Source organism: Ammospiza nelsoni, chromosome 2 (genome assembly GCF_027579445.1).
Source record: "Ammospiza nelsoni isolate bAmmNel1 chromosome 2, bAmmNel1.pri, whole genome shotgun sequence".
NCBI lineage: Eukaryota > Metazoa > Chordata > Aves > Passeriformes > Passerellidae > Ammospiza > Ammospiza nelsoni.
In genome coordinates, this window is record NC_080634.1 from 46,608,099 (window position 1) to 46,680,187 (window position 72,089).

Genomic DNA, 72,089 nt, shown 5'->3' on the forward strand with positions numbered 1-72,089 from the left:
AACAGTTTTAGGTTTCCATCCATTGCAATGATGTTCAGTGTTAAAAAAATGTCACTCGTTTACACTATTACAGCTGATAGTTTTGGTACACTTGCTGGAGTTTTAAGTAAGGCCCTGAAGAACCAGAAAGTACCTTTTACTGTTGATACAAATTGTATCTTTTTAACTGAGAACTATTTTGATTTGTAGATTAGAAACACAAATGTAAAATTATAACTAGTCTTTTGGGCAACATTTTATCCCTTATTTAAAAATTAGAGATTTCAGACATAGAATAGATTTAGGGAAGTAAAAGTAGGTATTTATTTAGGTGTCTGTCTCAATTTCACATACTAAAACAAAAAAATAGACTATTGGCATCTTCTTCCTTCTAAAATCTTTGTAGTGGGAACTCACTAAAATAAAGGTAAAATGCTGCCTGAAAATGATGTCCAAGCACTTTTGAATACGAAGACATTTTCACTACTTGTGTGACACCGTGTGTTGCAGCAAGTAGGGTTTGGGTATACAGTAAATGCTTCTAAAGAGCATTGTGCTATAGGCATATCCAATAATCTGAACCATGTTCAGCAAACCAATTCAGGACATGGTGCTCCTGCAGCTTCCGCTGCCGGAGCGCTGCAGGTTCTGCCATTGCCTGTCCCCATGGCATGGCCAGAGGGGCTCTACACCATCTGTCCTGCGTTGTCTGTTCAAGGAGAAGACCTCTTCACCTGTGGCAACAGTTTTTCCCTGGATTTGGTTGGTCACCATCCGTAGAGCATGTTTTAATGTAGAGATTGATGCAGCGCTGACGCTGAGGTTCGGACTGGGAAATAGGTCTCATCTTAGTTGTATGCTAAGATTTGGTTAAACTGAATTACACTGAAGTACTACACCATAGTGTAGATGCAGCTGTTTTAATAATGCAGTTATTGTGTTTGTGGTTTTAATGGGTTTCTACGTTTATTTTTTGTGTAGGTATTTACTTCTGCCAAAAGTTCAATTCCTTTAAGCATGAACTGAAAGGTGCATATGTAATAGAAGTGTTTTGTGGTTTTTCCTGTGGTGTGGGCACCAGGCTGCTCCTGCCATGCACATGTCACAGTCTGGCCTAGAGCAGGGGCTCAGCAGGCTTGGCCACTGGGATATCCATGTGAGGAGCTGCGCAGGCTGAGTTACCGGTGTCCATTGCCTCAGCACACAGCCAGGGCAGTGCTGAATCCCCAAAGGGTGGTGATCCCTAGGAATTCTTGTGATAGGTTCTGTGCTTTGCACCCAAGCACTGAAAATGCTTTAAAAATACAAGAGCAGGAGTAATTTGGTGGATTTTAATGTTGTGCAATGATGTGCTAGTTCCCCTTAGACTCGCTTATGTTGGGTAAAGGAAATTTACTGTGGACAAAATATTTGCCTTGATACTTCCTTTTGTTTTGCTGTGGTAACGGAGGAATTGTGTGTGAACATCTCCATAATGAGATCAGTCTATATATGTAACAACTTCTGAAGAGTACACCAGTAACAAACATGGATGCAGTGATTGATACTGGTCAAATACTACCTTTGTCTATGTACTTGCATTGATGCAAATAACTGAGCTGTAACCTCCCATGATCCTTAAATAGCAGAGCTAATTCAGTGATGCTCTCTTGGCCCCAGCTGAGTGCCAGAGATGCAATGAAGGATTTAGTACCTTCAAGTTAGAGCTGTCCCTCAGCTAAGAAGAGGGCAAAACTTCCCTTTGTCCTCAGTACTTGAGAGTTGTTTTGATACTTAGCAGAAACTCTGTATTTTTAGATAAAATCCCAAGCTGTTACAACTGCATCAGTACTAGTATATTGATATACAGTATTTTTAATGCACATACATTAGGCATCTCCTCACAACTGTTTTCAATACAACAACATGTTGCAAGTATTTAAGAGTTTTTAAGTATGTCCTGTAGGTAACTAACTTTGAGCTAAATATACCCAGGCTATGACAGTATTAATCACTTTGTTGTTTTTTATTTTTTCAAATATGTGTAAAATATATATATATTTGTATATATGCATACATATATTTGGCAAGTGGGTTTAAGACACTGCTAATGGTCTGAGGTAAGGTCATACCTTTCCAGGTGTCCCATTTTCTTTGGTATGTCTGAATTGTAGCTTGGTCCTGCATTGCAGCTCTGATGTGTTCATGTGACACCGAAGAGAGAAGGCGAGGGGGGCTGGGGAAGCCCTCGAAGGAGACTCCTGCAGCCTCGGCAGGGGCGGATGTAGCTGAGATGTTGATGAACTTCTGCTCTGAAAGTTGTAGCTGATGGGGAACACCTTCCCAAAAATACCCAAGCTGCCAGTGTAAACCAGAGTACCTCACTTGGAAGGGGCCCTGGGGGCGTTTGCCCCAGCAGGGTGAGCGCCGGAGGACTGAATGCCTTGGGGGAGAGATGCTGCAGCGTCTTGCCACAGTAAGAGACTACCAAAACATTTACCAGCTTTATCAGTTGATGGCTTGACCAAGGCATTTTCAATGTGTAGAGCTTGAAAAATGAGACACAATGTTTTCCTGCTCTCTGGGGCATTTAGAAAAATACCCAACTGACTTTTCATTGCTACTGAAAATTTAAACTACTGTGCAATTAAAAAGACGGTTAAAAAAAAACCTTAGAAATTATTTATTTTTATTTACAGTGTGACTCGCTAATTTATTCCTTGCATTATAAGGCCATGGTGAAATGCTGTTTGTTGAAGTTTTTTTATCATAGGAACTAAAACTGCTGAGAAGAAAAACCAATAGATTTAAACTTAAAATTCTATGGCCTTGTTTTGTTTTCTGTAAAAGGGCTGAGGTTTTCTAAATGTCAAATCACATGTTTTATATACTTTGTAAATTTTAGAGAGGCATAGTTTAAGAATTTTGTTCAAATTAAAAATGTTTGGGCACATTGTTTAGGCTAATCATGTAACTGAACCTAGAATCACCTGTATTAAATGGTTTTTCCAGCTAACCTTTTGCTCAGTAACACAAGAGATGTTCGTATTTCATCTTCAGATGTTCTAGAATACATTTCTTAAGGCTTCATCAGAAGCTACAGACCTAGGCACCCAATCACCTAGGAAATGCACATTTGCATGGGAAGCATCCTGCAGAGTGCTGGGTTTTCCTTGCCATGCAGTACAGGGAGATGTGCTGGTGCATATCAAGTCTCTCATAGATGCTTATAGAGGCACTACCAAATACCATGTGTGGTTCATAGTTATCAGTGTGCTTAAAATAATTTTCCACCTTCCATTTTCAGGTCTTAAAGGGTTGTCATAACTTGTGCTTGGAGTGTTCATCGCTCTGTCTACCCTTTAAGCTAAATGATTGCAATAGTTCTCGTTCTCTCACACAGATGGGAGGGCCCAGACTCCCCAACACCAACACCTGCACCTGACTGCAGCAGAAGCAGAGGTGTGGGCTGGTTCAGTGGTGTGAGAGAAGCTGAGTCTGAGCTGTGTGTGTAAGCACAGCTGGGCTGGGACCTGGAGGAGCACAGCTGAGAGCCGCCTCCTGCCAAGCACAGGGGAGACCTCACTGGTGCTGACAGGTCATTCAGCCAGGATTGCCCTTTGCAGGCTTTGGGAACACCTACAAACCAAATCTACTTAGATGTTTAAGCACATCCATCCTCTCTTTTTCAAACTATAACAATCTACTCTTTGCCTTATAAAACAAAACCTCTCTGCTTTTTTTTTTGTAGAACAACCCATTTTCTTTTGGGTTTTTTCTCAGATAAATTAACCATGTGAGATTTTCTCTCAGATAAATTAACCATGTGAGATTGGCTGGTTCATTACTTTTTATTTATCTAAATGACATTCTTAATGAAACTGAAATTTAAGAACTGCTTTCCCAGCATACAGTAGAGTATCCTGTGAGGAAGCAATGCAGATACAGCAGCAATAATTGTATTTTGTAGCTCTTTTCCAAGTCATTATCTCTGTATTTGTGTTGAGTAGGTGAGATTTTAATATTGTCCTGAAGTCTACTGTGGCAAAACCATTAGCTAAAAATAATGTTGGGGCTACTTGATAAAGCAGTTGTCAAACTGGCTCTTCATTCCCTCACTGGTTGTTCTGTACTGTTTCTGTGATGTGACTATTCACCTCTTAAAACCACCTCTAAACCATACAAATAACCATGTAAATGGATTCTGCTTTTAGAGAAAAAAATAAAGATTAATTTTCCTCATTGATGGGCTGGTTTTGTTTCATAAAAAAATCTCTAGAGCAGTTAGCAGTGAGTTATAGACAGCTTTGTGTTCTTAGGTGCACAAAACCTGCAACAAAACTGCTCATTTTGAGTAAACTGGAACAGTTTCAGAAATAGAATCATAGAAAGGTTTGGTTTAGAAGGGACCTCAGAGATCATCCAGTCCCAGCCCCCTTGCCATGGGCAGAGACACCTTTCACTGGGCCTGGTCAGCCTGGCCTTGGACATCACCAGGGATGGAGCACCCACAGCTTCCCTGGGCAGCCCATTCTAGTGCCTCACCACTGTCACAGTGAAGAATTTCTTCCTAACATCTAATCTAAACCTATTTTATTTTAGTTCAAAACCATTGCCCCTTGTCCTGTCTGCCCATACAAAGAGTGCAATCCCTCCTATCTGTAATCTCCCTTAAGACACTAGAAGGTGCTGTAAGGCCTCCCAGGAGCCTCTCTTCTCCAGGCTGAACGAACCCAACTTTCTGGGTTGTCTTCACAGGGAGGTGCTCAACGCCCTCTGATCATCTCTGTGCCCCTCTGCAACTGCTCATACAGGTGAGCTGAGGACCCAGAGCTGGATGCAGCAGCATTGCAGGTGGGTTCTCACAATCCCCTCCCTTGCCCTGCTGCCCACAGACAGGATACAAGTGGCATTCTGGCCTATGAGGCCATGTTGACTCGTGTCCAGCTCTTCATCCACAAACAACCCCTGATCTCCACAGGGCTTCTTTCAGTAAGTTCTCCTGGTCTGTAATCGTGTCTAAGGTTGCTTGGACCTACCTTGCACCTGGACTTGTTGAATTTCCCTCTGGAGGCTTCCTACCCTCCAGGGATGTCAGCTGCACCACCCAGTGTGGTGCCACATGGAAACTTGCTGAGGATGCTGCCAAGATCTTAAAGAGCACCAGTCCCAGGACCGAGCTGTGAGGGACACCATCCATCACCAGCCTCCACCTGGACATTAAGGCATTGACCACTCTGGCTGCACCAATCCAGCCAATTCTTTATCTCCTGAACAGACCAGCCATCAAATACACATCTCTCTAATTGAGAGAGAAGGGTGTCACATGGGACCATACATAAACATGTATGATTATAGATTATCTGTTCATTTTTAATGTAGTAATTTGTACTTGCTAGGCTCTTTCCCTTCATTTTGCTTGCCAAGAAAAAAGGCTCTGGAGTCAAGAAGACACATCACTCATTTATAGTGGCAAATTTTGGACTTAGACATTGTGCCCGTGGACCTACTCTCCTCTTAGGTACTCCTCCATATTTAGTTGTCTTCCATTGCATAATTGTTAGTGCGGCCTAGCTCTGGATAGTGCAGGGGTAAATAGAGCAGGATAGAATTTAGAATAGAATGGTTAAGAACTATTATAGTTAGTGCAAAGACTGCATTTTTCTGATCTGCTGCTGGACACTGAGTACTTCTGTTGCCCTCTTGTCAGAACTCAGGCTGGGGCAGTGCTGGCCCAGGTGCTCCCATTGCCTCCGGCTCAGCTGAGCCCTTATATTCTCCACATAGAAACACATAATTTTTTCTGAATTACCCTGTTTGAATTGTCACAGCTACTTTTCATTAAATCAGTGCTTGGAGCTTCAGCAGAAAGGAATCTGAGTGGATGATCACATCTCTGGTGGAAAGAGATGGATCCATGGTCCGAGGTGAAGTATCCTTGGCTGCTGATCTGCACAGCCCAGAGCTGCTGGTTCCTTTGGCCAGGTGCTTAAAGTCTCTAAAGTATTTTTGTTGTGTCTTTACATGATGGATCCAGAAACCTTCTATTTGCAGTAGAAGAGAAAAATCAAATAACATCTCCTGTGTATCCTTTGTAATTCCTTATTATTTTTAAAAGTCATATTATTCACCTGGCAAGAAAATGCAATTTCAAAGGGCAAAAATCCCTCAAAGCACAAGGAAAGGAAGGGTTCACTTCATGGGATCAGAGCTATGAATTACTTCTGCTGCATTTCCAGTCTGAGCAGAGCTGTCCCAAGATCCTACACGTCTCATGATGCTCTGTCCCGCTCCACTTGCTCTGCAGCCTCTACTCCAGCAAGTTCAGAAGATGTGTTGCTTTCCCTGCAAGCCCCTATTCTCTCAAAGGCATTGCTTAGGGCAAAAGAAAAGGAAAAGCCGCATCATCAGTTTCAGATGCAGAAGAAACTGACAGTGCTGCTGACACTGTGCTGTTCCAAAGCTCAGAGCTGTAACTCCTGAGAGCTGAGGAGCAGATGGTGGGGTTGGGTGGATAACCAACAACAGCCATCAGCTCATGGTCCCTGCAAAGAGTGAGAGGTAGCAGGGCCTGGGGCATGTCCAGAGTTTGGACTGTAAGACCAGTATAAAATGGAATGGACAGATTATCATCTGATATTATATTCTCTGTTACTAAGTTTTTTGGCACACTGAAGCTATTTTCTAAAAAATAGCTGCTCACTTCCCTGACTCTCAGCTGTAGGAGGCTCCAGTTCCTGAGCTGTGGGATGCTGGCTGACCATCATGCTTCTCTCTCCTGCAAGGGGGCCAAGCACTCCCAGAGCCCAGCTTGCAGGCACAAGTGGTTGTAAAGATCACCCACTCTGTTCCACACAGGGTGTTCAGCAGCAGCAGCAGTGTTAAACCCTGAGGGAAGGGCAGTAGAAGTGCTGTGGCTGAGCTTGACCGAGGAACTGCTTTAAACATCCCTATTCCAGCTGTAACTCTTGTCTTCAGTGAGACCTCACAGCCACAACCACACTTACACTCATTCCTCATTTTGGAAGAAACTGGTGTGCTGGATAATTAGGAGTTACAAAGCCACAATTGTGGTTTGCCATGCCCCTAAACTTGCTGGTTTCTTCATTGGTGATTTACTGGCACAGGATGGATTTCAGTTTTTCAGATTGTTTCAAGAATACCAGCTAAACTACAGTCTTTTTTTTTTTTTTTCTTCCTCAAAACATCAAGCTGCTGGTGTTTGTATAATCTGGTATGGTCTGTTTGGATGGTGCTTCTACCACCACCTGAGGCTTCCCCTCTGTAGCTCTGCTTTCTCCCTTGGGCTGATCAAGGACTGTGAGTTTCCCCAATTCAGTCAATTCTCTAAATCCCATGAGATCTGCCCACATCACCTGCAGGGCGGGCCTAGAGACTCTGTCACCAGTTTACAAATTTCTCTTGCAAAAGCTATAACAAAATGCCCGTGAGCCTGGCAGGCATCACAGCAGCCCCTGATGCAGGCTGAAGTGGTGTGACACTGGAGATGAAAGGGCTCTGTCACTCATCCTGGAGCTGAAACCTGAACTTGGCAACCTGCACGACCTTGCCTGGAGAAGCTAAGGAGAGGCTGCTGTACAAACACACAGGGATGCTCCATGAAAGACCATTTCCAAGCTGGACAAAATGTCACTGAGCTGCTCTGGGTAGCATCCTCCAGCCTCACGGGATCTTTGAGCTCATTCTGTGCTGAAGAAATGGAATGGACATTTAGAGATTTGGTGTCCTGCTGCATAAAGTGCCCCCTTTGCTGTAACAGTGAAGGAAAAGCTGGCGCAGAACTGGGCCCATTAGGAGCACATGCATTAAACACCAGCATCACCCTGCTCCTCAGTGTCACACAGAGGACCTGTGCTCAGTAACCTCAGCACCCACCCCTGGGACACCTGGCCTGGCAGAGCCAGCAGCACAAGTGTTGGAAAGGCTTGAAGCTGCCTCCACCAGCCAGCTCTGTCACACACCCTGTCTCACTCAGCCTTCCCAGCAGGCTCCCACAGTCCTACAACCAGCACCAGGAAGGAGCTGCTGCCCTGCATTTCCCTGCCCATCCCTGGGGACATGTCCAACCTACAAGCCTGTTCAAGGAGAGCTTGGGAGAAGCTTCCTGTTGAGGAAAACCTGCATAAATCCAGCTTGTAGGAGACCCAGAGATCAGTCCTCCCTGGGGTTCTGCAGGGCAGGACGGGGGTGGCTTGAGGAGCAGGGGTGTCCCACTCCCAGCATGGTCACCAGTCGGGTGCTGGGACACAGGTGAGCACTCGGTGGCAGTGGTGCTGAAGATGTTCTGGTGCCACTCCATCTGATGGTCTCTATAGCAACAGTCAGGCTTTTTCTTTCCCAGCTGATCTGCCAGGAGCAGCAGGTAGATATGACAGAAATTCAACGCTGCTATTAATTTACATGAGCTGGGTGAAGCGTAAGCAAGAGGAGTGTGGGGGATAAGGAGCTGGCAATGTTCTCCAGGCAGGTTCCTTACGCCAGCCAGGCTCACCTTACAGAGATCCCCAACTGCACCTTGGAACAAGAACTGCAGCAGTGCTTTGGGTGACCCAACATTCCAGCCCTCGGGAAGTGGCCTGAAAGGGGGAAAATTGCTTTGGGGTCTGGCCAGGGTGCCTGGGAGAAGGAATTTTCGGGTTTCATCCAGCTCTACAAAACTTTCAGGCATGCACAAACCTGGATTTTAACTTATGTCTTACCAGTTTCAGGAAGAGAAAGTCTATTTTCCCTGGTGGGGGAAAAAGAAAGTGAACTAAATTCAGTGACAGAAGTGCCTGTCTCAGGCAGTGTTTTGCTACCTGTTCTCCCACTGCAGCCACCTCCAGCAGTTGTTGGGGACTCTGGCATGAGTCACATGTTTGCAGAGTGCCTATAAGCACAGAGCTGCTGGGACTCAAACCCAGTTAAACATTTTGGGCTTTTTGGGTGGTGCAGACCATGGTAATCCTGAGTACTGAGCTGCCCCCAATGTTCTGCCCTGGTCTCATCATGGTCATGATGGCAAGGAGCACTCCAGGAACTGCAGAGAGGGATGATGTTAGTTTGTTTGTTCATTTATTTAATACCTGATTAGATGAGCTCCCCTTGGTTCCTCTGCGACAAAGCAATTTAATTAATGCTGAAACTGCGCACATGGGATGCGGCAAAGCTGCGCATGGTTGGCACGGGCTACATCTATAGAATGATTTGGGAAAAAGGAAAACGTCAGCACGATAAAAATGGAAAGTGTTAGTGTGCCATGTGCTGCCTGGAAATGGGGCTGCTACCCTATTCTGAACCTGGATCAGACTTCTAATAAAGTTAACTTGCTCACCCCAGCTTTTACCATTTAAAAGGAATTGAATGGAACACCCGCCCCCAGCTGAGGGCCAGCAAGTGCTGCCATAGGAGGCAGGCAGGCTAACACTCTAACTCCTCAGTGCACCAAAACCATGGAAAGCCAGGCGGCAGCAGAACTTCAGTCAGACCACAACAAAAACTGGGAAGAAAACCCCCAAATGGTTGCAGGTTTACAACATTGCCCTCTGCAGTGAGGGCAGTGAGGTGGCTCAGCAGTGAGACTCAGGGTGCCTGCACTCCATTGATTGCTTGCCCACCCGGCCAGGGCCACCTGCAGCCCGGCTGCTTCCAAATCCACACCCTGCTGCAGGCACAGATGCAAAGATCACTGGCGAATTTAGAGAAAAGACCCAGGATGAACTACAAGGAGAAGCAAAGCTGCTGGCCAGCCATCAAGGGTGGAAACAGCATGGAGGAGAGAGGGACAAAGACATCACCATTTCAAGTGGCAATCAAGTAGCTTCCTGCCTTACAGACCAAGCACCGCTCTTTGATGCCAGACATTCACAGGCACGACTGAATTCACTCTCTCCTGCCCTGCTGGATAGCATTTTTCATCGTGCAACTCTGCTACAACATTTCAGACAGACCTTTACCTACAGGTAAATACCAATCTGCAATTCCAACAACATCCTCACCAGGGCAAAATCCCGCCTCCGCGGAGGTGGCTGAGAAAGCTCCTGCGTCGGCCCAGAGGCAGGGCCGCGCCCCCGTCCCCTTCGCTCGCAGGGCAGACTGCGGCCATTCCCGGACATTCAGGCCCATCCAAAGCGGCTGCCGCAGCAGGGCAAGCGCTGTTCCCGGGCTGGCTCCTTCAGCAGCTGCTGGGGGAGCTGCCATCCTTTCCCAGAGCAGCCCTGCTGGCTGCTAGCCGCAGATGTGAACCTGCATGTTCCAGCTAATGAGCTGCCAATGCCACCTGTCAGAGCCGGACCAGGCCAGCTTGAGCAACGCTACAACCAACAGTGAGAGGAGCCTAGAGCTTTCCTTGTACCAGAAACTCTATTTTCATGCTTCTGGTTTTAAACCTGGCTGCTAAGGTACACTTCATCTTGCCCAATTCCCCCTTTGCAGGGCATCCACCAGAGAACTTCAGCACTGAGTAGAGAAGTTAAAAAGCATCCTAGGCAGCCAGGGCAGCACTAGACAAAATTCTCAGGAATATTTTGTGGTGGTACTAAAGAAATATTTGCACAAAAGGGTTTTACTATGTTTAACTGTTGGTACCTGAAGCAAGCACAGTCCTAACGAAGGCTCCTCCAAGCAGCAGCTATTGCAGAAACACTTGCTAGACATGAAACTCATGGTGGCCTCTGTGCCTTGGTCCCCTGAGCAGCAGGAACATTTCTAAGCCCCTACATGGGTCTTGCAGGGAGAGGGAGGCTGCAGAAACAATTTTAAATAATCACTCACATGCTGAGCAAGGCAGTCCCAAGACCCCAGCGCTGGCCTATGTGTGCAAATCAGACCCTGAAAACTCCACAGCTTTGGATTTTATGTTCCTCTTGGCATCTTAAACCCGAAGTTTGTCTTCCAAGGGCTGAGCCAGGGCCTTGTTTCAGCTGGTGGTGTGCTGGTGTCCCAGTCAGAGGCAGGGGAGGCTTCTTTCTCGACAGCCCCTGTCTCTGCAAGGGTTTCAGCAGGAGCCTGGCCACAACCCACTGCCCACCCTGCGCCCCTGCAGCCCTGAGGTGTGGGGGATGTGGCTCCCAACCCTGGCAGGATGGAGGGCCCAGGGCACACAGCCCCTCCTCCTTCAGCCAGGCTGGAGGGCTCTGCCAGAGGCGCTGCCTACAGAAGGCACAGCAGCAGCTCCAAGGCAGGTCCCAGCTCCGTGGGATGCTTGCAGGGCCCCGGGGCAGCTTCCTCCTTGGGTCGTTATCATCCAATGATTTTGGGCACGTGCCAGAGGCTTTGGCAGCTGCTGCTTCGGATCCAAGTCTTCTGAGGGACCTACTGGCACAGTTCCCAGTGCCACTGTGCAAGAAGGCACTGCAAGGAACACAAAATTCTCACTGAGGAATATACCAAGGTTTGGTATATTCCCAGGGCTACTAGCTGAATTTGAGAATAATTTGGGTGTCCATCTACTCATTTAACAGCTCCTTAATTACCAGCTGTCTTTTCCTTCAACAGTAATCCATTCTTTGTAAATAAAGCCTCTCATTGGCTTACCTGGTCATAGCACCACATATTTACCTGGAAACTCCACTTTGGATTGGTGCTACAAAATCAATTAAACCTTCTCCGAGAAGTGAAAGAAAATCCACTAGCACCACTGATCATCAAATGAATAGTGATTCTCTGGATGAATGTTAAAACCCATTTATTCAGGCTTTTGTGCAGGGTGCACAGTCCAGCAATTACGTATACACAGTATGCACATCCTGACAGCATACAAAAAGGCAAGGAGCAACGGGGTGCTTACACTGGGAATGTATATACAGACATATTAAACTGGGATTTTTACATTAGAAAATTATCTGACACTGTTCAGGTATCATCAAGGGTATAAGAAATTGTGTAGAAAACCAATAAAACTTGGAAAGTATCTACTGTCATTTCACTTTACCCAGGCTGGATATAAGTCAGGCTTCCCACACTACATCACTTGTGGACAAAGCCTATAGGATGCCCCAAGCACTCTGGAGGGTCACATTACTCTAGCACATCCCATTACAAGTTAATCTTTAACACATTAGTCTTATTTCCTGTTTTCCTGGAAATAACAACAGCTTAAATATTCAAATAGCTAATTTTCTCCTGGGAAAAGACAACAAAGGAAAGATTTAGAGACCACGAGAGAATCAAACACTAATGAAATGTTGTAACAGCATTTCCTGGTCCTTCCAAATACTCTTCACAGACCAGGCACCTAAGTTAAAGCACTGTACACTGTCCAGATTTACAGAAGTGCAATAGCAGGCCTTGGCAGACCCCGGGTCCTCTGCAGATCTTTACCTTGCTCCTATCCTAAGGGTTGCAAGAGATCGTACTTTTGTAACCTGCACAGAAAGACACAGAGAGATCAAACAGATTTAGCAAAAGGATACTAAACAATAGACAGAAATATACAGCAACATCATATGAGCCATACTTCACTTCCTGCAGCTATTCCATATATAACTTCTGACTGAAGCTTTTTCCTAAGGTGTCAGCAGAACAAGGGAGCATCAGAAACACACGATTCTTATGGCCAAGGCACCCAGGGCACCCAGAACCCAACTTCACAGGCTTTCAGCTTGAAGAGCAGGTCCAACTCTCTATGTACTCTTCTATGCCAAATTTTTGCACATGGCAGTTCAGTTTTGCTATCAAATTTTAGCATTACAAAGAACCTAACTGAAAATCCACCCAGGGGGTAGTTTTAAAGGACCAATCCACTCTTGCAGGTAACACAAACCCCATGTGAGTGCAACACAGATTCTGTTAAAACTGCTCCCAAAGATGGCTGAAATAAATGCCTTGTGCACATATACACCAAATATAGGACATATTTGTAGAACATTCAATCACAGCCAGTATTTCAGACATATTTTTGTTTTAGCACAGCACATGTGCTGTTTGCTGCGTAAGCTCTGGCATTTACTTTACTCCATTTGCTCCTTTGCATGCGCCTTTTGGAAAAAAAGGTAAGGACAGCATAAAGAATCTCTCTCAAATTTATTTCTCTCCTAAAGTTTAAAGTTTTCTGCTGGAAATCTTCACAATGAGTCAAAACTTACTTGAGTGGAGACACATTTCAAAAATTTGTATTTTCCATGTAGAGAAAAACATTGATGAAGTGGCTTGAAAGTTGTTTTCCTTTCAGAGAATGATTTCCTTAAATGTATTATGACTAGGCAAAGAATAACCAGTATTTTATATTCAACCTTTCTATGTGAACCTTCCTTTGTTGCAAACATCTCATTCTGGTTGTTTTAGAGCAAGAAACACTTCAGCTGTAAGTAGCAATATATCATAATACTCTTCAAAATTAATCAGGAAAAACAGTAAATAACCAAATTTTCTTTGATATTAGTAAGAATGGAGAATAAGCATCTATTCAAAACAAAGAAGCCTTAAATAGGATTTTTTTTTCATTTATGAGTGCAGGTACAGTATATAACCTGTAGGAACATCAAAATTCTATACCACAGACTGTTTCCCTCACAGATCATTTTCTGGCACAGAAAGTCAGCAAGAACTTCCAGGGCTTGACCATAAGCAAATAAGGCATGTGGTTAAGACTGGTGCTTTAAAAGTCTGACAGCAATGCCTGGACATGGGTGGGGAGAAGAAACAGGTTTCTGTCAGTGAGTGAAACCATAGGCTGGGAAGGCACCACTGAAACCAGTGAGATGTTTGCTGGTACCAAGAGATCCCCAGGAACAGCTGGCCTTCACAGGTGGCTAAAATCAAACATGCAGATAAGTAGATTGATTTGAGATCAGGAACAGAACTGAATCATATTCACTCTGTCTGATGTGATATTTTTAAAATTGTATTTTAAACACAGTTTTAAAAAGTCTAATTTTTAAAGCTATTCAAGACTGAAGTTCCTATAAGCAGCAACTGCTACATTTCACTTTTATACAACCATTACAAGGCCTGATGCCACATGCTGTATTAGAAATCTCCAGTTTAACCATGCTATCTATATATTTTTAAATATATATATGTGCATGTACATATATAAATTATCAAGCTCAGTAAACACAAAACAAATCATGATACCTCTCCCTCAGAAAATAGTTTCTTCCATTAAGCTCCAGATTGCAAAGATAATTTCAGTGTCATAGGCAAAAGATAATTTTACCAAATTGCTGGAGAGGAAAAAAAAGCATTTTTACTCTAAAATTGGTGGAATAAAACAAGATACAACAGAAGCAATTAAGTGAAATATGACTCAAGAAAGATTCAATATTTTCTTCTCCAGTGCTCTCAAAATAATCCAGCAAGTGCAACTAAATAAAAAACCATATGAGTTCTACCAAAGTACTTTTCTATCATGAATTTAGTTTGAGAAGTCTACCTTGTCATACCTAGCTGTCTGCCTCTATTTTACACCTTAGGTCTAATTAGTTAGCTCAGTGCACCCTATTTTTTTGCTAGGACTGCAAGCTTAAACTTACCCTCACAATGTTTTTGAATTCATAATTATGCAACATCTTCCATACCTATCTTAATTTGCATTCTCATATTGAAACAAAGTTATTTAATTGCATTGAAACTGTCAGTGATGCAAACTGAAATCTGTTCTTCAGATGAAATAAAAGACGTGACACGTTAGCAAGAAGAAAAAGAAAACAACATAACAAAGACAAGCCCAAACCAAAACCAAAGCCAAGCAGTAAAGCAGCAAAGAGAAGCAAGATGCAAGAACCAGTTCAAAGAAGACAGGGAGAAGCACATATGAAAGGATCATCCCAAAGCATACAGAAGCCACTGTTAGAAAGAAGTAGAATTCCAGAATTTCTTTTTTCATGGCCCTCTATTACAAGGAATAGAGACAAGTATTTTCCCCCCACACCTGCCACTGTTTTTTACAGAGAGGTGTCCTGGGGTGACTTTATGATGCTCGTATCCCCACTTGTCTGTTTGGCCCAGAAATAAGTTGTGCACCTTTAAGGCTGTTCTGAGAGTGAAGCGGGGGGAGAGAAGTGTGCAGTTTGTTTGCAGAAGCTGCACTCACTCCACATTCCTGATCCTGGACTGGGTTGTCTGCAGACAGATGGACAGACAGCAGGACAGATCTCTCCTTTTGCTTTTTAGTTAGTTTTAGCTAGTGAGCTACAGCCCACAAAGGGGACATTCTGAGTTTGTCATCTCTTTGGAGTGGCAAGAGGTTTTATTGTTTAATACTGTTCTTTTTTATTTTTGTGCTGGCGAGTGCTTTGCCTGTTATATAAACAGTTTTTTCCACTTTTCTTCAAGGAAATATTCCCCCAAACCAGCTGGGGGAGGGGCGACTATTTGCTTTCTAGAGGAACCCCTTGGGGGTTTTCTCCCAAATTTACCCTAAATCAGGACAACAGGGCAGGCTGAAGAACCATGGGATCTCTCACTCCTGCTCTCAGGTATCTGTGCCTATACTATAGAGGAGTTCAGCTTTTACAAGAGTGACCTGCAGAGAAGCAGAGAAGGTTCAAGCCAGACAGGAATATAACAATAAATAAGCCTTATTTAGGACTCCACAGGAAAAGCCAACTATTTCATGGCTGCTTCTTTTTTCTTTTTTTATTTTTACATCCAGGACACCTGTTGTGCAGAAAAGCAAAGCTGCAGCACCAGGAAGTTGTACCTGACAGCTCTGCTGTTTGAGCAGGAATAACCATCCTGCTCCAATGCCTTCTCCTGCCTAGTCCAGACAGCCAGATGAGCTACATAGCGAAAGCACAGAATTTCTCTCTCTCCTACATAATCCCTTGTGCATGTGAGCAGAGCTAGGCTCAAAGCTGAACCTCATGGGTATAAGCACCATGATTCAGATTCTACATTAACATATTTGTTTTCTGACATTTTCTCCAGAAAGCTACCAGCAATTATTAACTAGTCAATACAATTATTTATGCTATAAGGTAGCATATGCCATGCATGTCTGGTAAGTGAACATGCATGCAAAATTAATCCAAAGACTATTTTGAGAAGCAGCAGTAATAGTTCTAAATTTGAAGATGATGAGTTCACTGGCTTTGCTGAAAACAACACTAAGATCCCAAATGCAAAAGGAGAAAGAGCTGCATTTCCAAATGGTATGGAAAAGTACAACTGGCACTGAGAAGTGAGACAGATGCCCAAAACACTGTTGACAAGAGAAGAGATCCAAGAATTCAAAAGGTGAATTAAACTTAAGAAACACTATCAAGGACATGAAACAAAACAGTGGAGTGCTGATTAATGGTGTGAAGATTTCTTAAATTTTTTAGAGTTTTTTCTGATGTCTGAACAAGGTTATCTGAATCTCAAACTGAACCTGCTCACTTGGATGTAAATGAATTTGTTCCCAGCAAGAAAGGCAGTCGTGATCAGGATCCACTCATCTGTGTATTCTGGATGTTATTTCTCAACTTTGCTGAAGACTGAAATGCACTTGGCAGAAAAGTTTTGCACCTCAGTCTCAATGCAAATGAATCTCTTTCTGGCAACACAACTGCAATTACCATATTCACAGAGATTATTAATTAATCAGAAGCGCTATTTGAATAAAAGTGTGGCTCATTGATATATTCTAAGAAAGCATTTGACACAGTAGTCAACCATTCACCATAAGCTTAGTTTAGCAGAACGTTACTGAAGCCACAGATGAAGAAGTTAAATACTGTATCAAGTTTAAAGAAGAAAAGGAGGGTGAATAAGAGGCGTGAAAGCTGAGGCTGTAGGGAGCTATGGATACAAGATCCCACTGAGCTGAGCGCAGGCAGCCGCAGGGCTGTGGAGCGATTACTGTTTCACAGGGGCACACATGGGTTTCGTGTTGCTGCACCAAGCAGTGGAGCAGCAGAACCCTGCATGTGCACGGCTCCTGGCCCTGCAGAAACGTGCTGGGGCAAAATTACCACACTGCAGAGGAAGTTATAACTGTAACACAGAGGCCAGGCTGGGAGCATGTGGCCTTAAGAACTCCAAGACCTTTTAGTGCTGGGCAGGAGGCTTTCTGAAAGTCTTCAAATAATGGCAACTCCTCCTCTGTAAATAAGGTACCTTAGAAGCAAACCAAGAAACAAAAAAAAAAAAAAACCACAAACAAACAAAAAAAACCACACAAAAGAAAAACAAATAAGCACAAAAAGCAGTGCAATTGTCCTACCTCTGAGCTTGATCTCTTTTCACCTGATCCACTTATCCAGAGCACAGGAAACATTAACTCTTATGCACTCGTGCATTAGGAACATTTGCACCAAGCAGGCCGCCTCCTTTGATGTGCACTTCCATCTCCCCTCGTTTCTTCTGCTGCCTAAAGCCTACTGCTGTGAACAGAAACACTCTTGACATATTATTTACAAAAGCCAATATAGACACCTCATGGAATACCAGCAATTCAAAATGCTCTGTTTCCTCCTGCTAACTTTGTCTTCCCCTAAACTGTGAGCTATGTGGGCATAATCTGTCCCTTCCTGAGGCACTGCTGCAAGTATTGTGATCCCTTTTGAAGAAATTTTGATAGCTTGGTGAGAAAGTCTTTTGGGCCTGGTGAGTCCACTTCATTCACACTGAGCAAAACATACACATTTGATAAGGCAGCAATCTCTTGGGTGGAAGGAAAAAAAAAAAAAAAAAAAAGCCAAGCAAAGCAAAGCTTCTTTAATAGCACTCCAAAGTGGCAGTTCATCAAGTTCATCAACTCAGACAGTAAAGCGAACACAAGTGACAAACTCCATGAATCAAAACAAAATTAGGCAACTGGCCTATACCTATGGATCAAGACTCAGCTCAGTGAAATGAAAAGTACAACTTAGTCCAGAAATTGACTGCTAAATTTGCTAAGCAGATTATTGGTCACACACCTGCCATAGAACTATACTGAAAAGGAGTCCTCCACACAAGTAAATAAATGAGCCAGTAAGGGCATCTAGTGCACATTTGCACTGGGGGTTCTCTCCCCTCACTGAGCCCTCTACCATCACACCAGCCCTTCAGCTTTAAGTTGCCCCTTGCTGCTGACTGGGCCCCCAAAGTGGGAGAAGGAGTAGCCAGGCAGAACTCCCCTGCCTGCAGACCAATTTGCAGGGAGGAAAGGCACTGGACTGTGCTGCTTGGGAATGGAGCAGTGGGACACAGTGCTGGGCAGGTGCCCATGGCCACCAGCCAGAAGCACCTCCTCAGCCAGCCAGGCAGCAGAGCATTCCCACTGGGAAGCAGGTACCCTCCACCTACAAGCACAAACAGCAGAACATGCCCCAAGGGGGTCAAAGAAATAACCACAGTTTGTATGCTGACACATTGACATGTAATACATTTTCCAGGCAAATCTTATCTCCCAGCCAAGAAAAACTGAATTATGTGTATGAGACAACTTCTATTAATAAGTGAACTTTACTCTTTTGTAAGGAAGCTTTCAATTTCATGTTGCTACTTTTACTCTAAGTATATTTACAAACACCAGGATCAAATACCTCAGCCCACTTAAATACATCATCGTTGTTAAAAACCCTGACATCTTGGGCAGAACAACTTTTTAGATTATTCATAAGTAAACAGACGTGGAAAATGCTTGCATAAAAGTTCCTCTTCAAAAGCAAAACGTTTTAATTAATTATTTAAATCTCCAGATTTTCTTTTAAAATTTAGAGAAAATATTTGTGGTACTTTTTATTCAGAAGTTTGAAATACCTCATTTAGAACAAAATTCCTTTTTCCTCAGAGGTGCTCAAAGTAGGTAAATTGAAAAACCCTAAGGAACATGTTTTAAGAAAAACGCAAAAGCACTATAATGCTTTCCAAACTGGTACAAGTGACAGAAGATGTAGGTTTGGATTTGTAGAACAGACTACTTCAAGAAGACAGAACATCTTCTTGCACAATGAGGCATTCTGTTTGATTGTAATAGTCTGTAAATAGTGGCTCTATTTTGCATCTTTTTCTCTCCAGCTCAAGAGCATATTTTTGAAAAAATAATCTCTCAAAACACTTGCCTCCCCTTTCAACCACACTGCTGGGAAGCCACATACCTTTGCAGAAGCTCTCTAACCTCTCTACAAGTGAGAAACCTCAGAGCTAAGGCTTCAGCAGCAGGGGCTCCAACAAGAGAGAAGTATCAAACTAGAAATATGCATGTTTACAAGCACCAAGTTTTAATTCCTCATGGCAATTCTGCCCTATGGAGCAATAGATAGGGTCATGTGCTTGCACTGAGTGCAAGGCCAAACAAATTCAAGAGAGAATGGAATGGCACCTGAGAGGTCTAACTCATGTGAGAACATTTTAGCAGATTATTTGTACACCTATTTACATGGGACTGTTCCTGTCTTTATCAAGTGTATTAGAGAAATGAAAAAGCCCATTAACTTGCCATTGTTTAAAGCACATGGCCATGCATGTGTTTGACAGCACTGTATACTATAAGGCACAGTATCAAAAGAAAAAAAAAAAAAACAACAAAAAACAAAGAGACCAAGGTTTAACAATAATTAAGATATTGACCCATTAAACTAAACTTCACTTAACCTGGGACTAAGCAATATGGAGGCAGTGATTGAAAGTTCTTACATTACCCACAGAGCTCTTCTATGGCCAAATTACCCTCTGTTCTCAAGAGAGCAAATTTGCTGTGATGATTCACATCCTACATCCTGTTTTGAATCAACAAACACCAATGCTTCCTCCTAACTTATAATATACCATTCTCTAGGGGTACAATTTGATTTTTTAAAATTTCATTCTGACCAGAGTGTGAAACAAAAAGATCAAAATTTCTACACTGCTCTGGAAAGAGAAGCTATTGAACTGTGCTCAGTAAAGTGGTCAGAAAAAAAAGGGCATTAAATAACAACAGTGGACCTCAGAGAAATTAACTGTATCTCTTTATTGTTAACCAATGAATGTTATCCAAAATAGTAGATGTAATTGTAGCTTAATTGTACAACACAAAACATGATGCTAAAGGAAAAAGCATGTGGTAAATTACTTCACTGAGTAATCATTAGATGTATTCTTAGTACTTCTGCACCAGTAAGTGTTCCCAACTGCTGGTGACAGCAGCTATTACCACTTTGTTCATTGTGAAAACCTGTATAACAAATGGTTGTTCCTGGTTGTTTGAATTAAAAAAAAAAAAAAAATCACACAGCTTTATAAATGGATCGAATCCGTTCAGTCTTACTCTACATGTTGTAGATTTATGAACAACAATCTTTACTGGTGTTTTCTCCAAACACTGAAACTGATGGATCAGTGTTAGTGCACACTTTCCAGGGAAAAATGAAAACTCACTGGAAGCACAGTATTTCACCTGCCATGCCAAACTGTTCAAATACTTGAGAAATTTGCTTAAGCTTCGGTGTATGAAGCCTGTGAAACAAAAACTGTTCTTACAATGCACTGCAAGTTGAAACACCAACTTCCACCAAGCAGCATTTTAAAGCATGTGCACAGCATCTGCACATCAGTCTTCAAGGTCAAGCAGATATGTTTAGCCCCACAAACCAAAAATATATTAATGCATCTTTATTTAATTTTCATGATGTCACCCCACATAGCCAAACTTTTACTCCGCAAAATAAAAAAACAAACTTAGTCGGACTGTTCATGAGAAATTTAGACCTATTGTGCATGAAAAAAATGTTTAATAAAATGGCAAATTTTAATAGATGAGTGTAAATTTATGAGTGCATAATATCAAACAGAAAAAAAGCTGAACCATCCTCAGAGAAACCGAGGTTCTTCCACTGTCAATATTTACTAGGGTACTCTAACAAAGGGAATAACTGAAGTCCACATTAACTGTAAAGTTATTACTAAAGTTCAATTTCTAAGCAAATTTCTTAAAAGAGCAGGTTTCCTTTTCAAGAGGGAAAGGACTTAATAATCTCACATCAGATATGACAATTACAATACTAGCTTCACTGAAAACTGAAGCTACAAACACTTTTACTCCAATTCTGGGAAATTTCATTTTGTATTTGAAACCCAAACTGACTGACACACACATTCTACACCCCTCCCAGAATATAGTATACCAGTGACAGGTTACAGCTTTAAAATACACCAGATACTTTTACAATTTAAACTCAACAGAAGGCAGTTAGACAGTACTTAACATTATAAATCCATAATAAAGTAAAATAAAATTATAGGAGTAAGGTCTCCTAGCAATCTTTGATGTTACTGTGTAGTGACAGTAAATTTAAACAGTTATTTTCATGGTGTTTGAAGGACCAGTCATCATGTACATAGTAGTGAGGTAGGATACTGTCCCCTTCCTGGGACTGATGTTTTCATATGCTCCCTTGCCAGAAAGGTCCAGGTCTCCCTACTGCAAATAAAATAATTACAAGCAAATAGCACATTAAGCTTTGTTTATTTTTTTCCCTCTTTGATCCATTGGAACATTTTGCACATCTAAAAGAATCATCTAGGAAAAGCAATACTTACTCAAGCCTATCAGCAGCCATGTGCTGCCCACAGGTAGTGTTCCATTTAAAAACATTTCCTGGAACTACCACCTGCCATCCAGACCTTTGTGAACAGGTAGGCAAAGAAAACCATCAATGATGACAGGACATGAAACACCAAAGAATTTCACTTGGGGAAAAAAAAAAAACCAAACACAAAATCCCCCAAAACAAAACAAGAAAAAAACAACCAAAACTGAAAGTGTTAAACTCTTAATGGAGTAGCTACATTGAAAACCAATTTCAAACTTCATACTGAAATAGGACCTATCCAGTTTAGGTACAGTTCCATTCTTCTCTCTGTTTCTTAATGTTTAAGCAATATATACACTTGTCAGTCATTAAATACTTCACATCTGTTTCCAAAGGCGGGGGGCGGGGGGGAACCCAAACAAACAATGAAACTGAAAACACAATGGGGAAAAACCTGCTCTTAACCTCCACACCCTCCCCCACCCAAAACCTAGGGTTAACAGACTGCCTTACTGTTGAATAGCTTCCCCTAAATTTGTCTTCTAGTCACTGTAGTCAACCTGGTATTAAGTGCTTTGGCAAAGTGGGGTGCAATCCATCAAATCTGCAAAGGCCTGCTTTTTTTCTCTGTTGGTGGTTCAGCTTTACGAGGAACATATATGCAAAATACCAGCTCTCACATTGCTTCAAACTCATCAATACGCTGCTTTGTATTGCCTTGTCGGATTTGCCGGAGAGTCTTGTACTTATCGCGGCCTGCTTTTACATTCTCAGCATGAAGGACATCATTTTGTGTTTTCTTGGTTTCATCTCTGGCTTGAGCCAACTCTGAACTTAAAGCCTGTTGAATAAAATATTTGAATTTAAGTGCTTTGACTAATCCTTTAACAGTTCTGGAGTTTCTGATAATAACTATTCTGCAATCTGGATAAGAATTTCTTGAATGCCAACCTATGGAATGCTTGTTGTGCTCCTCAGTAACTCAAGTTGTGAGGTCTATTAGAAGGAATGTAGAAGGAAAGATAAGGAGAGCATAGGATTCTTTCCTTACATGAGTGTAAACATCAAACTGTATTTTAAAAAAGCCTCATACACCATAAAATCCAAGAAGAAAGGAACCAGCAGGATAAAGCAGGAAAATCACCTTATTTTTAAATTTTTCTGTAACTAAAGACTTATCTCCCTCATCTGGTCAGTGACTGACCAAGCAAGAATACTACACATGCATACTACTAAGACAGTGCTGCCAGACAAAGTAGCAGCTTTCCTTTTCTTCTGTTTTCTTCCCATATAAACATCTTGTAACCAGGAAAAGGGCTACCAGTACTATAGATGATTATGCTTCGAGGGATAAGATTTAGCCTGGGAGGAATTGCTCAGTTTTAGGGAAATAAATAATCCAAAATGGGTGTAATTTGAGTTTTCGCATTTACAACAGCTATGAGTGACTACAAACAAACATAAATACTACCAAGCAAGCATCTGTTCATACCACTTAATTAGTTTTGGTATTGAAAAATGAAAGCAGTATGTTTTAACATGCAGAGTTCTGGAAATTATATAATTATTAGAAACATTTACTGGCTAATGCAACAGCATAGTTACACTTTAAAGCTATAAAGCATGATTTTGCTATATACTCCATTTCTAGAACACTGTGAATGATATTGGTTGGTAAACTGGTAATAAACCTATCAAATGATAAAGAAGCTGTTTCCTTGGCAGACCATAACATCAGTGAAATTTCTCACAAAAGAAGGATGAAACCCCAAAGCCTGAATTGTGCTGATACAACTATGAATCTTCATTACCTGGAGCTGTTTCTTAACACGTTCATTTTTCTGTGTTTCTGTTACCCGTTCTTCCTCACTCCTGTGATTCATGACACCATCAGAAGACAGTTCTGCACTGGCTTCAGCATTGTTCTCATCATGTTCATCGTGTTCATTCTCTGTTGGAGGAATAACTGGTGGGGGGGGAGGTGGTGGAGGAGCAGACATCACAGATTTCAGTTCTTCTTTGGTCTTTTCCAAGTCCTCTTGGGCTGCAAAAGCCTAAATACAGTAAACAGTACTTAGTGTCTTTTTAAATGATTTATCAAGAGTTAGGAAAATAAAAATTTGAGATGTTCTCAGACACATGAAACTGTTCTTTATGACTGACATGACAAGCTTACACACTGAAAACTGTTTCAAATAGAGACACAGTAAAAACCAGACATGACTCAAAATAAGCTGTACTAGGGGGTCCAGCTATTTCCAGCAGTAGACAAGAGAAGAGCGAAGGAATAGAGCAATCATACCAATTACTTTCCAACTTTCCTAGCCTCCTGAAATTTAAGACTCAGGAATTTCCTAGATCAAAGGTGATGACTTCAAATTTCATACTTAACCAGAACTTATGAAAATTTGTTCAAACCCTCTTGGAACTCATGCACAGCAACTACTCACATTCCATAGCTGATTACAGATTTTATGAAGAGATACTATTTTGCTTTAAAATTTTGCCCAGCTGCATTTCACGTGCCTTTGTTAACTGTTCTGGTTCAGCTTTCCATCAAACCTCATGATTTTACACATCTCCTGAGGTGTTTTCCTTTCTAACACAAAGCTCCAATCTATTTCACCATCACACAAAAGGAAGCAATTTCTAATCTTTGACCATACCTTTGTGATAAGTCTGCCCCCCCTTCTTGACTATGTAATATCAAGAAATGAGTTAAACAGAAGCATGGGCTGGCTTCAGTAGACTGGAGGACAAAAACCTTTAAGAAAGACTTTTCTGAAGCCTAATAGAAAGGGAGAGATTTGACCCCATGGACTTCTAGTGAGATTTCCGCATTTATTTCCCTTAGCTCTTTTGAAGTTCTGACTTCACACAGCATGGGCTCATTACTTTGTGCTGCCATTCTGAAGCTTCCTCTTCTTTCTTTTTCTTGGCCTCCTCTAGAAGTGCAATCTTGGCTGTGAATTCAGCAATTTCTGCTGCCTGAAACAAACAAAAGAACAAGGAAGAAGTTTTAATTTGGTATCAGTCTGGCTTTGCAGTAGAAGAAAGCAGAGTCTTTGCTATGATCCAGCTTGAAAAGTTAGTTATCATCAACCACTTCTCTGTGAAAAATAGAAATTTTAAGTGCACATGACAGAGGGAATGAATTGGAGTACTCTTGCCTAACGGAGATACGTCCAGGAAAAAAAATATTTCTCTTCTGCACTTCCAAAGCTTGCTGGGAAACAGCAAGCTGTCATTACAAACCAGCATTTCAGGCTGTTTCAGTCTAATACAACTTTAATGGTCCCACCATTAAGATTATGATTCTGGATCATAATCTCAGTACTATTTAACTAAATCTTGCCATCAGAATTATGTGCCAAGTTTACAGAAGATCAAGAGCTCATTTATAGTTGAGAAATAATTTCTTCTATTTTCACGCCTTTCTTGATTATTATGCACAAATCTTGAATTACAAGTAGTCTAACACAATGTGAGAAGACACTGCAAATACTGGCAACAGGAGAGGAAAAGCAACAAAAATAACACAACAAATCCCAGTGTCACCAACTCTCCACCATCACCATCAAGCTTCAGAACAAACCTGCCTCAAAGAACAAGCTTCCCAAAGGGCTGCAGAAGGAAGCTACTCTGGTTCTCAACTGGATAAGCCTAAGACTATTAGAAAGAGAATGTAATAAGTGTTGTCACTCTGAAATGTGGTTGGTCATCTTTTCATCTCCTACAGATCCAGAGTTTTATTTTTGCCTTGCAACGTAGTGGCAAGTCTACCGCAGTTTTCTAAAACAGTTCCCACAACACTCTGTAACGGTATCCCAAGTACTTTTGTGTTTCAAAGTACTTCCTCATTTGACATAATCAAGGGTAAAGGCAAAATTTTCAACTGTCTTTTCCAATCTTAATCCTATTTTGAAGAAAATAATAAAGTTTCTTACTAGCTGCTCCTGGTTCTTCATTTGATCAGCTGCCTGCTTGGCTAGAGCAGCTTTGGCTACTTCAGCTGCTCGACGCTCTTTTTCCAGGCGTTCTGCTTCCTCTTTTGCACGCTTCCGTTCTTGATCCAGTTCTAGAGCCTTTCGGGTCTGCTCCTCTAGCTCTGCCAAGAGGAAGGTTTGCAGACAAGGTATCACCACCTAGCTCTTCCTCCAATGTATCACAGATACCAGCTGTAATATGCCCAAAATAAAGTAACCCAGAACACTAACCAAGATTTACAAGACCATCTCAAGCTAAGAAAAGCTGTTGAGCACGTTACCCAGAGCTCCGTTCCATGTCTGGTTTCTCTCCCACTTTAAGATATTCTTTGGATGTACTTCATCTCACCTGACATTTCTGACATCCTAGTGTTTCAGAAAAGTGTCACTCCACTGATAAAAGTAAAAACTCAAATACAGATATATATACATGCATGTGCTCCTACTGTGAGGATACTTCATGTACATTTAATCACTCTCAAAGAAAGCAAAAAAACTCTTCATATTGAAATGCCTGACAGATTCCTTAATTGCAGGTGAAAATTTAAGCACATGCCTCCAGCAAAATGACTTAAGACCCACTGGAAGGGTCAGAAAAATTCTTTGTATATCAGAGGAGGAAAATTTTAAATCAAGGGAGAGATAATAGCTGTCCAGCTGCGTGCATAGCAAAATATTGAAATCTAAAGGATGGAACCCTTAAGTGAAATAGGAATAAGTAATAATCTAGAAGTACTGCAAGGTTACATTTACACAGACAAAATTATACTGCTCCCCAATGAGAAAAACTAGGTGACTATGAAAAAAAGTCTTTCTAAAGTTCTTTGCTGGTTCTAATGATAAGATTTCTGCTATGATCTTGGCTAGGCAGAGCTTTCATAGACTCCTCCAATAGAAAAGCTAAAGAACTATTCTTTTTTTCCAACAATCCATTTGCCTTCACCATAAGCTTTAATACCATAAAAGCACCTCCCCAGATATGCTGACACATGCTTCATCTTTGTACTTCTAGTGTTACGTAGTAACGTGACCATTATTCTTCAGTTGGTTTCCCAGGCCTACTACTACAGTTATAAAATTAAATTCACAGCATCACAAGTATGTGGGGTTCTACAAATCCAGTACCTAGAAATTTAATAAAACAAAACTATTTCAAAACACTACTCAAACAAATCTTCCTATGAAGATGGAGAACACAAAACTAACACAGACCATTTATATAAAGACTTTGCCATGTGTGCATAGAAGGCTAAAAAGACCAGCAACACATGAACATTTTGTATTGCATCAGAAATTAGGCTATATTGCTCACAAAGTTATGAGAAAATGCGTATTGTCAAACCTCCAGAATTACTCTGACACTGTCCTGTCCTGGGCAAAATAGCTCTCCCTAAACAATTCCACAGCACAATTAGAGTGTTACTTGTCTGGATGTGTCCAAGCTGTTCTGCATTGAAAGACTGAAAAATACAGGTGTAGAGCTGGAGAGCAGTGCCAGGCATATGCAATTTATTTGCATAGAGTTAATAAGAGATTCTCTCTATAATGCTTGAAACCAAGGGTTAGGAAAAGAAAGGAGCGACAAAACTTTTATGAATGTGAACCACACCTGAAGCAGGGAAAAAAAAAAAAAAAGAACATTGAGAAGAGGGACTGGAAATCATGGAGGTAGGGACTCTACAGGGTGAATAAACACAAAGAACTGTGATTGGTGAAACAACATGTTTTGTCACTCATGTCTGACAATTTCTCAAATCTTACAAGGGAATAGGAAAGGAGGAGGAACAAGGAATTTCCAGATGAAAAGCTAAATTCAACAAAATCCTAGAGAAAGTACTTTGAATCTTCACCTCTAATTTCCCTGCTCCCTTCAACTCCAGGTGTTCAGCACTTTGAGCATTTCATAATTCTGAGTTGAAGTGTGTATGCATTAATTTTCTTTTTACTAAATCAAAACTTTTGCTTCATTAGAAATTAGTTTTATATTAAAAAGATGCAGACAAAAGAACTCACACAGTCATTTAAACACTGAAAAAGAATATCTCTCATATCAAATAGCACACCACTAAATTCTTGCCACTCTTAGTAAAATAAACTTAGCCCCCCCCACCCCCCACCAAAGTACCAAAACACACTTTTGACATAGAAAAAGAATTGTGGAATTGAAGGACCCAGCTAAACTAAACACTGTCACTAGATTTAAGAAATCTATGACCTCACCTTTCTGAGCTTTCATTGTTTGCTCCTCAATTTGTCTTAAGCGCTCCATTAATTCCTCCTTTTCACGCTCTATTCTTTCCTTTTCCTTTTCTGCTATCTCCCTTTTTTTCTTCTCATTTTCTAATTGTGCTCTGAAAAAAAATAGTGAAAAGGTTTTTTTTTTACTCTCCAACATATTAAATGACACTCTTTGGGTGCAGGTAGCCAATTTTTCAGTTTACTCAGCAAGCAGGAAGGACAATTTTAAATACTTCTAATTCTTTTTCTGCTTTAAAATACTGTAGAGAAGAACAATTTATAAAGAGGACTGATAATCAACCTTGGTTATGGTTCAGTCAGGTAAATCTAGAATTATATCTGCATTTTAGGCATTATGTTTCACCTGGGCTAGAAATAGCAACAGTATTTTTTAAATACATTAAAGGTAAGCCAGGACATTCTTCACTGAACTTGCTTAAAGGGTTCACTCAGAGTATAAAACTCCCTATGAATCAAGCAACAGAGAGGTAAGACTTCCACAAAATACATAACAGGAACAAAAGTACAACTACTATTACTGTGCTGGAAGCTTAAAAAAGATACGCTTTTATATTAAGACAGGGGAGCCATGCCAATTCACAAACCAGCTTACACAGTGCAGAAAGAAAAGCAGTTCTCTCTTTTCTAGAATTCTAAGATATACTATATTCTATGACTTCTTAAAAAGGTAGAATTTTTTTTTCTGTTTCATGGAAGTTTTTTAATTACCTTTCCAATTGTTTCTGATGTTTCTCTTCTCTAGCTTGGGCCTTCATCTGTTGCACTTCAATTGTATCAGGTTTCCTCCTTCTCATGTACAATTCATGATTTCCCATACACAGTGCCAAAATTCGCTTGTTAATTCTCAGACGGGGTGCATAAAAAACAAAATCCTACGAAAAAAGTTATTCCAGTATATTCATTAACCTAAAAAAACACCCTTAGACAGGATTCAAAGTATTACTGCATTCTTGCATAGGTTAAATGAAAACTTACAAGTATTTTGATATTTTGAGCAAGTGACCACCATAATCTATAAACCTATAATCTATAAACCTAGTTACTGTAGGAGACTTAAATATAAAATTGCACCTTGAATACGCCAGGAATTAGCTGGTTTATATAAAATATTAATTTCTTTTTTTAATTATACTATTCTCTATTCTGAAGTCATATGACCTAGAAAGTCTCATGAAATAGGCTGTTGGAATAAAAAAAAAAGGCAAAAAGAAAAGGTAGAGAATTTACCATCTTATGCTGTCTTTTCAATGCATCACAGAGTATTAATTGATATAAAACCTCACAACAATTTAGGAGTATCAATGAGAAGGAAAAGAGAGAAAATAAACATACCATATTTCAAAATGAACATTTTCTTTTGATTACTGACTATTCTATCAGTAAAAGTAATAAATGTCACCAATATTTACTCATGCCTTAATGCCAGAGCAAGTCCCTGCAGACTTAAATCTCTTCATATATCAAGTGATGCTATTGTATACACTACTTACAGGGGCCTTTTTGTCAATTGGCTTTATGACAAATTTTTTGTCGTTAAAAGAGATGTTTCTTATTTCGCTCCAAGGAAAACCAATCTTGGGTGTCAGCCTTCAGAGAGAAGAAGTTCTCATTAGAAGCAGCAAGGATGTGCACTCTATATACACATGAATTCAATAGGGCTTTTGTCTGTACCATTCTCACTACTACACTTAGCTGCATTTAGAATATTACATTTACAACATTATGTTTTAATGTGAACATTAACAACAGTTCAAGCATATTTTGGTAGATTTTTCTTTTTACAAATATTCCATCAAATTAATTACATTTTAATAAATTACATGGCATTGTAACAATAGAAATTTTGATTTGTGACTTATTCTACTACTATTACCTAGATGCTAAACATCATGATCATGTACTCATTCCTTATATGGCATTAGTAAGTGTATTTCCACTTGAAAGAGTAACTACTGAAATGTGAGAAATTGCCATTCCAAATGCTGAAATTAAAGTAACTTTCAGCCATGCTGTACTTCTGTTTAGCTCAGATTTGTCATCTTACATTTTCAGAATTCAAGTTAAATTTATCTCCCTTGCATCTTAAGCAAAACACACTAAATTCAGAAATTGTTACAATGTTACGCATCAACTGCATAACAGTAAATATTTTTCTGTCAGCACAGACTTTTTTTTCAATTCATATTATCATAATTATAAATATCAGAAAATATTTAAGTATTTGATTGCTAACATCAGGAGACAGGAAATACCAAAAAATTGCCTCATAGCTCAATCTCATCTGAACATTTTGAATATTTCCTGCTTTCAGGAGTTATATTGCCATCTAATGGCAATTAAGGCTTACAGAATTTTGTTACAGAGTATATACATCTAAAGTTGACTGCTCCCATCTGGAATTTGACCTATCATGTGTAACTTCAAATCACTGTGAACAGTCTGTTGACATGAGATCCTACTAACAAGTGCTTGTAAAGAAAGAAAAGAGCAAGTCTGTTGTTCTATTTCCAAATTCTTCATATTTCCCACATTTCAGCTCTTCCCTCTTCAAGTAGAAGAGATGATTTGATCTCTTTATCAGGACACATGAATGACCTATTTTCTTTGGTGTCTAAAAGGTTTCACTTTTAAATATCTAAGTTTTTCATGCTCCAACATCTATACTCCTTGTTATGGCTCTTACAAATGTTTCTCATTAAATACATTGCTTAGCTTTAAAATGTCCTTTTCATCCTGACCCAAGGGAGTGTTTTGAGTGAAAAGAATAGGAAGAAGTCATACAAAGATGATCTAGCGCAGTAATCCATATAAAGCAAAGTAAATTTAAACTTCCATAGAGCTGCTCTTCCTTTCCCTCCTTTTGCTTCCCTAATCTTTAAAATTCAAACATTCTGGCAGTTAACTTCTCTCTCTCTCTTTTTCTATCTCTTACATAGATTAAAAGGACAACCTGTTTTGCCAGACCTTACTGAACACACAGTAAGGTGGGGGTTGTACAATCTCAGATAGCAACTCCCAGCACAGAACTACAAAATGAGTATTTCCCACTTACTTATCATCGTGCTCATAAATATTCAGACCCAAAGCATCAACTCCTAGCCACAATTCAGTTCCTTTTTTATTCTTTATTTCAAAATAGTTGACTCCATACATTTCCAAGTCTTGTGCTATCTTAAGGTATTCCATCATAGAATCTTCCCTGATGAAGAAGAAAAATTGGTATAGTTTAGACAACAAATCATAAGTACAATGTAAGAATAAGGGAACTACAGAAAAAAAACAACCGGGTTAAAATTAGTTATGAATTAAATCTCTCTCTAAAATAGTTTGACTCAGATACTTTTAAGAGCTCTACACCCTAATATCCAAGTAGAGTCCAATCATTGCACTTTGTCTTTCTGCCCCACGAGTTAAGCAAATAATAAATGTATTTTAGAGGCAGGCAACTGTGGATGAAGGCAGTTGACAGCGTTACCAGAAATCATGTAGGTAAACCAACAACCTAACTGGAAACTCAACTCTCATGGAAGTCCCTCATAACTACCTACCTTGGTCAGTATAAAAGAAACATTTCCCAAACAAATACCTCCCAAAATACACCCTAATAATAATGAAAGATGTCGTGAACGTTTTTTACATAATTACCTTAACATTCCCCTGTGCTCTTCATGCCAGTTCTGTATTCTTTCTTCCCACTGTTCTTTTGTCAGTTTGTGCTGTTCTAACACACTGTGGATAGAAATTGTTGCTCTTAAACGACACTGACAACAAACTCAACCTCTTTTGTTGCATAGCACAACATATGCTTTAAGTGAATAAACTTAAAAGATGACTTCCTATATACTGCTCAAATGTTCAGCACAGAAACAGAAACTTTGGATTTCAACAAATTGCTTTCTAAATTCTATTTCAAAATTAGAAGGGAATTTGTTGAATTTGTACTTCCAAATTCCCACACTAAAATACTGTCAATAAAAGTCACCTCTTTTTTCTTGGTATTCTATATTCTTTGTAATATAAAAGTCACACCATTGCATACTTCAGCCAAGTCATAAAATGTAATGTTTACAACAGCTGAAAATGCACACCTATAGAATCTTCTGGCAACAATGCTGCAAATTAATCTCTTTGGGTGTACAAAGATACACCCAAGCTTTCATTCTGCTGTCATTTGAAAGAAAAGGTAAGACATTACAACAAATTAGCAGACAACCTTGTTGAGGGTTTTTTTTGTGGTTTTGGGTTCTTTTTATTTTTCCTTTATGAATAAAATCAATAGGGAAGCAGCTTCAGAAAGTTATTTAATGTTTAATCTACAAGAGGCTGCAATGATGGAATTATATTTTGGCCTCCTGGAACTTTCAGCGTAGTACTGCAGTAAGAAATCAAATGCATATGATAATGTTATTATGCTTTCATTCCATGCACCCAGCATTTCAAGTGTTTGTGGAGAAGCTGTTTTAAAGGACAATTAAAAGATCATCTGAGCATTTGTCTACTGAAAAGGAACACCTTAAGTATACAAATTTGTGTTGTACTCAAGCACTGCAATATATTTTATTTGCAGCACACTTACTTTCAGGAAATTACTGTCATTTAAGTGTGTAAAATCACAAAAACTGAAGAAAAGGAGAGAGTATCAAATTAATTTTAGTTACTTCTGAATTAGAGTATTTTGATTTTAATTTGGCAGAAGCAGGCCTACACTAACATTAAATTATTTTGGAATACTTGGGAAGTGTGTAAAATTAAATCTGCGCAGATGTTTGTGGACAGGACAGGAAATACACGTCAAGAAACATGTGGCTGTGATGCTTCTTCATTAAAGTTTAAATCAGGATCTCTAAATTTTACTAGCAAAAAGAGGAACTCTAAGAAAGCCACTCTTAAATGCATGTTATCACTTAATATTTTATTTATAAAAAATGTGCTTTAGTTAAGTTTATGTGCACCATTTGGTGCAAAACCCATCTCACTCACCGCTGGGGGAGAAGCCTGTCATTGGCTAGGTAGCCCAGCTTATGGATCTCCTTACTGTAATCTCCATACTTGGACTGGACAGCATAGGAAGCCAGAAGAACTGCAGTTTCTGGTGGGCAATATATTTCATCATTTAAGATTGACTCTTTGACTTGCAGGAAGAAAAGTCTCTGAGTTATTTCCTGAATTAATTCTTCAGATACATCCTCTGGAAAAAACTTGGCCCTGAACTTAAACTGCAAAGGATTTTCTTTCCGTACATCTTGCTGTGTTACCTGAGGGAGAGGAATAAAGAGAAAAATAAACAGAGCACTACATGGTAAATTAAATGTGATTTAATAGTACTTAAGTCTTTAGCTTCTCTACACTGAAACCCATAGTTTCCACACAAGCCCACTGTGGAATCCACTGAAAGGCGCAAACAAGTTTGTCAATTTGAATAAACCAGACAATTCTGAAATACTACTTAAAGGCTGATTAAGTTGGTTTTTGGGTTGTTTTTTTGGTAGGCTTGTGTGAATTTTTATTTATCACAATAAAGATCTGGAAACTAAGAAGCTGCAAGAAATTAAAAAGATCAAACTATATCCAAGGATGATTTGCAGGAAGTAATAAATTAGGGCCTAACAATGGTTCTTCAGCAAGAACTACAGCACATTACTTCAATGTGAGTAAGGAGTTGGATTCTTCTAAAAGTGTTTCAACTATTGAAATAAATATATGCACTTTGCTCCTGTCTCTGTGTATCTCTAGCACTACAAATTCACAAATACAATTTAAAGTAAACAGAACCAGTTCCCAGTAACTGGGAGATACAAGGTACTCCATGTCGTTTGGGAAAAAAAAATATTATCCTACAATCTACCTATCAGATACTTAAATTTTAGAAACAGATTATTTTGCCTTATTTCATGATTCATAGCTGTATGCATACAAATTCCTGAAGCTCAAATACTTTCATAAACATGCCCAAACCGTAAAACAATAATTCTATTTTGTTCTGCTACATAAAAATGAGACAATCATATGAATTCAACTTTTCTTAATGCATACATGCATGCATTCCACAGTACTGGAAACTATCTGCTCAAATTAAATATTGATGCAGCTTTGCATATTCTTTATAACTAATCTAACTTAACACTATTTTGTCATTTAAAGCACACGAACAGCAATTTTTCAACTGAATTTGAAGCCAGCCATACCTCACTTAAGATATTAAATCAGCAAAGCTTATACAATATATTCAAACTGTACACTTGGCTAAATATGAGGGAATTGTTACCTTTTTATTTAGCTTCAGCCAAGTTGAGTAGCCTTTGCTGTCCACGTACTGCAGCCCAAAAAACCAGACTTCACGAAGACCAACAGTTTTCACCACCTAGAGATAAATGAGCCATAATCATCAGTCATCACTACAATACATCTTTTAACTGGCATTGTGTAGCTTAATAAAGCTACGTGAACAAACTGAAATGTAATCAAGTCTTACAAGAACAAAAAAAGATGAAATAGTAGCAAAACATCAAGTTCAGAGAACCCCAGAGTTCTAAATAAACTCAAATGCTCCAAGCTGTCAGCTGGAGCGCGCAGCCCACTGTGTAGATCAGCACCTGAGGAACAGGAGGTAGTAACAGGACCCTGAGGTTATAAAGCACATCTGGGAAGTGACCTGCAGCCCTATGGGGAAGTGAGTACACTCAGCAGAAGACAACTGGTAAAACGATAATAAAGAGTAATATTTGTGAACAAGTATGATGTAATGAGGATGAACTGCTTCCTTCAAATAGTTCTGCTAAATCTTCTAAGAATTAATGATAAAAGGGGTAAGGACGATCTCCTAATTTAACATACACGACTTTCCTGTAAGATTTCAGATCAGGTCTACCACCAAAAGCTACTAAAAAGCAAAATTGTCCTTGACTAGAGGAAAGGCTGTTTTATGGATACACTGCTTAAAAAGATGCATGAAAATTACAAGCTGTTTTCACAACAGAATTGTAGTGTAACCACAAGGGAAGTCTCCCAGGACTTCAAAAAAGGATGAAAATGATGTGACAAAAATCTGATGCAAAAAAACCTTACAGAAAGATCTGTGAGTAACAGTAAAAAGATGAACCTCAATAAAAATCATATTTAATAAAAGCAAAACACTGTACATAAAAGATAATTTAAATTATGTGAACTAAGTTCTAGTTGTAAAGCAAAAGGCAAGAAAGCTATTACATTACTATACACATGTATGGTATTCACAAATCTCTAATTCTACATAAGGACTGATCACATCAACTTTAAAAAAAGGATGCTGCAGCAATGGAAATGTTTCACAAATGTTGAAAAGAATGACCAGTGACTTGGAATATTTTTGGCATAGCTAAGACAAACTAGGGCTACTGACAGAGAAATAAGGAAGCCTATGATAAAGGTCTATAAAATTTGCATGGCATGTAGAAGGAAAATAGGGAATGATTGTTCATTATTTCTTATAAGGTAAGAATCAAGAGAATCAACAGAAATCATGACATAGCAGGCTCAAAGCAAATAAAAGAAGCACTTTTACTACAGAGTATAATGAAACTGTGGAACTGTTTACAAGTCTTTTACACAGCAAAAGCATATCTGGATTTAATAAGCAATTAATCAGAAAGGTCCAGCAAAGATTATTAAATGACTGTAAACTCTGGCTCCAAAGATCATGTATAGTAGTACTTACATATGTCCTCAGGCTGGACCATGGTGCCAAGCTGCTTTACTGAAGGCTGTTTTATGGAAGCATTCAGATGCATGTGAAGTAAATAGAATTTTACACATAGATCCTCCTCCACTTTAAAGTAGTACTATCGGGTTGCAAAATTAAGATTTTGAAAATTAGAAAATGTCATAAGATAGCTATGCAAACTTACTTCTGCTGCCTTGCATATTTGAATAATCACTTAACCATTCAAGTGTGCATCTTTTTTCCTCCTTTATCATTTCACCATCAAACTCCAAAGCACAAAGCAGACAATGTTTGTGGATCCAACGTGATTGATGCCTTGACTGAGCATGGTTATTTCCTCTAGAATGTCCACATCATTTACTTCAGACCATAAGAAATGCTTAGAACAGGTCTATATTACTAGTATGGTCCCAAGCAGCATTAAATTTGGCGCCCCAACTTAGGAATTTCAGACCTGCTACTTCTTTTGGCACAGATCTCCTATACAACACTGATCAAACTACTTATGGCTTTATCAGATGACTGAGAATGCTCTTTACCCAGCAGCTGTCCAAGCTGAGCCCTTGTGCCTTATCAGCTCTCTGAGCTGCACAGAACTGCAGATGCTCAACAGCTCTGCCCGTAAGGCATAAGGAGACAAGTGCTTATGCTCACATCACAACATTCTGCTCTCAACCCACTAACTATGGCCCCGAGATGCACATGATTTAAGTACATACAACCTGGGTACAGCAATGCACAGCCACACAAGTTTGTAAAATCAACACTTAAACCAGCAGAACCCACAAATAAGGAAAAAGCATTGCCTACACTGCCTCTCAGCTCAAAGGAAATAGATATAACCCTTCTGAAACTTTATACCGAGATAATACATGCACTTCTGCACTGCAGTAGTGTGTTAATGAAAAGTAAGTAGAGAATGAAAAACTTGGGAGTTTGATTCTGGCCCAAAATTCCATTAAGTAGCTTCAGGCAAGTGTTCATCCTATCTGTAAAACAGATTTATCCACCATCACATCCTACAACTTGACTATTAATAGGCAATAAAAACTTCTTGGAGAAGAAAAGCAACCTGAACAATGTATGTTTGGGCAAATCACAACATATACATAAGACAACTTAACGAGGATTTCATATCATCACCTTCCACAAGATTGTAAAGAAGGCTTTGGAGACATCTGGAAAGGACAATAGAAAAAGGATAAAGGAAAATTACAGCATTAAATAAAGGAGACAACCCTCACATTCCTTCTGAATGGCAGCTACAGTCAACGAAAAGCTACTAATGCACAATGCTAACAAAACAAAACAGCTCCCCCACAACTACCACCAGTGTGCGGAAACATCCCTCACGGGGCTCTTCCTCTCTCAGGGAAGCTACAGATGCTTAACTGGTTGACAAGAGGAGGACAGATCCCCTCTTGCCTATTCTGACCAGTGACAGGATAGACAGAGGGACCAATGATAAGTATGTTAGTACACCTTCTGAAATGCGAGTAATTAAAAAAAAAAAAAGCTTGTGCAATAAATAAGTTTACTGAGTTTGACAATGGAAGAGAAAAGAGATAGCCACAGATTTCAAAAGCTGCATTCTTGCCTGCTAGCAGATGAAGATGATGAGAATGTACATAAGGAATGAGAAACAAATCAACAACTCCAGAAAATGCCAATTAAAAGCCTAAAGAACACTGGCCAGTAAAAGATTGAAAGGTCATTCACCAATAATGTAGGGGAGCACTAAATAACATGGAATCCATGGAGAGGTTATTTTCTGCAAACAATAACCAACCTGGTTGTCATGTTCACCACTTCTGCATAAACCTTGAGGGCCAATCCTTTCAGTAACAGTGCTATTCAATTCTCTTTCTATAGAGAAACAAGATAACTTTTTGTCTGGAAATTTCATGCTGGTTTCACAATACAGTTCAGCTCTTGATGTTACATGGTGGAACTCACAGATGAATTTAAGATCAGACTAAAAAGTGTTTCTCACACACAACTACCCTGGTTGATTTTTCTTGACCTAATTTTTTTTTTCAGTTTAAAATTCCAGAAGTAAGAGTTGGTGTGATGTCAAACACCACACAGAGAACTGAGGAACAAAGAAGAGGCATGACAACAAATTCCAAACTGTATCTTTGTTTGCTGTTTGCAAATGCCCCAATTTGGATGAGCCTGATTACCTGGGCACAAGACATTACACAGCAGAACGTCACCCCACCCAACAGTGAATGGCATAAGATAGCAAAAGACAAGTAACAGCTTGAGCCTTCTATGCCACAGAATACCATACTTTTACTTGATGATGGTGATGCTGGTTAGACAAAAAGCAAGACAGCCTCTTTGTTCAAGAAGTCTTTTTAAGAGTCATGACGTTTATTCTTATGTAGGGGCTGAAGACCTATTTCATAGGTGTACCCATATACTGCTACTGATGTTAGAGAAAAGGGCAGGCTGTAAGTGTTAAGAGTCAGTCATTTCAAACAAAAACTGCAAAGGCGATTTCATTCATCTAAAAGTTCAGTATTAAAACAATAAACATTCTCTTCTTTTCAATTTATATAATAAGACAATTGACTCTAAAAGGTCAACTGAAAGTTTAAAGATCTTTTTTGATGTGTTGCTTTCTCTTAGTACTCATCATTATATATTTCAAGCATCTATAGTGGAATGGACAGAAACAACTACTAGGCAGAACTGTTGATCTACTTAAACTATTTTTGAAGGGTAATTTCAGATATTTCCAGATTTCCTAAATAAAGGCACACATTTTGGATTTAGATAATAAAACATATTTATTGCTATCTTGTTGGAAAACAACATAACACATTGACAGGTCATGACTAGTTTTAAGGTTTCCTCAAACACCCCACAACACAGGTCAAAAAACTTGTTCCAAGATTCTGAAGACTAACATCACAGGAGTGCAAGAACAGCCCTGTTCAAGAAATTGTTCACTTGGTCCATTTGACTGATGTATAACACACCATCAAGTGACAGTGTGTAACTGTGATAGAATAGTTGAAAATTATGACCTTAATGCGCTTGTGGTCTGCAAACCTTTCTTCCTTTTCTTTTTGTTTTAAACATAAATTCCAAACTGCTTCATAGGACAACAGTATTTAGTTCTACCATTTGGGAAGTGAAAAACCATCTTACAGTATTTATTGCTGGAAAGCAATTGTGTTAGCTTTCATTAATGAACTTACTGCTACATACATATTTCTAAAATACACAATTCTAACAACTATATTGCAGTAGCAACTAGAATATTATTAGACATAAAAAGCACAATTAACTTCAAAGCAGTTCCATACACAATTTAACCAAAGCCTCACTGGTAACATATTTAGAGAGTTGTCTTTGAATTCAATGTGTTCCAGGAGAAGTAATGAGGAAATTCACACTAACTCAGAGCCTAGCTTAGATAACATAAGGAAAGCAGTCTGTACATGAGAACACTACCACTTTTTCAGACTATGCCTTAATAACCACAATACTCCTATGTGCTTGCACTTATACACATAGAGACATGGAAGTTACCTGGTCAAAGAGCTGCTTGCCTGTTGTATTGGGCTGGATGGCAAATTCCAACTCTGCATCCATTGTGGTTACTCTGACATTGATCTACAGAATAAAAGGAAACATTTAAATCATACTGTAGCAGTGTAATCCTTCCACTGCCTGTAAGAAACAATAAGTTCAACAATTTTAATGGTCTTGTGTACACACAGAACATAGCAGTAAGAAAAACAGAAAATTTGAATCTAAAAAATTTCTCATTGTTATTTAGTCTAAAAGCATTATCAGCATAGTACTTACCCCTAGGCTGGAAGGTTAAATTAGAGAACAAAGCTCAAAATTAATTTTATGGGAAAGCTGACATCACTACTGAACAGCTGAAGAACACTGGGATATTGAGCTACTGGGCACTATCTTTCAGAGGGCCTCTCAAATGCATGCAAAAGTTCTTGGTCACATTTATGTCATTTTAAGGTATTTATGCCTAGTAATATAAAAAGACAAGCAGCCTCCTGCTTACCATTTCTAAAATCAAGCAGTTTGGGGGTCAAAGTTCACCCAGCTCTAGCACTAGACCTTGTACATCTCAGGACAGACTAGAAGCAGGTTTTCACCAATGGAAAGAAAAACTGCAGCAGTTAACTCTCCTTAGTGCCAACCTCCTTCAACTCCCTTACTACAAGACTAAAAATTCGCCACCATTCAATGAACCTCCTTCTCCTGAAAGCGCAGATCATTTTCCAGATGACTCCTGACAATCACTGGGTTTATTTGTAATAAAACAAGAAGTCAAATACTGCAGGAGATAATTGGAAGGTATACTTGGAAGTACAACAGTCTTTGCCAATTTCTCTTCAGCTGGTACATACAGAAGTGAGAATTTCCATGAAACAGAACAAAGTATTAAATCCACAGCACTGTCTTCTCAGTGTTAGAACAGTCCTCAAACTCCTACTGCCAGGGTATCAATCACATTTTATTCATCTTTAGTGCATAAGAATAGAAGTATTAAAAGGTCAAATATACTTTCCTATAAATGCAGAAAAACCAAATTCGCACAGATATATTCTAATTTCTCTCTACTGTAAAAAAGGGCAGAGGAATAAATTAGGACTTGTATTACAGGTTCTTATACTACTTGATCTATTCATGTGCAAACCATTTCCATTAACTATTTCCCTAATTTTGCCACCAGGTGGAATACTTTGAGAAGTGATTGTCTGGAAAAGAAGGAAAGACAACACATGGAAGGGAGATCTAAGATAGGGAAAATAAAACTGCAGAACAGTTTGTCTTCATGCAACAGATGAAGCTTGATCACTGCTGCCTTCATTGTCAAGGTAAACACGAGGGGGATATACAAGACAAGAATAGCAGGAGCCTGAGGACATCAAGGTTACAGACTTGCAAACAAGAATGATAGAGGGGGCTTAGCCAACTTTATTGTGTGTGCAAGCACTGATAAGAACAAGAGTTGAAGACTTTGGAGTAAAAGATAGTTTAGTTTTATTGCAAAAAAAAATTTTAAAAAAATAGAGGGTGTGTGTCAGGAAGAGGGAAAAATATGTTTTCTGTAAATTCTCAGTCTCTCTATTTCAAGAGAAGAAAAAAACCCTTATGGAATATAATTCATCTAACAAAATAACTAATTTTAAATGGTAGTTCTAACTCACTTTAAACTCACTCTGCCAGTTACACTAGTTTAAGCATGAGGGATTGCCCCTTAATTACAAAAGATTAACTTTTAAAACCAGTTTTTTACTTAAAAAATGAAGCCTTCTTTAGGGCAGTCACAAGTAAGCAAGTTACAAAGAATAAGGCCAAAAAATAATTTTATTAAATGCCAAAGTGCTCTGTTATATAACAGCACCGTTGCCAAAACAAGAAGCATCACAGATCTACAAAGCACAGCAAGTTCAAAACTAATTGCAGCAGCAAAAACTTCTTATATAAATATCCTTACTACAAATGTCATCTACAAATGCAAGAAATACTACCTGAGAGTTTATCCTTCACAAGAACTAGGATACCCTAACAGTAAAATAATAGCTGTAATACAGAGACAAACTCAATACAGCTCTAAATTCTGTTTGCTTCTGGATATTACTGCCCAAAAAAATCTGAGTGCTCTAAGAGTACAGAGCTTCTACACCTCCAACAGGTACAAACAGGCATTAAGAGTACCTAGCTACTTCTACACATTACAGTAACTGCTTAAGACTGCAGCATTTCTGTTTATCTTTGTACTTCCAATTAACAATCACTCAGCTGCTAATCAATATTTACACATTCAGTTCTAATAAAAAAGTTTCAAATTAAATTATGGTAATGTTAAAAAATTACCTTTTGTGATATGAATTATTGAAGCAGAGACAAAAGTTAACACTACAGTTCATTGTATTTCTGAATGAATTTGGACTGACTTTGATTTTTGGCATACAAATACCAGGCTTCTACAAACTTGTAACATTGTTTCACACCTTCAATTATTTCTGGGCACGGAACATAAGAAAGTTACTTTTGTCAAAATCTGAAGAGCCCTGAAGGTCTACTTATCCAATTCAAACCTTGATAACGGAGCACCCTCTCATCAAAAATCAAACCTCTGGTACCAGTTGCATTGCCTGTAAAATAAAGCTGGCAAACTACATTAACAAGAGTCATTGGGGAAATTTCCACATCATAAATATGGCAGGGAGTTGAGAAAACACAAGCAGAGAGAGAAGGTCCAGGAGCTTCAGCAATGATCTGTCACTCACAGAACCTCTGCCGCTTATCTGGCTACTTTGACACAATGCTCTTTAGGTGGGGAAATTATCTGAACCACAAATTACGAGGACAGTCGCTAATCTGAACCAACTTTACCACACAAATACAGAAACAGGAAGGAGCTCTTGCAACAGTGACAAGAGAAATGCATGAAGGCTTCCAGTAGCAAGTATTGGGAGGCTACCACTGCACATACCACAAGATCCATTCAGTGCCTGCTTTTCAAACTTGCTCTCACCAGGATCCCACATCTTTGTTACAGAATCTGACAGGTCCCTTCCTCACACAGTTCAGCCAATTACTATCTCAAGTTTGCATATTAAATAGAATCACAGAATAGTTTGGCTTGGAAGGGACCTTTAAAGGTCATCTAGTTCAATCCCCCTGCAACGAGCACAGACACCTTCCCCTACATCAGGTTGCCCAGAGACCCATCCAACTTGACCTTGAACCTTTCCAAAGATGGGACGGGACATCTACCATCTCTCTAGGCAATTGTTAGTTTCACCTCCTACATCATAAAAATTTACTTACTTTTACGTAGTTTGATTCTTTTATATCCTTTTAGCTTGAAACCATTAGCCTTGTCCTAATACAACAGGCTCTGATAAAATGTTTGTCCCCACCTTTCTTATAAGCTCCCTTCAAGTACTGAAAGGTCATAATAAGGTCTCCTTGCACCTTTCTCTCCCCCAGGCAGAACAACCCCAAATTCTCTCGGCCTTTCCTCATAAGGAGGGATGCTCCATTCTGCAAACCATTTTAGTGATCCTTCTCTAGACCTGTTTCATCAGCACCATGTCCTCCCTGTGCTGGTGCCCCAGAGCTGATGCAGCCCTGCAGTGGGCTCTGAGCAGAGCAGAGGGGCAGAATCCCCTCCCTGGCCCTGCTGCCCACCACTGGATGCAGCCCAGGACACGTTTGGCTCTCTGGGCTCTGGGAGCACACTGACAGCTCATGGCCAGCCTCTCATCCTCCAGCACCCCCAGGTCCTTCTCAGCAGGGCTGCTCTCCCTCTGTTCACCCCCAGCCTGTGTTGACATGGGGGGATGCCCAACCCAGGTGCAGCACCTTGTACTTGGCCTCGTTGAACCTCAGGAGGTTCACAGTGTCCCACTTCTCGAGCTTGTCCAGGTCCTTGGCAGCAACAGCAGACTGAGTTTATCTGTGTTTTACCAGACTTGTTTCAGAATGATTAAACATGGCCAAAGGAAAGGGAAGAACACACACTAAAGAATTACACGTTGATTATTCTTTGCCAAGGGAGCAACTGATGTTTTGGTAACAAATGTTGCTAATGGGTTACGAAGATATTTGCCACAGCTCACAAAATACTATTTATAGAAAATATTCCCCAGCATATAAAATAATCTATTAAATAATTTATCAAAACCAATAAAGAGTACAGTCATTGAAAATATCTGGAATAACAAGCACAGATGTGCACTTAATAAAAGCCTGCACTTCATAAGGGAATTATATTTTTATTGCATGCATTCTTTCACCTTTAAGGACTTGAAAAAGTATGTCTGCACTTTCTTGTAGTACCTAACTTCAACCCTCCACAATTTATGGGACTATTACACCGTCACCGCATTAACCTTTGAACCTCTCCTCAAACAGATATAGTCCATGAAACACGCACAAAAACTTGCTGTAAGCTTAACAATCTAAAATTTTATCTTACTGTACTTCAGCCATCCTTTGCAAATATTAGTTATGGCACTTCATCATGAACACCAAAACTGAGTTGATACCAATACTGAGAAAAAAAAGGCCATTTAAAATAACATGGAAATGGTTTCCAGAAGTTTTGCTTTGGCTTAATGAATGCAATACAAATTAGTCATTTATAAAAGCCACAAAAACCAGTCTGATTTATAAGAGAATTGCATATGGCAAAAAAAAGTATGTTCAAAGAGCAAAGAGCTCCCTCACACCAGTTCAGCCATTTACAATCCCAAGTTTTCATATTAAATTGTGTTAAGAGTAGCATTAGTCCCACTGCTTCAGACTGCACAGCACTCTCTCAATACTAACATCAAAGTAGATATAGGAAGAGATGAAAGAAAAAACTTTATGAAGAAGGTAAGGTAAAAAGGTAAGGATTAAACAGCATTAAGAACAGAAGGCTACAGAATAATGCCAAACAGATTTTACAAGAAAGCAGTCCTCCAAGCTGACATCAGTTGTCTATTTATACTACAGAAATAAATCATAAATTCAAGCCATAATTCAAATATTGCATTACACAGACTCAAAGATTTTCCCGTGTAACAACAGCACTGTAGTAAAAAAAATTTATACACTATTTCAGTTCAAACACCTTACAGAAATTAGTTTGAGCTTGCAAATATTAGAATTTTAAACCACAAGACAATTCCAGAATTTGTTATTTATTCCTTCTGAATACACAATATCATAAAATGTTGAATAAATCTAAACAAAAAATCCTTTTTAGTCTTAGTAACTTTGACATCTATCTCTGTTATTCCCTAGTGTAATGCTTGCTTTCTTTCATGCCTTGCAGTCTTGTACAAAAGCGCTGCAAATTATCACCAAAACCAGCTGATAATTTAACTCTTTCTACACCCTATAAATACAACATTTCAGTCAATTAAATCTAATCTTCTTAGCATATGAAATGATTAACAGTTACGTAACCCGTGATGTCTAATTTTAGCTTCTATGTTTCTATTTTCAGTGCAGATCTATGAGAATGCCTAAAGCTGAGAAACATTTTGTATCTATTCTTTTAGGAAGAAAGCACTGAAAATAAGAGTCAACAAATATTCTGTTCTTCAGCAAGCTGAGAACTAAGCATACTGAGAACAGCACTTGCAACAGCTCAAATTTTGATTACAGCAGCAAAGACGTAATTAATCAGTTTTATTCAGGTGGATCACATCATGCTACATGCAACTAAAATTCACACTGCTAGGTAGAACTGAGAACAGTAAGTCTCTTTTAGAAACAAACTATTTGGCTGTAAAATCAGAGTAGTTGCTGAGTAACAGTTGAAAAGCTGGAAAGCCACTTTGTCACAAACCCAGGCAAAAGGAAGGAGCAGACTTTCTACTAAAGCAATCAAAAATGAAAATGTTTCAATTCTGTATACTTTTCAATCACATATTACCTTGTATCCCAGGACAACATATTAAAGTTGCTTTTACCCTTTCAAAACAGCCTTTTCACCCAAACGATTTAACCTACTATCCTCTAAAAAAGAAAATCCGAAACACGTGCCCTTTTACTGCCATGTATAAGAATCATTCACAGTGGCATGAAACTTATTTCAGACTGAGACTTCCAAGAAAAATGAAAGATGTTTGCTATAAAATTCCAATACTCCAAGACTTTCTACTGGTCTTCATTTACTTAATTTTGTCTGGAATACTACATAACATTACAATGTGAAACCAAAAAAAGTGAAACCAAAAATCTATTTAATTGCCTTTTCTGTGGGTACTGATTTCATTTAAATTAATTTATGGCTTATTTATTTGTTATTTTCTCAACAAAAAAATTAATCCCAGAAACCTGGGAAGAATTTATAGTTGTACTGAACAGGTTTACATATTCACAAGAAATACCAGACATTTCTGAAAACTATCAATTGGATCATCACAGCAGAGTCTGAAAAAAGAAAACCTAAATAGGTCACAGTAACACAGAAGAGCTAAAATAACATTGTCAAAAATCTCACCACTTATGTTAACTGGGTTTTCTTAGCTTTTACCCATGATATTTCATTAGTTTTCAGGTTAAATGATTTCCAGCAATAAAGCGACAGAACACTGACTGTCTTATTGCAACAGTTGTCAAAAATAAGCAACAAGGAGTTAAAGCATAAATAGTTTCTGGACTAGAAGTGCATTTGGTTATTGTGGATCGTCCATAAAGACAGCTCCCAAGAGCTCCAGTAAATACCCATAGCAAGAGACATCCTACTGTCCAGTACTATCAAATCTGAGCAGAACAGCAAAACTCTTCAAAGAACAACGTCAGATTCATTAAACATAACCATGGGTAGGCTCTTTCAGTCTCCAAAGAAGAAAGAAGGTGAAAAAAAAAAGAGAGGAGGAGGGAGGAAAAGAGCTCCAAAGCCACCTATCATTTAAGAAGCAGCCAGAACAAAATCTGAGGTTTGACTTTTACAGGTAATACTATTTAACCTTTGGCAAGTGTGCTATTTCTTCATTCACTGATTACCAAATATAATTACAGCAACCTGCAGTTTACAGGAAGACACTGAGAAATGTAATCAATTTCATTTCATTTATAATGGCTCCTTTCACTTTGCTTCCTTCTAGGATTTCACATGCACCCACATCAAGAGACACATGAACTCTTCATAAAAAGTCCCTTATAAAAAAAAATCTCTTTGACACAAGGCCGGCTTCTTTGCCAAGATCTGGTAGCTAATATCCATTATTAGGGTGGATTGTGCACTCTTTCAACACCACTGCAATCTCAGTTCTAAGGATATTGCTCTCCTCATGAGCAACCCTAAAATTCTTATTTCCTTCAATTTTCTCTGGTCCTTAAAATAGTGAGAATCCTGCCTGCCTAAATTTCATGGTTCCAGTCCCAGAATTTAAAAAGAAGTTACCTCACCCAGGCTTTTTTTTTTCTTAGTCACAACCTCTGTGGCTCCATGGGTCTCCAGCTGCATGGAGCCAAAGGCCTCACAAACTGCATGAGCTCACAATGACTTTTTGCCTCATTCTTAAAACAAAGCTTTCCAGTTGAGAAGCTCCAAAGGCAGTATAGTCAATTCTCATAGCCAGCATTCAAACAGGTCAGAAAATAGTATGCTGCTAATTCATTTTCCTGCCCTTTATAGTGCAGCTTTCTCCCACCAATGAGCACGATAGAGACAGCTACTTCCAGCTCGAAAAAGTGCCAAGAAACTGCCTCTAATCCACTGGCAGGAAAAGAAGAAATTACAGAAACAAGGTATGACCAGTTGGTCATCAGACCAACTGCAAAGCTTAGAACAGAACTTTGAGCCCTTAGTCCCACGCTCACATTATTCATTGAGCTGTACTAGCTCCAAATACCAGCACACAAAACTGATTACTTACAGGGGTAATTTCTATTAATAGCAAAAACCTTTTATGCATCTACATATCAGGATGTATGTGTATACACATGCACATAGACACATTTATTCTTAGCAATAGACCTGCCCTGCTCCTAATCTGCTACCAAAATGAAACATCAGTAAACAAAGAAAGCCTGAAGGCTATTACATAAACCAACCGAGTTGAGTAGAAACAATCTGACAATTCAGTTCCCTTTCTGAATGCTTTTCTCACTGGATACAAGTGGAAGAGACAAGCAAAAGTCATTTAACACATGGCAGATGAAACCCTAAGGTAGCAATATAACATTACCAGAAAAAGAATCAACCTACTGAATAATAATCTCCTCAAAGACTTCTAGAATTATTATCAAAACAGAAGATGATGATCTTTTTTTCCCCCTGGTAGAAAGTGGATGAACCCTTATCTTAGCTGAAATGAGCAGAACAGGAAAGCATAAACTCTGCTTGTTTCCTCCATTCAAACTTACTTTCTATGTGATACCCTCTACCATGGTAAAATTATTAACTTGGTGCAGACACTTTACACACGTTCTATCTTCCCCTGCCAAATCCTGCACCAAACCCTTCCACTGATTCTCATAGATACTGAGTCAGGCTCAAATTATACCTCAAATAACTACTGTACGTAGTTCATTGCAAAGTCAACAATTCCTGAAAAGTCATTCCTCCTGCCAGCCAAGTGGGCTTCAGGTACTGCTCCCATTTCCAATTGTCCTCCATGCAATTTGCAGTACCAAGCTTTTTTTCCACATGTTGGTACTAAACTGTCTCAACTTCAATTGTACAAGATCAAATCTTACAAAATCTAGAAAAGGCAGCGTCAAAACAATTAGAACAGTTAAGATTATCTCTCTAAAACATAAAAACCTTCCTAGATTTGAGATGAATATAAATCTGCTACTTACTGGTTTCGGCATTTTTGTTGTTTTCTGTAGTCTCCTGTCCACTTAAATCTTCCAAAAACTCTTTGCCCCCTTCTGCCAAAAATAAAATTAAGAGGGTTGTTTTTAAATGAATGAATAATCACAGTAAATAGTACAAATTCCTATACAAGTGCTCTACATGTACAAAATACACTTCTTAGTAGGTGACATCTAGAAAGAGCAACTAATTTAGCCAGAGTCAGAATCTACACGTCTCTAAGCAGTAACATCCTTCCTAGGTTCTGTAGAACATTTACGCAGTAATGTTACCATAAAGAGACAACGGTTTCCCCAAGTGCTACAAATTCTTTTAAAGGTTGTTATCATACATCATTGACTATTAAAAACCTCTAACATTATTTACAAGAAACATCATAAAGACAAAAAATCCGCTCTAATAATTTTAAAGCATCAAAACTTTTATTTCCTGCCTATAAAATACTTTGCTTCTCTCAGCAAAAGAACAACAGTAATTTTTTCCAAATGAAAATAAATGCAAATACACCAACAGTAAAAAAAGAAGAAGAAATTCTGCTATGCTTAAAATAACACTGATTTTTTCTTTTTAAGCAGAAGGCTATAAGTTATATCTATGTGGTGATGAAAGTATTCACTATTATTTTCCGTTCCAAAAAAAGTTTTTATGCCTTGAAAAAATATGTTTGCAAAGTTATTGGGAGATATCATCCTACCTCCTTTTCAACTCCTAAATTTGAGCAAGCAGCTAGTCACCTTCCTGCACACATTTACAGTAATGACCTCCACAAATCAGACTGTTGCTGGTTTGCAAGGAGCATCACAGACTGCATTGTCTTCAAAAATAATATTAACTGGAATTACTCTTATACTAAGAAAAATTACTGTGACATGCTAGTCAGAATAATCTGAGATTTCAGTATTGTAACTCCACAGCTATAACAGATGAATAAAATCTTTAGACGTGGTTAAAAGAAAGCAAGAGAAAAACAGAATACTTGAGAGCGATCCAGTTATCAAAACCAAGCTTTTGTATAACTTTCATTCATAAGGAAAAATGAAAAAATAAAGTATTTTTACAAAAAAATTAAAGAAGAAAATTTTCCCTGCTTCTTGGCAATAAAAATACAGTTAATATTAGAAACATCTGCACAGCAATTTAAGGTGCATTAGCCCTTTGTTTTTTATTTCTTCTTCTAATCTGTAGAGATACGTTTGAAAATGGACTAAAAAAAAACAGATAAAGGATGAAAACAGAATTTAAGAAGCATAATTGTTGTTGGCTGGTAAAGAAAACAAACATTAAGACTAAAGATTACAGAAACAGATCTAATGGCATAATTCAGATATGGAACAAAACTGGTGTTTAATGAAAAATCGGCCTGGAAACATAAAAACACTATCTAAAGTTGCATTAACTCTGCTATAACCAATCTAGCCCAGCTCTAAAGGTATAATAATACTCTGTTTGCCTAGCATAAAGACAATTACATTCTAGTAGATTTTTTTAATTACAGAAGATACTCTAGAGAACTGGACAGTATCAGCCATGTCCCAAATGCAGGCTCGCTGCCTGATGCGCAGTGCCAATTCACGCACTGAGCCAAGGCAATTCCATTGCTTTATTCTGATCTGCTCAGAGCAGGGAGCTGGGCACGAACCCACCAAAGGCTGGCACCCCATCATCCAAACTTCACGCTTTTCAAACATTTTAGCAAGCAAAGAAGTCACATTTTATTTGCTACAGGTCACATGGCTCTCTTCTTGATCAACATTTTACCTTCTACTGGTTCAATGATTCTCTCACTTCTGTCAATCACTCCACATGCTCAGCCATTCCTTCTGGAGTCATGGGCTTAGGGAGCCAGCGGGCCCTGAGTTGTGGTCACAGTCACCCCTGCCAGAATTACTTTTTCTCCACTTGGAGGTGATTCAGCACAGTTGCTGAGTTGGCTTTGTTTGTTTTTTCCTTATCTTGGAAGTTCTGCCAAACGTCCTTGTGGCTCGTGAATTCTACATTCCCTGTGCCCACTGTCAATGGAACATCCTTCTTCCAAACTTTGCTAACTTTCCCCTGGGTCTGAGATGGCTGAAGAGTGTCAGGCCCCAAACTTTAACAAGGCAATTCTACTGACAAGTCATTTATCTTTCTAACACCTGGACATCAGCAGTAAGACTACTGTTCTAAGATACTGTTAAGTATATCCTTGAACATTATGAATAGACTTTTCCTCTATTCCCCCCCTCTGCTTTTAAACACAAAAGCTTCCCGGGGAGGAAGAAAAAATTGGCTTTTGATAAACTCTGGCTTTTTGATAAAAATTCAACAGCATGTTTCCCTTTCAGAGAAGAGACTGCTTCCTGTTCTCCCTTCTTTCCCTAATATACACCTTGGAAAAATTCAAGAGAATAACAGAAACCAAAACAAGCTTGGCTCCAATATCTGCTAACAGTTAGGAGGATTCCAAGCCATAGTAATCCCTGTGCTCACCTCTGACAGCAGAGGCTCAATGCTTGAAAAACTGAAGGCAGATTGAAGCCCTAGAGTCACACTCAGTTAATTAAGGATGCAAAAGCTAAATTAGATTCTCATCTACCATTTTGTGAGCGTGCCAACTCGACAGTACCAAAAGGAACAGAAAGTAGCACAGCTACCTCCCTGTGCCTTTAGTTACAGAGCACTGAAAAGAAGGGCTATGGTAAGATGACTGATAAGGGAGTCCAGTCTCCAGGAGAGCAACGACAGCACATGGCACAGGACCAAGATCTGTGTTATCAAATGATTCCTTTCTGAGGTCTTTCTAAGAGACAACGTGTCTAGCAATTTCTACAATGACTGTCAAACCCTCATACATTGTATCACCACAAATTCATTCATAAACATGTCCCAGATTTTTGCTTTGGGATTTACTCAAACATTTTGCTATAATACTACCAACAAACCAAAAATTATTTATTTGAAAACTTACTTTAAAACCTTAAGGTAACTTTTTAAATCAGAAATGTGAGTACAAAGTTTTACAGGTTAATCCTATGTCATCAAACCACAACTGGGAGACATGTTTTCGCATGCAAGAGAACAAAGTTATCAGCAAAAAGCAAGAATCCTCTTAAGTAAAACTCAATAGAAATGAAGTCTCACTGTTAGTCCCACAGACCTCATGGGCCTGAGAAATTATTATTACAGTATAAGAGCAACAGAAAAAAATAAAAACTCTGCAAAACAAACAGCATCCCATGTATTTTTGTTGAGGTGTCTGCTTGCAGTACCTTTTAACTTATTTCCATTGTTTCCATTTTATATATAATACAAAAAACCAACCTGTGTCAGTCTTACAATATATAATACAAAAAACAGCCTGTGTCAGCCTGAATATGCTTTCATATTCAAAACACTGTGCAATTTTGAAAAAGTACAGTCACACAAATGCATTGTAACTATGATATTTATGTACAAATCAAGAAGTTCACAGATCTTAAAAATGCAAACATTGACATCAAATAAGCACTGAATAAAAACTGAAAATCACCCTATCTTTCCCAATCATTGGCACTAGCTAACATTAAAAACAAAACAAACATGAGGGAAACACTGGGCCAAAAGAAACCAAAAATTGCAGCCAGGCAAAATATTGTGTATCTCCACTGTTATTACTGGAGTGGCAGTTCACTTCTGCTACTAATGCCAGTTCAGATAAATTTATATTTAGCAGATGCCAAATTCTTAACTTTGAAGCAACTAATTACTTACACTTACTTTAATCTTAACACTCATGGGAAATGGCATTGCAAATAGTGGGGGAAAAAAAAGCCCTAGCAAAAAAGACCCCAGCCAGCTGGGATTGGGAATGATATTCCTTTTGATTCCTGCATTCTGAAAGCAGCTTCTGACCTACAAGGCATAAAGGCTCACCACTTCAGCATTTAAAATCCTAAAGGTCCCTCTTCCAAGTCAGGATTAACAGGGCTGTGACTTTGCAGACTTCCTACTGCTATAACACTCAGGACCTTCAGAAGTATATGCAGTAATCTGGACTCTGGACCAAAACAACAAAAGTATCTGCAGGCTCCACAGCACAAACAGATAAAGTCATCCAGAACGTCAAGAACTCTCTTGAAATGAAAAGCTGTAATTTCAATTAGTTTCACCACAAGGCAGTTGAGATTTTTAAATCAGTATCAAGTTTTTTAACTCAAGTTTTGAGTTATGCCACAGAAAGCAACAAATAAAGCAATTGTTGAAAGATGACAATGAAAGCTTTCTTCAGAAAATGATGGTGCATAAAATGCCTGATGCCAAAATTCTGTCAAATAATTTATGCAGCAGCTGTTTTTAAAAGAAACATTCATAGACACAGCCCTGGCTCTGAGGTCAGGTGAGGATGGGACAGCAGGCAGAAAGCTCGAGCAGGATGCTTGGCTGGTAGGGAAGCAACACTCAAAAGCAGGATCCCTGTCTGATAGCTTAGGGCCTTCTCTCTGAAGCAGCCCCTCCAGCAGCATCCCTCCTAAGCTTGAGCAAGAGGTTTGCCATCTGTTTCCCTAAATACAAATAGATGTCAGGGACCACAGAGCTTTACCCACAGCAATATGATTCACTCATTTATTAACAGAAACTTATTTAAAATTAATATACTTGTTCTCTTCAAAGTCTTATCCCATTCCATTTCTTGTGGTACCTAAAAGTGTTAGATCTTTGCAGGGGAAGCAATAGGCAAGTCACAGACCATTGGACCTGACTAACTGGTCTCAGATTCCTACAAAAATGTCTCCTCTCCAAAGCAGTCTGTGAATGTCTGCAGGGCAATCATCTTTCACACTAACAGCTCCCTAATGACACACTTGCTGCAATCCAATAAAGAAGTTCATTTGCCACAGACTTTACTTCTGCATACATCTTTTTCAGACGGACAGAGCGACCGCCTACACAGTTGTCTGCAATATAAGCAAACCAGGGCAGGAACTAACACAAGACATTTATCTCACCCAAAAAAAAAAAAAAACCCAAAAAAAAAAAAAAACAACCAAAAATCCAATCCTGAATTGTACACCTAATATGCAAAAATTGAGATTTGATCAGTGCTAGACACCACATGCAGAGTTTTACACACTTTTTTTTTAATATACTTTATCTTTCCCTTCTTAAAACCACTATTTCCCCTAACACTCCCCTCCCTGAAACACCCAAAATACGCTTGCTGTGTCTGAAAAATAACGGCAACAGAACTAGTACAACTTATGTATTCAATGTATCTATAGGAAAATACATTTTGAAGAGTTAGCGTTTCTTCTAAACTGGACTTCCTGTCAACTTCAGAAGTAGAATGAAAACCTGGCAGTTGCCAACACAGTATTCAATTAAAAGCAACTTCATACCAGTCAAAGAATATTTCTGCACTACTTGCAGTTTTGCTAGTTCATAAACTGGTATGTTTTAGACATGATAAACGATTTACATAACTTAATAAATATTAAGTGTAGTAGCCTTAACTTCAAGTACCCCCAAATGCCCTATAGGAAATAATTCAAAGATTCTGAAGAGTCCTACAATGATAGAAAGGCCAATCGTACCATTGGATGCACCATCAAAAATGGAAATCACGAATAGAAACTGATAGAAGTACTGCAGCTTCCAAGTGCAATAATCCTCTCTCTAAACATACAGTTAGCAAAGAAATAGGACATGTACCCAGAATTTTGGGTATATTTCATCTCAAAGTCAAGTACTGTATTTTCTGAATGATGCTGTTAAGTCTCTCACAACCAGTTCCATAAAATAAAGGAAACCTATGAACTGGCCACTCACCATTCCCCATATGAACTAGCTGGAGTTCTTAAACTGCAATCTTTACTCATGTAAAGATTAACTGCCTTTTTGGGCCAATGTCATATTTCTTCTTCTTTTTACTACATGACTTGAAGGTTTCACTTCACAGAGTGATTAATAAATATCTAAAGCAGAAAGGAAAAAACATTTTTTATATTCAAAGTACAGCTAAGTATTAGCCTATTGGTACAGGTAGCCAACAAATGCAGTTCTTTGGTGTTGAAAGGAAGGAGTTCACCTAGGCTCCTTCAGCTCTGAAGTAAACTTGCTGAGCATGCAGGATACACTGGCTGCTGCTTTAATGGATCAGTATCTTTCCACAATCAGTTCTTTCTCCAGAAGTTTGTATAAAAGCTTTGTTTACATTTACAAACTTGAAAATCCTCCCTCTCCTCTACTCCCACAGACTTCTAATGCAATATAAAGCGATAGGACAGCTTTGATGTATTTAACACATCCAGCAGAAAGACGTCATGCCTACAACAACTTTCCTCTTCACCTCTGGCAACAGAGGCAGCCCTCCTCAAAAAGTGGAGCGAGGCTGCTGAAGAAGAAAGGCCGTTCACCTATCCTGGCAAAGACTACAGGAACTCTGCCAGGAACTGCCTTCTCACGTCATAACATCTACATGTCTCACCCTCCTGGTTTTGCAGCTCGTAGGTGGATCTAAATCCTCACTCTCTTTACAGCTTTACCCAATTTTCTGTGAAACAAGCTTTTTCTGGCAGTACTATTACCATAGCCCTGCAACGGCAGAAACAGTCAGAGCAGAACTCTTTTTGTCATCTCTACACACACTTTCACCCCTTCTCTTTGAGTCAGCATTCAACAAAAACTCTCTGGACAGCTCCAGACATGTCACACCAAGTCATTTTTTCATGCATTTTCTAAAGATGTTTCGCTTTTTCCAGTTTCCCAAGCTAGTAGAACAACTGTGTCACTTGAGTACAAAGCTTGGAAATACGCCACTGCCTTGCAATTGCAATTGCCATTTGCTGGGAGGCTGCTTATCTGGGAACACTGCACTGACTCGCAGTTTATTTTTCTCACAGTCCCTCATGCTAAATCAGTAGATCAATAGAGGTAAGTCTTACAATCCAACAAACAGTTGCTATTTGTGCCATCTTTAAGGATTAAAAAACAACTTCACGGCCGTAGCCATCACGTTACTGTACACCAACTCCACATGTTCCCCGGGAGAACACGTTGCCCAGCAGCGCTGTGCCAACGCACCCGGAGCTGACAGCAACAACCGCATCTCCACAATCTCCTCCATGTGCCAGGCGCTGCGCAGGCACACGCGGCCCCAAACCCGCTCCCGTGGCACAGGCACGGCGACAGGCACCGCCGAGGGAAACAAACCGGAGCGACGTGCAGCGAGACACCTGAAGCCTGGCACGAACCGGCCACAGAGGCTGAACTCCTTGAAACTCAGAAAATGCCACTCCCGTAACTCAGTTTGAAAAACTGAATCTTTTTAAAAGCCTGTACTAGAAAGAGGAACACGAAATACTTGTCTAGGGTGTTAGACAGACTGGAAAAGACAGCTTAACAGCACCTTACAACCAAAGTGATTAGTTGTGCTGGCATGGAGTCCAAAGAGATTTTTTTTTTCGCGTTCAGATTAAGAAACTGACAAAAGACAAGTGAATTCCACAAAGTTGAAACTAAAACCCCTTATCTGCGGCAAACTTTAAGCGACAAGGTTAATTACAAATGCCCACGACTTGTACAAAACATTAATCCATTCAAAAAAACAATGCACAAAGGCTCATTCAGGGCCGCTGCGCCCATTACGTCGGTCAGTACTTAAGAACTCTTAAAAACGCGCATTTGTTGAAAACAATAGACAGCAACAGATGCTCCACAGCACTTGTTTATGAAGTAATTCCTTATTATTCTCCCACACCGCCACACTCAGCTGGCCCGACCCGACTGCCACATGTCTACTACGGTGTAACCTGCCGAGCCGCGCCGCTCGGGGACATGAATAATGCAGCGGAGGCTGCGCGGGCACGCCGGGGGCGCGCTCCCGGGGCCCCCCGACAAAGCGGGGCGAGCCGGGGCTCGGCGAGCCGGGTCCCGCTCCCGGCCGGAGGCGGTGTCCCGCACACGAGCGGCGCGGTGCCGCGCTCCCGCCGCCGCAACAAGTCGCCCGGTGACCCCTGCCCACCGAGGGCTGCGGGCGGGCTCACGCCTCTCGTTGCCGCCCCCGCGCTGCCCTCCCGGGGCCCCGCCGGCGGCCGCCCGCGCACCCCCAGCGCCCCCGCCTCACCTGGGACTCCGCTCCCTCCGCGGCGCCGAGCGGAGGGGGCGCCGAGCCCCCAGGGCAGGGTGCTCGTGGCGCGGCGCTCTCCGCTCCTGGCGGGGCGGTGTGTCCCCCCCGCCGCCCCCTCGCAGCGGGGCAGGAGGCGCTGCGGGGCCGCCCCGCGCTGCTCGCCGGGGATACGGCGCGGAGCGCGGCGGGCTCTGTGACAGCTCCGCAATATGGCGGCCGCCGCCGCCGTTCGGATTTTCCCCCCTATCAGATGTGGCTCCGGCGCAAGCACTGCGCACGCGCGGCCCGGGCGGGCGGGCATGCGCTGCGCGAAGCCGCTGCCCGGAGGGGCGCGGGGGCGGCGGCCGCGAGGGGCTTCCGTGAGGGACGGGGACGGCTCGGGGATGGCTTGGGGAGCGCGGCTCCTGGCGGCGGGGGACGGAGCTCCCGTGAGCGGACGGCGGGGCGAGCGCTTTGCTTCCGAGACCGCAGTCCTCTCCGTACGGGTTACGCGCCCCTCCGCGCGCTCCGGCGGAGCCGGTGCTCGGGGACCCCGCGCAGCCCAGCCGAGCGCAGCCCTGCCCGTGTCGTGAGAGCCTGTGGCAGCTGCTGCAGCGGCAGAGCCGCCCGCCAGAAACCCCCTGCTCGCTTGAGTGAGGAGGGCATGAGGAGGAGCCGCTCTCCCGTTAGCGCGGGCGGGAAAGGACAATCTCAAAAAAGGCTTCAGCCAGCGAGGGGGAGTTGGCGGCGTGGTTTGGGGTTTTTTTCCGTCCAATGCCCCGCCAGGCATCGTGCCGCCTTTTAGGCAGGCGTGTGCTCCGGGCGCGGCGGGAGGCCGGGTGTCTCGGCAGATAGGGGGGCTCGGAGCTGGCGATGGCACCGCCCCGCGGTGCGGCGGGCAGCACCGGCGTGGGTGAGCGGTGATCAGGGCTGGGAAGGGTCGGGCTGTGATGGCTCACGAGAACAGGGATGCCTTCAGGGAAAGAGCATGGAATGCAGTCTGAATGGAGAGCACTGACCCTCTTCATCTCCTTCATATCATCGCAGTGATGGGCGTTCTCTCTTTTTTCCATCACTCAGTCGTGTGAAACAGTCACGCTGGTGGACCGGATCACACCTTTTTTCTTGATATTTTTCTCCTTTTTTTGTATACAGTCACAATGGGAATGTAGAAGAAAATAGCAGTGAGGAGAATCCTTTTGAAGGACAGAGAGGTTGAGACAATCCCAGCCCCCACTGTGCTTTCTCAGTTTATTTTTGTTTGCAAGGAAGCGAAGGTGCTCCCGGAGCTCAGTGGCAACCCAAGCAGGGAGGCCAAGCAGCAAAGCTCAGTGCAAAGGGATCCACTCGAGCTACCAACTCTGAGTCATGCAGCTGCTATTAATACACCTCACCCTCTGGCTGTCTGATAAAGAGAGGTTGGGGGAAGAACTATGAGGAATTTTCAATTTAAAGCTGCTTCAAGAAGAATAAAAAGAACATTCTGTGGTGAAGTTGAGATGGGGAAGAGAAGGAAAGCAGCCTGGCAAAGAGGGAATAATCTCCCAGAGAATTTGTGGGAGCCTCATTGACTAAATATTTTAAAATTTTTTTAACAAAATTTAAAGAACATTCTGATAAGGTAAATGACCACATAATACAAACTATTGTAAAATTAAATATTGATAGAAGCTTGAACATAATTACTTTTTTGGGAGACATTTAGTTTAATTTGGTGACATTTTTATTCATTTTGTTGACTATTTCAAACCGGCATTTATCTTAAGTCATCATCACAGAATCTGAACATCTCAGTCCATTAAAGGTATGTTTAATTTCCTCACATGGGCTAAAATTTCACTTCCAGCTTTGTCTGTGCCGTTTTGCTCCAACGAAGAAGTGACAGTGGCTAGTTCCTTGTTGCCTCTGTTGTTCTTCATTGTGAAGAACACCCTCGTGTGAAACAGTATCTTGCAGTACATTAAACTTCTAAGGCATCTTGCAGTGTCTGCAGATACACAGTTTCAGAGATGAGCCGCCGTTAGTGTGCATTGTACTGTTCCCCCTTCAGATGGCCTTTACCTGCAGGTCAGAGCAAGGCAAATGAAACAAACAAACAAAATGTAGAAAAACAAACCCTGTTTCATTCAGCCACTTAAATAAATTTGCTATGATTCACTGCAGTGCACAGATAAAATGTGTTTACTTTAGTTGACCGAATTAAAGGCTTGCTTTCTTCTCAAATAGTCCATTCTGAACTGGCTCAAATGTTGGATTATTGCACTAGGGCTCAGTTTCATTACTGGTGTTGATAGCATGTGGAAGCCAGTTCCTTTCAGTTTGTGCATTATCACTGCAGGATATGCTCTATCTCTTATCCTGTTACATGAAGAATATTATTGCTCAGAAATGTCAAGGTAAATAATAGTCTTATCTTCCTTGTCAACAGTATAATGTGGTTTTCTTCTCACCTTGCTTCCTTAACAAGGTGTAAAATTGCAGTTTGTCTGATAAAACAGGGCAGTAAAAACAGAAGTGTAGTTAGAGATCATATTCTTTGTAGCCATGAAACTGAAACTACAGAAAGAACTACAGGCAATAAAGAGAGCTTTCAGATACCCGTATCAACTTAAATTACACAGTTCTTTAAGAGGTAGGTTATAAAGATAAAGCTAATGATAAGAATGCCCTAAGTGCAAGACATAAAAGTTTGTCTTTCAGCAGTAATGCCAAAACCCAGCTCTTCATTAAAAAACAGATTTTAAACTTCTATTGCTTGATCTGAGCAATCAATCCTAGAATCCTTTTAGAAAGTAATGTTTTTTGGGCCAAGGTTTCTCTTCTTCAGTGCACCTGCAAAAGCATAAAGCATCAGTCAGTAAATACCCAGCTGTGTGTTAGAATCTACTTTTATTAAAGCCAAATGTACAGTTTAAGGGGCATTTACTAGAAAAGGCATTTTTAGAAAGGAGAACTAAAACAAAACACCATGAGAAATTTCTGATTTTCTTTTTTTTTATTTTCAAACAGTATGCAAAACACCTTGACCTTACCTAATTCAATTATGATTTATGCCAGCAGCCTGGACAGAAGTGTAGTGCTGCCCATGCCATGCCCATAACATGAAGAGTTATACACGGACTCAGCCTCCACGCCTGGAAGGCAGCCATTCTGGGAATAATTATACATATGACTCAACACACACACATACTCAGCTATTAATATGTTTACAGAAGCAGACCTGACATTGTCTAAAATTATTGCAGGGTAATTTTACTCTTACTAATTGCATGGTCTAAAACCAAATTGCTTTTTCTTTTGCTAGTTTTTGAATAACAATAAAAGGATACATTGCGTTAGTGGACATTAATAGTAATAATTTTTCCAAAAAGGTATGTTAGATTACCCCTTAAAGTCTTTGCTAGAAACAAATGGAATTCAAAGCATTCTGTGGTCATCAGATGAATCCAGTTCACAGATACTTCAAATATTTGGTGAAATTACAATAAATGTCTAAAGTAATAGTTTTTATGTCTCTTGTTAAATTTGTCTGTCATTTAAAACTAAATGTATCTAATTCCAAAAAATATTTTTCGTGCATGGTATTAACATACCAGATTTCAATAAAAATGAAAGGGTTCCAGCAGCAACACTGAGAATTCCAAGTTGCCTTTGTTGCATGCATATGTACAATGTTAGCTTTGATCAAGCTCAAAAGGCAAAATATGGCATGATCCTGGGGAATTTGGATTTTCTCTCTCTGAAATACCATGGGGGTGTGAAGCTTATTTAGGTGTTCCCCAGGGCCAAGATCCTGCACTTGGGCAGCACCTCCAGAATCCTCAGCTCCAGTGAAGAAGTCCAGGAGTCCATGTCCAGGATAATCCCCTGCATGAGTGTTGGAATGAGGGAGGACAGACCTAGTGTACCAAAAGCCATATGGAAGGGGGATGCTCCCTCTTCGGAGACACTCAGTGGACAGAAAGGATAAATCAGCACCCGAAAGCCTGGACAAAACACGTGGACCACAGTGGGCAGGGTAATCTACTGCAGTGTTGGCAGCTGGCTCTGTCTTTCACCCATTGATCTGATCACCTGGCTGAGGAGACAGCCTCTATTATTGACTGTGAAGCCTGGCTGGCCAGCACACACCTTTCCCATGGAAAATCCAAAGGGTTTGTTGAAAAGCTTTGTCCAGCAGCCCAATCAATTCCTGCCGGTGTACAATTTAAGAACATTGTTTCTCTTGCTGACTGTGCTCACCGGAAGCCTAAGACCCAGGTGAGTAAGAAGCCCAAAGGCTTTATCGCTGATGGTCTGTCACACGTGGTGACTTCTTCCACCAACAGATTTTTGGCTTTTCCCTGGTAATTAGTCTCTGGTACTACAGCAAACATAACATAGTGGTGTCCACCTATCACAGAGTCAAATCTTAATGCACAGGGAGTAGCAGAATCACTTGTAGAAGACTGTGTTTATTTAAGTGCCAAATATGGATGTCAGCAATCAGCAATTCATTCTAAGTGAATCAGTATTCATATCACTTGGCAATAATGTGCTCATTACAAAACGCAGCACTTACATTCCATCTATTATTTCAATCACCTTTATAATGTTATGATTTTTTTTTTTTGTTTTTTGCAACTCAGTAATTGCACAAGAGATAGGTTAACAAATAAAGCTGCTTACAGTTAAGGCTGGGGCAAGCTGTCTGATTTCTTGTGTCAGGTCACCCAAACATGCCTTCACTTCACTGCTACATAAAGTTGTCATCTAACAGCTGACACTTAGCTGCACTTCCTGCTTGCATCCACTTAATATTTTTATCTCATTCATAGTTATAATTATTATGACAAGTACAAGTTGTTCTGTAGTGACAGCACTGTTTTTTTAGTGGTGGTGTTTATTTAGATGGATTGTGGCAGAAGCTGTGTCATGTCCATAGCACTGCAAATCAAAGTCATTGATAACCATATGCACTTCAGCAAAATAATGTTATAACAAAATATAATAGTATGTAAGGTACTAAGCACTTAAGGGCACCAATCCAGATGACTTTTTTGAAGAATCTATTTCTGCAGGCAAAAAAACCTAAAAAATTCATATGATTACCAGGGAATTGAATGCAAGTGTTTGAAAACTTGAAAAATGTATACACCTGTTTGAGCCAAAGCAAATGCTTTCAGGGGTTGTGTTATTGTTGGGTTTGTGTTTTGTGGGGCTTTTTGCTTGTTTCTTCTAACGTGGGTGTACACTGTTCTGAGAGACAGCCCTAAACTTTGTGAACAAATAAAATCATAATAAAAAGTAGAGCTTTTTACTAGGAATCCATCAGTGGACTATTTTAAGGTCCTAGTCCCTTCTAATTTTACTGCATTTGCTTGCTTCTTTATTAACAAGTAGAAATAAGCAAAACCATAGAAGGAGTGTTACAACTTTTCAGGCAAAATATATTCTTAATGCTTTGTCATCTCCCAGTTTTACAAAAATATAGATGTCAAAACCTCAAAATAGAAGTACATTTTTTCCCCCAAATCCAGCCTCTTTTAAGCATGGGAATTTTTTTTTAATACTTGTATGTATTGAGGGGAGAGGGAGGGGGAATAGTGAAAATTTAAATAGGTTTGTGTTTTCCAGATATGGGACATTTTTGATGGCATTCCAGTAGCATCACAAAAGATGCAAAAAGGCCTGGAGGAAACACTCTGTTGCTTCTTTAAAGGGGATGTTCCACAACAGTTTCCTCAACCCATTTTTGCCAAAGTTGTTTTCAGCTAAACCTTAGTCATGAAACTGCTTTAAAAAATAGCAAAAACCCCAAAAATGTCTCAACATTAACATTATGTAAAGAGATAGCAAGAGACTGAATACAATTCCTCTCTTATTTTAAATGTTCTATGCCTCCACCGAAATCACTGGCTTATTTCAGAGTTAATCTGCCAGTACTGAGTACAAGGTTTTAACTGCACAGACATTCTACACTTCTGAGGGAATTTAGGAGCAAGAAGGCTGAGCTGATATTACCAAAAGCATGTGTCATTAAAACCAGCTACAGCTCTATTGCTGAAGCAGATATCCCCCAGATTAATTTTTTCCACCTCACAAGCATAAAAAGCGAGGAATGTATCAAGGCACTTTGCTTGCTGAACCAGAATACCACAGAACTTTACCATCAGCACACCTACAAAGATGTAATTTGGAGGCATGAAGGTAATTTAGTCTTAAGAGGGCACATGCTTTTGCAGCAGCTATGTTGCCATCAAAACTTATCAGATCAAATCACCCTTCGCTGGAGTTCGTCAAAGAGAAACAAGGCAGGAAAAGGAGAACGGTAAGATAATTGCTAGGGTGCTCAGATCTTCAGTGTGCTGTGTCTCCCAGTGTATTTTTAAAGGGTGCTTCTTTTTCATTTCACTGTGTACAAAGAAGGTCTGAAAGACTTTAGAGTATTTATTTGCCTTAGGAAATAAATACTAAAATATGCAGTCTTTGACTACCCTTAAGGATACCTCAAAGGCATTTGAAGAACCAGGTGGGCTACAATATAACAAGTACCAAAACTATGACATATGATTAAACAGAAACAGGAAATTAATCCCCCTAAGAATTTAAATTCTGCTAATGGTTTTCTGTTACCTGGTGAACAGAGATTGAAAGGATGGTACATAAGGGCAGACTTGAGACTGCAAGTGCTGCTGAAGTTGAAATTACAAAATAATGAAGTTTCTGCACAAAACTAGGCTGACTTAGGTTGTGTGTGCTTGGAAACAGAGCCCTGTGACTGACTGACTTGGAGTAGCTGTGATTCTGTCCTGTGGCTGAGGCAAACTTGAGAGCTCTGCCTGGTGTGGATTCCCTCTGAGCCAAGTTACTAGATTGCTCAGTCAGTCCTTCCCAGCTGGCAACACCTCAGTTGTCTTTTCCTTCTTTCCTGATGTATATTTACATAACATTTCTAGGATATTAATTTTTTTCAGGGCTCCTACCTTTATTGCATTTGGTTTTAATTTGGCTAGCAGGTTTTGAAGTTATCAAGTAAACTTGCAGAGAAGCCTACTTTGATGACAAAATCTGGGCTGAAAATAAAGTTATAAAACTGAGATCCCCTATGAAGGCAGAAGAAATACCAATCCGAGCTATTTACCTTGTTAAACAATGAACAGGTTTTTTTCCTATACCCTGAACTAATGGTCTGATTAGACTGTAGATAACACATTATTAAATCTGATATTTGGCATTACATGCTACTTGCAGCCTACATTCTTTGGTTGCACCCTTTTCCACCTGAAAATTCAATATTTTGTTACATCCCAAACTTGAATTCTGGGAATAAGTTGAACATCTGTCTGGTGCATGCATCTCTGTAGCCCAACTGTTCATCTTCTGAGTTTAATTAGATGAGATGGAGCATTCCTCCTGCAAAGATGTCTGGTTTGCTCACTTTTTGTTTCTTTTAAAACAAAATATGTTCCTTGCACCCACTTAACAGATCAAGAGGAGAGTTACTCTGGTTGCCCTCCTGATTGCTCATCATCTTCTATATGAAGTTTATTCTACATGAAGCCAGTCAAAATCATTGAGGTTTTGCATGAAAATAAAGGTTTAGTACCTTGAAGATCTGCCCTTTCTTGTTTGTTTACATAATTCCTTTGATTTAAGTACAGTTGAGATTTTTTTTCCTTCATTGCTTTAGTGGTGCCAGCAAACTTCATTTCTGTTGTCAATCTGAAACTTAAATGGGGAAATTTCTTCAGTGTTTGTGTAGAGGGAGCACAGTGTCAACTTAAGTTTGCACAAGGTAGAGAAGATAAAAAATTTAATTGTGTGCATTATATATTAAAAATATTGTTTCCAGAAAAAGACAGAGCTGTCTATGTAGACAGTGCAGTACTCGGTTATGATCAAGAAAATGTTTAAGATTCATAATATGAACAAATGATATAATCTCAGCTGTGGCAGTCTAGAAGGCTACAGAATTAGGAGATATTTGGATACAGAATTGGCATGGAATAAAGGCCTGTGACTGAATCAGAACATTTTGCCTAAGAAATTAAATAAATAAGAAGAGATTCAAATATGCAGGCCTGAGGCTTAGGAGAGGACAAAACAAACAAACAAAAACCCTTGAAAAAAACAAAGCCAACCCTTCTCTGAGCAATGTGGAGGAATGGAAAATCAAGAGGGGGTGAGTGCTCCATTTGCATTCTGTGGATACAATAGGAGCTGAGCAGAAAGGAGCAGGCTTGAAACCTTCTTTTGGAAGGATATGCTTTGCTGCATTTCTGTTAACAAGTCAGACACTGCAAGAAAACATGGTATAAATTTGGAATTGTGGTGTAATTGCAGTAATGTGTGAAAAGCCTGGGCAAACTAAGTCAGTGTAAATGTGCTCAGGGCTAGCAGTCATCTGACTCTAAAACCTAGCTTTAGGCCTGGGGTTTCAGCAGCTCCTAGAAAGGAAGACTAAAAAACAATCTTCCTGGAGCAACAAGGGTTATTTGTGTCTTTATGTGTTATCTCCTATGAAAAAACACAAAATCTCTAACAAGTGACTAAGAGAAAGCAACAGCCATCAGGATGGTAAGTAGTAAAGGACAGCAAAGGACTGGGATCAACCAACCCAAATTACATGGTGTTGCTTCAACACACAATCCAGCCTGGATTGAGGCTGGTGGTGGATACACTGGACTTGAGCTTTAGTGTCAATGAACAAAGTATTTACCTAAGGGAGTAAGTAGCTGTCACCTGCCCTAAGAAATCAGGGTACCACACTAAGTTACGACTGCTGTCTTTAAAGGAAAGTGTAATTGCTATCCTGGTTCCCTTCCTTTACTTTTCTCCTTTCTAAGTCCTGTTTGATTAAGCTGTTTTTGAATAGGAAATGCAGTATTTTAAGGTTACTTTTTAGTAAAATTCCCTTATAGATTCTTCTTCAAGGTCTAGCAAACAGATTGCAAACAAAAATAGCATAGAGAACCTGGTCTGAGAGCTTTCATTTTCTCAGTCTTGTAGTACAAGAGGAGGCAGGCTGCATAGCTGACAACTCTGAGTGTTGTCTTTTCATCAAATAATGAAATACACTGCAAAACTTGCTGCTCCAGGATGTTATTAAAGTCAAAACACACAGCAGGAGTCTAAGAGGGAGGACAATATTCTCTTGTCCCGGATTACTGTACTTTTGGATATTCTTGTTATTTACATAAGAGGTACTAAAAGAAAAAAAGCAGCTTGAAACACAAAGTTTAAACAAGTTAGTAGTTAGGATGAAGTCTCCATCACCCCAATTCTGTCAAAAATATGTTTGAGTTTGCTTCGGTTTTGCATCTTCTCAAAAGCACTGGGAATCGACAACAGTTACAGATACACAGCTGGGCTAAATGAGCATAATGCAGTATGGCAAGTTATATGCTTCAATGAGCTCAACATTTTCTTAGAAATGAAACTAGGTTCAGCCCACAGAGAGAGCACGTCAGTGATCAAACTATACATGCCTCAAGGAAAAGCAGAGGAAGGAATCTCTAAGGTTTAATTCTGTTAAGCAAAATTTCAAAGAGACTGCTGAAGAGCAAGTAATTGCTCCAAACTCCCTTTTTCTGAAAGGTCATTTTTCAGTTCCCTTTAGGAGCATGTACCCTTTAGGGGAATGTAAGAAATATATGTTACAGAACTGTTCAGAAAATCCTTCATTACCGTAAAGTCAGTTCTTTTAGGCTACTTAGGCTTTTGGGAAATTCATTTATTCAGAGATCCATTTCAGATGTTACTATACAACTATTTGGGCTTGGAAAACCTTGTTCACAAATGCAACAGACCATGAAAATGGTGAGGTGGATTTCTGTGTATAGCTCTTCTAAGAAATTTAAACTTTTAAGTTAAACTGCAATAGCCAACTATTAAGATCCTCAAAAGTGCTACCATTCCCTGTGGAAGCATTTATCATGGTTCCACCCAAGATTCTTTATAGTTCACAGTATTTGCAAAGGCTCATTTTGATATTCATTCTCCCAGATATCCAAAATCTGATGGCAGTAGTCCTGCTTTACAGCTGTATGGAAGAAGAGAGTGCAGCTCTCGCTGTAACCTGCTTATCTTTCAGTTAGCAGTGTGGTCACAATATTAGTGCCAATGGCAGCTGAGCAGAGCACAACATTTGTGCTTATGCGTCTTTTTCATTAGTAGTTATATGATAAGACAGAAACACCACATCCTACAAAATATAGCAAGGAAGGCTGTATTGTTAAGGTGGTTTTACAAGCAAAATCAAGATATGCCTGAAGTCTGCATAAGGGCTTTTAATCCAGATATTGTGAGTAAAACCAGCAGCAGTACTGTCACATGCACATGTAGGCACATTCTCTGCCCACTTCTTCACTTCTGCTGAACGGCTGCTGAAATTTCTTCATCAAAGCTAAAGCCTTCAGAGCAATGCTTTACAGCAGGTTCAGGCCTTCTTCAAGATGTTAGCATAATGAGATGCTATTTGCTTTGCATTGCATTTTCAAAATCCCTGGAAGAGATTTTTAATTGCTAACACTTTTGTTCACCAGTTTAAGATACTCAATGTGCTCATCTGCATCTTAATATATTCAGATATATCAGTTATAAAAATATTTGTGTAATAAGGAATGGTATCTATTACTTAAAAGCCCACTATGTTCTATTGCAGTAAAATAAAATACAGAATTAAGTATGTCTCAAAGGAGCTATGAGTCTGATTAATAGTACTGATCATTTTAGTCAAAGAACTGCTCATATGCATTTTGGTTTGCAGAACTCGTGATCTAAATTTTTCCATTTTTAGTGAAATCTAAACCACTGGACTGGTATTTTTCCTACAAAATAGGCAAAGCCAGAAAGAAATCTCTGGGGGAAAAAAGATAATTCAGCAAGTCAAGGAAAGATTAATTAAAAGATATTGTTTATCCTAAATTTAGCTGTGACTGTTATATTTCTTTACACAATATATCAGAGCTATAGCAAAAGTCTGAGAAAAGAACCCAGGATTTTCCCTAGAGTTTTTTCCTTGTGAAGCGGAGGCAAATAAACTTAAGACATTGATCCTGTGAGGAAAGAAGTGGGTAATTCTGGTTTCATATTTTATCTGGGGGGGCTGTACCTCAGCTGCCTTTTGAGGGATGCTCCACACTTGTCCTGTAGAAGAAATGTATTCTGTCATGCATAAACCTGGCCATGCAGCATGAGAGAGAGCCTCAGAGAACCTCAGAGGGTGGTTCTCAGTAAGTACAGCTCAGCCTTGGCTACCACTCTGCCTCAGTAGAGAGACAGGATGCCCATGGGCTGCCTGTGAGCATTTCTGCAGGTGTCACATGGGCTGACATCTCCACGAGGGACAGACACATCTTGATATAGGTTGTGTTCCAGAGTGGTGCTGGAGGGTGAGTGCTGTTCTAATGCTAACTTCTGTTTACTCCCACTAAAATATGATACTCTCAAATAAAAGCATGGAGCTCTGGAGCCATGTGTTTGAACTGAAGTATTTTAGCTTCAGTAAAATCTGAGTGTTTGTAATAAAACAGATGTAAAAACAAAAGTATTTTTCCTGTAGCTGTTGTGCTACAACCTGGTCTTTCATGCAGTTAGACTAGTCTTTTGAATGCAAGGGTTCATATGCTCACAGTGCCAGAAACTTCCATCTTTCTCGCCTCTAAACTATTAACCTAGAATAGGTAGATACAAAGGGAAACAAATTCAGTCCAATTAATTGGGTGTCCCAGCTAGAAAATAGTAGAGACACAAACATGGCTGCGACAACGGGGCCCCAGGAAACAGCCCATGCACTCCTACCCTCCCTCAATAAACAAACAGTAATTTCTGAAAGGCATTTGCTTTTACATTATATGATGGCATAGTTCAAATTTCTCCCACCTTAGCAAGACAGCAGTCTACAAATAAAAGCTGACAAGTGCAAAAAACACCCATCCTGAAATCACAACTGCAAGCAACTCAGTGAGACCAAGATGTTACAAGGAAACTTTGACAGGCATTTGCTTTTAAGGTTACTAAAAAGTATCACAATTACTTCCAGAGGGCATAAAAGCTGGAGCTAGACACTCATTTACTTGTCTTTGCAGAGGCCTCCACAGCAGGACCGTAAGCCTAGCTCCAACCTGGTGCAGCACAGCAGGACCCTGCTAACTCCACAGCCGTGCCTGTTAATATCACAGAATTTGGCCTGGCTTAAGACCTGAGAGCTGCATGGCTCTGTTACCCTTGCTCCCACACAGAGAGCAGAAGTGTATAAAAGAGTGACAGGGTAGGACACTCCCTCAGCAGTGTGGAACCACAGCAGTACCACAGCTATGGGTTGCTGACTCCAACCTTGTGCCCGCACTTTGGCTAGCAGCCCTCGGAGCGGCGCGGGAGAAACCTACTGCATGCTGTGTATACGCCAGCACAGCGCTCTGCCTTGAAATAAGAGCCGACAGGCAAAGCCAGTGGAGGACATTGGAAGCATTGTTTTATTGCTGCTTTACTGCTGAGATTGCTGAGCGGTCACGAAAAGGCCTGGCGCTGCTGCCGCACTGCTCCGGCAGGACGTGACCTGCTGCAGGAGATGGCTGCACACTGCGTCTCTTTGGAGTGCAGCAGCAGCTCGTGTGAATGCTGAAGAACTGGAAATATCAGCAGAGTTCTCTCTATGCAACCGAGTTCCCAGCAGCTGGACTAGTGCCAGCTAAACTAGCACAATTTAAAAGTCAAACAGAATTTCTACTCCAGAGTGTGTCAGCAGGACTGAATCCATATAGAAGTTGGTCTCATGGAAGCAGAATGGCCCTTGGCTCCTCATCCCAGTCCTGCTGGCCCACACCACCAGCTGGGCCCCACGGCTTTGGATCATTTTATTCATTTCCCATGCTTAAAGGTTCTTGACTGCACACAGCAATCTTGGATTACAAAGGGGCATAGGCTACATCTCAACTGTTTTAAGTGCTGCCAAGAAAAAAGGGAACTTGGGTCAAGCCCAAGCTAGCCAAGTACAGAATTGTCAAACCAAGGCTTTCAATAAGTTGCTTCCCAGAAAGTCATGAGGCTGGCATTATAAAACCAAGACTCATGAGGCCTTAATAATAGTTTGGGGTTCTCTTTATTTCTTTTCGACATTCTTATATTCAGGTCTCTCTTCAGGCCTGGGAAGAGAACTTACTTGCTTGGGTTCAGATTTTCAGTTCTTAGCTAATGACCAGGTTTTGAAATACATAAAATAATTTTATTACAGTACTTTAAAAATCACAAAATTTAGCAACTTTGAAAACACTGCTGATCATATTCCTGATGTGCTATACATGCTTCTAGGATCAGAGAGAAGGATCTTTGTTTGCAATTCCAGTTACACTGTCAGAGGAGAAACATAACTGATAAGCTTATCACAGCCTGTTTACCCATGAAGTCCCAAATGCACAACTACTTACTGGTGAACTTCCAGCTGGTTTTGCAACCTCTTTTATATTATTAAGATGTAACAGATATGACCATTCACACCCATAAATGTTTGCATCATCACATGGTGTGATTCCTGGGGCAGTCCTGTGGAGGGCCAGGATCAATGATCTTATGGTCTCTTCTAACTCCAGATATTCTATGATTCAATAATTCTAACCCTGTCCTTCTCCACGTATCCATCAAATACATGGAAGTATCTAATCTGGCCTCTCACACAGCTGCTGGTGTGTACTTCAAGAAGCTCAGCCCCAATATTGCCTTACACACTGATTAGCATTTTTATTTTTGTCAAGACTTCCAATGACTGTGAACAGCAGCAAAGTTTATTTGAAATTATAGCCTTTGACCAGACAAAATTTTTACATGTATGCATTTCATTCAGCCTCTTGCCAATTCTCCACATTTTCTACCTCCGTCTGTAAAAATCAGGTGAACACTTTTGCTCCTCTTTACTCCTGGTAGGCGCTGCATGTCCAGGACTGTGAATGAGACGGAGCCCGAGCTCGCTGTGCCCCCTGGTGGACACACAACCCCCTGCCTCAGTGCACTCGCCACCTTTGACCAGCCTCTTTCTCTCAGAACATTATACTAAAGCCTTTCTCATGTGTAATTGCCCATTCCAAACCAACAGACTGCCACTAGGAGGAAATTAACTCCTTCATAGAGGTTTATACCAAGAGGTATTTTCCAAAGGTAGGAAAGATCAGCATTGCAGGACCTTATACATCACTCATTCACTTGTTACTACTAGCACAGCAGGTCTTGCAGCATCTAGAGAAATTGACATCCTTGCTTGATGGAGAGATTTTACTAACACTTTGTTACACATGTTCTGACAAAACAACTGTATGGACTGCTGGGAAGAGAGTGGAAATGTGTAACTGAGAATTCATAACAGCATTATCCAGAGAAGAGAAATGGGTAGCAGCAGACAAGAGGAGTGCATGTCAGGCTGTAATTCATTGCCAACACCAAACTTAGGCATCTGGAAAGGTTTTATTTATTTAATTGGAGACTCTAATTACTGTCCTGATCATGATTTATGACATTGGTAGTAGTGGAAAAGATTGGCCCAGCCAAAATTTACTAGGGAAATTGTCATGGATTTTTGTCCTCAAGTCCTGTCCCCCAGTAACAACAAGTTCAACTTCAGGGTGTTATTATACATATGAAAATTAGGAAAGCATCAGACCAAAAGAACAGTCTGTTTTATGTTAGACCCAGGTCCCTCAAGCCCCATATTTTGTCTGCAGCAACTCTAAAAGTTGCCACCTGAGAAAGAAACTAAGAATGAAGCAAGCATTGGTTTCCCCAGAATACCTTCCCATCTACCAACAACATGCAGGTGAAGGATTTCAGACATGAGCTAGACATGGTGCTCTTGTATTTCATAGTGGTTTTCCCTTCCCATGACAGTGTATGGTTACATTTTGAACACACTTCAAGGTCCCCTATTGATGGAGACAAATAATCACAATGGAAATGTGGCTCTAGCTCAGTGCTGATAAATTCTTGTTTGTTTTGAAAATTTCACATTACACTGTCCATGTACTTTTTCAGCTTATCATAGGAAGAAACTGTTGCTATGAAATGTTATGTGTAACATGATGTTGAAGAATTTCAGAAATTCAAAAGCATAAAGAAAGTTTTCCTATGGAAAAACTCACACACCTTTCTATTAAAGAGTATCAAGACTTTCAGGCAACTAATTTTAAAATCAGAGATGCAAATTCTCACACAGATTTCACAGTCTATTATGTATGACAGAACCATGGCTTTGAAGCAATGGATTATTTACAGTTTAGCAGAATTTCTTGGCAGTAATTCACCTTCCTGTCATAAGATAGACACACCTCCTCAGCTTTCCCCTCTGAGTGGATAACAAACAGCAGGCTCTCTGGCTTATTCCTGGAGTGCCACCTCTTTGAAAGACAAAACTCCAAACATTTCTATCTGTTTCCAGCTGTATTTCAGGTGCTATAGAGAAACCAGCAAAGATAAAGCAATTGCAAACAGAACACGCTCCCACCCTCCTGCATCGCAGTTACCAGATCCTCAACAACAAAGTGCCAAAATTCCCAGATCTCCCTTTAGCTCCAGAATCACTTGGCAGCTACAGACACTTTCATGATCCTTGGACTACCTGCCCTTTACAGAAAGGCTTACAAGCCACAATAATTCTCAAATTAAAAACAACCACCCCGTAAGCATTGTGCTTGTCCATTAATCTTTCTTTGGTTGATGATCTCTCCTTCACATTTCTGCCCTTTCTCAAGCATGGGTTACTTCAGACCTCACAGCTTTAAAGTCCTGTGCTCTTGGGTTGAGGGTAACAGAGCCTGTGTCCCACTCATTCAGCTACAGATGGACACTCCACGGGTTTACAGTTGGATGGATTCTTTCCTTTCTCTGGATCTCCCTGAATATTTTAAGTGAAAGGAATAATTTGACACAATTTTACTTCCAAGAAAATCCTGGTTAAAATACATGTTCACAGAGAACTTGATAGCGACCAGGAAAGCTAATGGTATATAGAAGTCTGATTACTTGGTGGATTATTTTTTATTTTCAAAATCTCTAAAAAAAAAAAGTTGGATTTCTATTTTGTAAATATGCATTCATGCCATGTTTCTTTCAGATAGAAAAACAGCACTCAGAGAGACCCTCTGTTGTAATTTATGCAAATTATCCACTGATAATGATACACATATTTAATGTTTGTATCATCCCGAATCTTGAAATTCTAGGTCCAAAAAAAAAAAAGAATATGGGGTACCTTTGCTTAGCAGCATAAAACAACCCAAGCTGGGACTGATTTTCTCCCAGGATACATCTTGTTCAGTGGGTCTCCAGGCTGGCTGATGGAAGTGAAATGCCTGGAAACTGCTTGCTTTCGTCTTTTTCCTTCTTTTCCTAACATAATGAGGAACTGTGAATT

At 40.0% G+C, this 72,089-nt stretch overlaps 1 protein-coding gene across 5 annotated transcripts; it reads right to left on the reverse strand.

Annotated features, from left to right (window-relative positions):
- Positions 1 to 11,627: 11,627 nt before the first annotated feature.
- On the reverse strand, positions 11,628 to 55,967 carry RDX (radixin). Of its 5 annotated transcripts, XR_009420309.1 has the most exons (16): positions 55,730 to 55,967; positions 47,634 to 47,705; positions 38,871 to 38,954; positions 33,894 to 33,989; positions 32,609 to 32,883; positions 31,274 to 31,357; positions 30,681 to 30,827; positions 29,119 to 29,215; positions 28,337 to 28,500; positions 27,590 to 27,720; positions 25,331 to 25,491; positions 24,279 to 24,371; positions 23,195 to 23,437; positions 22,064 to 22,224; positions 17,108 to 17,264; positions 11,628 to 12,323 (listed from the first exon to the last, which is right to left on the reverse strand). XR_009420309.1 is itself a non-coding variant. In XM_059491376.1 (15 exons), the coding sequence occupies exons 2-15, from the start codon at positions 47,643 to 47,645 to the stop codon at positions 12,287 to 12,289; spliced, it is 1,785 nt and encodes a 594-aa protein (XP_059347359.1). In that variant the 5' UTR covers positions 47,646 to 47,705; positions 55,730 to 55,967; the 3' UTR covers positions 11,628 to 12,286. The 5 variants fall into 5 exon arrangements, 4 of the variants coding, with proteins under 4 accessions (XP_059347359.1, XP_059347366.1, XP_059347372.1 ...); XM_059491376.1 differs by lacking the exon at positions 17,108 to 17,264; XM_059491383.1 differs by lacking the exons at positions 11,628 to 12,323; positions 17,108 to 17,264 and adding an exon at positions 13,685 to 13,709.
- Between the last annotated feature and the right edge of the window lie 16,122 nt (positions 55,968 to 72,089).

Excerpts from the sequence above, each read along its gene's own strand:
- RDX (XM_059491376.1), bottom strand. Across the intron at positions 33,990-38,870 it reads GCAAGCAGCTCTTTGACCAG|GTGGTGAAAACTGTTGGTCT; the intron begins GTAACTTCCATG and ends ATTTATCTCTAG. Across the intron at positions 28,501-29,118 it reads CAATTGACAAAAAGGCCCCT|GATTTTGTTTTTTATGCACC; the intron begins GTAAGTAGTGTA and ends CTTTTTTCGTAG.